Source organism: Orcinus orca, chromosome 19 (genome assembly GCF_937001465.1).
Source record: "Orcinus orca chromosome 19, mOrcOrc1.1, whole genome shotgun sequence".
Lineage (NCBI taxonomy): Eukaryota > Metazoa > Chordata > Mammalia > Artiodactyla > Delphinidae > Orcinus > Orcinus orca.
Window position 1 is genome coordinate 29,806,987 of NC_064577.1, and position 71,555 is coordinate 29,878,541.

The 71,555-nt window shown below is 49.3% G+C and overlaps 1 long non-coding RNA gene and 1 other non-coding gene across 5 annotated transcripts; both read right to left on the bottom strand.

The window, feature by feature from the left end:
- Positions 1–20,307: 20,307 nt before the first annotated feature.
- Positions 20,308–51,900, bottom strand: LOC117203553 (uncharacterized). 4 transcript variants are annotated; one of them, XR_004486381.2, is made up of 6 exons: positions 51,881–51,900; positions 51,617–51,735; positions 41,871–50,409; positions 33,619–35,448; positions 30,331–30,373; positions 26,677–30,130 (listed from the first exon to the last, which is right to left on the bottom strand). It is a non-coding gene; the product is annotated as an uncharacterized LOC117203553 (long non-coding RNA). The 4 variants fall into 4 exon arrangements; XR_007473292.1 differs by lacking the exon at positions 51,881–51,900 and adding an exon at positions 20,308–20,626 and having other exon boundaries at positions 23,048–30,130; positions 41,871–51,683; XR_004486383.2 differs by lacking the exon at positions 51,881–51,900 and having other exon boundaries at positions 26,677–30,167; positions 41,871–51,683.
- LOC117203616 (small Cajal body-specific RNA 16) lies at positions 51,394–51,580 on the bottom strand. Its single transcript, XR_004486481.1, has one exon. It is a non-coding gene; the product is annotated as a small Cajal body-specific RNA 16 (non-coding RNA).
- Positions 51,901–71,555: the final 19,655 nt, after the last annotated feature.

Genomic DNA, 71,555 nt, shown 5'->3' on the forward strand with positions numbered 1-71,555 from the left:
GGATGGGAGTGAGGGGGTTGATGGGGGTGGGGACAGACTGGGGAGGGCCACGCTGGAGGAATGGGAATTCTTCAGCATGGAGGGGGAAAGACTCAGGGGGAAAACAATAACCAGCTATAATGGCCATATGATCCACCAGACTGCTCAGGACAATTACAGAGAAGTTGGTCCCCAGATGTTGCAGTGACCGCCTGGATCTGGACGGCCCCCCAGATCGTGATCCCAGGCCAGAGTTCTCTCTGAATTCCAGACTCAAATGCCCAGGCAGATATTAACCAGATATTCATTTCCTGAGGTACCAGGCACAGTTTGAGACACCGAGGGTCCAGCAGTGAATAAAGCAGAGAAGGTCCTGTCCCCATGGTTCCTCTCTTCCAATGGCTCCCCAGGAGGATGTTTGTGATGACTGAGCAGGTTCACACTAGAATGCACATTCCTGTTACTCCTCTGCAGGCCAGCATCTCATCCTGAAGTCTCAGGAGGGGTTTAGTGCCCACAGTCCCCAAGCAGGAAGCCCAGGTGTTCTGCCCTGGTTGCTCACATCACCTGATCTACCTCGCCCTGCCAGGTACCATTCTTGCCAACACATTTCTCAAAACTGTGTCCTCTGCCTTTTGATCCTTTCTTATGACCACAGGCTATTTCAAACCTGCTCCAATAGAGGGAGAGATGCACACACACACACACACACACAAATATATATATATATATATATATATATATATATATATATATATCATAACCAGTCTTAACACTTCAAATTTCTCCTGCACAGTCATTAGGGCAACGTTTCAAAACACAAACCTGGTCACATCACACTGCAGCTCAAAATCCACCACAGGCTCTTCTAGGACTGAATTGCACCCCATTCCCCCCAGTTCATATGTTGAAACCCTAACCCCCAATGTGATGGTATTTGGAGATGAAGCTCTGGGGAGGTGACTGGGTTTAGATGAGGTCATAAGGGTGGGGCTCTCATGATGGGATTAGGGCCCTTTAAAGAAGTGACACCAGAGAGCTTGCTCTCTCTCTCTCTACCTCGTGAGGACGCAGTGAGAAGGTAGCCATCTGCAAGACAGGAGGAGGGCTCTTACCAGAAAATAATCAGCCAACAACTTTATCTTAGATCCAAGCTTCCAGAACTGTGAGAAATAAATGTCTGTTTTTTTAAAAAAAAAATTATTTATTTATTTTGGCTGCACTGGGTCCCAGTTGCAGCAGGTGGGATCTTCAGGTGTGGCACATGAACTCTTAGTTGCGGCATGCATGCAAGATCTAGTTCCCTGACCAGGGATTGAACCCGGGCCCCCTGCATTGGGTGCATGGAATCTTACCCACTGGACCACCAGGGAAGTCCCAAATGTCTGTTGTTGAAACACCCCAGTCTATGCTATTTTGTTATAGCAGTGAGAGCTAAGACAGGTCCCCCTGTTGCCCATTGGAAAAGCCCAAGCTCCTTGCACAGCACCCAAAGGCTCTAGTTGTTCCTCTTCGTCTGTCTCTTAAATGCCTTCTCCTCCCCACTCTATCTTGCATGCAATACTCCAACAAATTGTTTGACTGTTTGTGGATGCCCCTCAGATACTGTGGGAGATGTTAGTATTCGTCCCAATTCATCATCCCTCCCTGTATCCTGACCTTTTATGATGTGCATTTACAGTTCTTCCCACCAAAGGCAAGTCTTGGCCATGTGACTTGCTTTGATCAATGGGATGGAGCAGGCAGGATGTAAGTGGAGGTGCATTGGAGCTTGCCTCTTGCATTTCTTCCATTGCTGGGAGAAGGGCTTCCTGTGGTAGCTGCTGTGTCTGGGTCCCCAGACGAATATACATGGAATACAGTCACTCCAGCCCACCCTCAGCCACTTTTTAGGATGTTTGTTATGCAGCATTATTGCAGCAATAGTTGACCGATACAGACTGGATCCTGTTGTTTTTGGGTTTTGACTTCTTGCCTCCTCTTGCTTTTTCCTTAGTCTAGAATGCCCTTATACACTCCTCTTGGCCTAAATGTATTTCAAGACTTAATTCTGCAGGGAGCCTCCCCTACCATTTCCAGAAATGGTGCTATTTTCTCTCTGATCCTGCATTTGAAGGGAAAAAACAAACAAACAAACATGGTGGCAGGTAGGAGGCAGAGAAAGGGTTCTCCTGTGTGCCAGGGCTGAGGTAATTTATAGTCACTTTCTTCCAGGAAGGAGAAAGGGGAGCATCTCCTGCTGAGGTTCTGCCATGGGAACCAGCTAGGGGCTCTCTGGGTCTACCTGCTATTTGTACCAATCTAGGAATCTGTGGGATTGCTGATGCATTTGCATTTCCAGTTACTCTGTGTCAGTTTCCAGCCAGAGTACTGTGTAGTTGCTACTAAGTAAGACAGAGTTACATGTTATTCCATGCTCTGGAATTTAAACAGCTGCTAACACCTCCCAGAAAACATTGTATTTAGTATCTAGCCAGGCTGTGTTTTAATTTCAGTCTCTTTGCTCTTCCCAGCCTTTATTGTGCGCCAGGGATTTCTGTGCAAACAAGACTGCATCTTCGAAGCATCTTTGGCAGACTTGACAGTCGCTTTGCCTTCTCTGCCTGGTGGTAATGGAGGCCTTACTTATCCCTGCCCCCCTCAGGAGTCTATAAATAGAGGGAGAGATGCACGCACACACACACACACACACACACACACACACACACAGAGAACTTCTCATGCTGCAAAACCGCTCAGCTCAAAAAAGCTGCAGACTTTTCCCAGCCTCCAGGGGTTCTCTTAGCCCTGTGATGGCAGCTGGCAGCTTCCAGGTTCCTGCATCATTTCCCTACTTCTTATCACATTCAGGGACCCATGGAGGGCAGGTGGGCAAGAGCCAGACCCTGCACATGCAATTGCTAACTGCAGTGTGCACTGTTAATATTTCCCCTCCCACCAATGTCTCTCTCAGGACTAGTCAAGCTAGAATATAGACCACCTTTCAGGTGTGGGATGTGATACATTAAATGACTGTTCAGCAAATATTCACTGTGTATACTACAGGCAGAGCATACTTCCCTGCCCCACTGACACTGAGCCTGACCTTGGGACTTGCTTTGACCCACGAAGTGTTAGCAGACATAATGTAAGCAGTGAGTTGATGTATATATATGTGAATAGGCTTGTCCTCTTGCCCAGCTGCCTTCGCCTATGACTAGAATGTGCCCCGAATAACTCCAAGTCCAATGAGTTTTATGAGAGCACATGCAGTGGGTCTGGACCCCACTCATCCTGAGGAGCCGATTCCAGCTGAGCCCAAACACTGACCTACAGACACATGAATGGGAAGTAATTGCTTATTGTTGTGTGCCATTGAGTTTTGCAATTTGTTGGTAAGCAAGAATAGTTGATCAATTCAAGGGTGCAGGCTTCCTTTCCTTCCACATTCCCACTAGCTATTCTTTTGAATATGAAATTGGCAGCAACTGGCATTGCTGGTCATCCGCAAAGAAGAGCATGAACTTAGAGTAGCTTTTCCAGGAGTGAGGGTCTCCTTACGTGGAGTCAGACCCATTATCTACCCAGGCTGCCCAACAAAAAACCCACCCCCTAATACTTATCAATATGCTTATAAGTAGAGCAAAGCTAGGTCAGCTCGTCAAGCCAGTTGGTCAGTATCAGGCTCCTGGCTGGGGCCTTGGCCTCCTTAACAACGTGTGCTGAGCCGCTGAACTAGCCAGCTGTAATAGGGACCACCCCAGCACATGAGGGAATGTGCTTGGTAGAAGCCCACCCTCAGAAAACCTGGCCTCCCAAGGCGCTGTCCAGCTGCAGAGGTGCTGAATTGAGAGCAGGGTCGGGGGCTGGGGGTGCGGGGCCTCTGGAAGGTCTTGGAGAGCAGACTCAAGGGCTGAGTATTCAGACATCACTGCCATCAGTCGGCTGCTCTCCACCCCGTCCCTGACCACTCTCTTTTTCCTTGCCAGTCTCTTTACCTGATCCCAGCCCCTCTCTTGAATATCTCTTGCTCACCCCTGCCACAGCCCTGATCAATTACCCAGGAAAAAAATTTGTTCATCCAGAAAGTCAAATCTCCAAATCACCCAGGTAATCAATATTCAACTACTGCGCTACAGAGCGGAGGATCGATTTGCTGCCAACCATTGCTAGGCAACTGGAAGCTTTCACACCATCCTCATGAAACAAAGGGAACTGTGAACTGTGGAACAGCACCGTGAGGCTGGTTCTCAAGGATCAGTGGCATGTGAAGCCAGGAAACCAAATCACAGGGAGCAGAGGGACTTGCTGCTTTCGAGACGTTAGTAAATGCTTTCCTCTGACAGCATGGCTTGGAGCAAACCCCCGTTTAAAAATCTTTTTCAGGACTTCCCTGGTGATGCAGTGGTTAAGAATCCACCTTCCAATGCAGGGGACATGGGTTTGATCCCTGGTCAGGGAACTAGATCCCACATGCATGCCACAACTAAGGAGCCAGCAAGCCGCAACTAAAGAGTCTGTGAGCTGCAAATAAGGAGCCCACCTGCCACAACTAAGACCCGGTGCAACCAAAATAAATAAATAAAAATAAATTTCCTTTTCATTGTAGAAATTTTCAAATATTTACACAGAGAGATACTATAATGAATATCCACGGACCCATCACGCAGCTTCAATAATTATCAACCCTTGGTGAATTCAGTTTCAGCCTCCCCTCCCCCACTCCCCTCCCCCATCATATTATATGTAAGCAAATTCTTAATATTATCCATAGGTATTTCTGTAGGCATCTCTGAAAGGGAAGTACTCTTTTTTTTTTTTTTTTTGAGGTACACGGGCCTCTCACTGTTGTGGCCTCTCCCGTTGCGGAGCACGGGCTCCAGATGCGCAGGCTCAGCGGCCATGGCTCACGGGCCCAGCCGCTCCGCGGCATGTGGGATCTTCCCGGACCGGGGCACGAACCCGTGTCCCCTGCATCGGCAGGCGGACTCTCAACCACTGCGCCACCAGGGAAGCCCCTCTTCACATGTTTACTGCAGGAGAAGAAGAAGGCCACTTCGAAGAAACCAGTCAATCAGTTTTCCAAGCCCAGCTGACCAAGATTCTTCAGAGTTACTGAGGGGTTCATCGGATGACCAAGAAAATCAATGTCAATAATTAATCTCACAGATTCTCCTTGTTGCCGTCAGTGACAGGGAAAGCCACACAGTCCCAGAATTTAGTATATCTGCGGAGACCACTCTGGGACTGAATGCATAAACACTAGTAAATTACTTCAGAGCTTTTCTCTTTTTTAATTAACTGAAGAGTAATTTTGTAATAATCCCCAAAGCTTGTGTCTTAAAGATGGAAATCAGCGAAGGATCGAATCCATCTTCTGATAGTGTTTGCTTAGTTCTGGAGCTGAAAACACAGGAGCTCACCCCAAGGGGTGGTGGGGACTGGAAGGCTTCAATAAAACCCACAGAACTTTCAGGCTCCAACCTCAGCAGATGGTAACAAGTGTCAGAAGCATTTAATTAGCCCCTGCATTAGCTCATGATTTAATGAGCCCGTCCAGCCGCATACCTGTGATGTGTGGATCTGCTGAGACATACGCTTCTGAAGGAGACATAAAACTTCTGAAGGACTATAAAAGGCATTTTGAGAATGATGGGTTTGTTTCAAGTTCCCAGACTGACATAAAAGGCAAAGGCCAGGCTCCCCCGTTCCCCCTCACTGTGCACACACAGCAAATTGAGACTCCAAAGGCAATGAATTCTGCAGTCCCCAGTTCCCCGGGGGATCATGGGCTGTGCGCACAGCTTCATAGCACCGCCGAGCCAGAGGGACCTCGCCCTATAATCCCTTGTGTTTATATGCCTTGGAAATGCTTTTCAAAGCCAATTCACATTATCATGTTTGAGCCTCACAAAATCCTGTAAAGTAAAGCAATTATCCTGACAGGTGAGAAAACCTCCGTCCAAAGTCCAGGTCAAGGATGGGTGGGTGAAAATGCCGACCTAGAATCCACCTGGCTCCATGCTGAGCCTGATTCAGGCTCCCACCGGCATGGCACCAGGGGGAGATTCCTAAAGGCAAGGACTGCAGTCTTCATCCAGGAATTCTGGCAGCTCAGCAGTGCCTGGCAATTATGCTGTTCATTCATCAGGGTGGATCCAACAGTTCACGAAGAGGACTAGCGCAGGGTATTGTTGTCTTGACGGTCAGGAAGTGAAACCCAAATCCTGCTGCTTTCTGGCAAGCCTCTCTCCTCTGTGCGCCAGGAAGTGACTGGGTTTACACCCCCTTCATGAGGGTGCTCCGTATACCCAGAGGCAGTAAGCAAGCCATGTCTCAGACAAAGAGCAAGTTCTCTACAGAAGGACAAACCCAGATTCTTTCATCTCTCTCCAGGGGAAAAGGTATATACCACTCCCAATAGTTATCCACCCCCACCCCCCACCCATCATGGTATATTCCTAAGGGTGAGACATTCTGTGTGCAGTCTGAGTGTCCCCAGATTCCAGGCAGACCTCTCGACTGTGGTGGGCAAAGGAACTACCCCAAGCTGCTTCTGCAGGCGCGCGTTCAGGAAGTGCACCCTCCAGCCCTGGCCCCGCCCACTTCACCAATGGAGTTTTCCAGCTGAGTAGAAAGGCTGCCTTCCATCACCCCCAGTTTTGTAGAGTCTCTGCTGCACTGGCGGAGAAAATGATGGGGGCAATGGTTTGGAAAGAAATGCCGGCACCGACTGCGAAGGCAGGACAAGCAGTTGAGAGGCAATACCAGCTCCCTTTGGCTCCTCCGGGCAAAGCCAATTTTATATCCCGAAGCTCCATGGATCACATGATACCCACTCCCAGCCCCTGCCTTCTAATTCCTGGGGGCCCAGAGAAGGATGATGATGGCTTTAGAGCAAAATCTCTCGACCTGCCTGCACATTTGAATCACTTGGGCTGCTTCTGTCCCAAAACTAGTCAATCCAGTCCTCTTTGGTGAGGTCTGGCATCAGGGTTTTAACACACCCCCAAGTGAGGGATTTGAATGCCAAGCCGGAGTTGAAAATCACCTCCTCATGGGAACCTTGGAGGCAAGAGTTTCTCAACTCTGGCTACAACTGCAATTCTCTGGGAGCTTTAAACAATACCGATGGCAGGACCTCGCTTCAGAGATCCTGATTTAATGGGCCTGGGGTACAGCCTGGGCAGCGAGATTTTTTTTAAAGCTCCCCAGGTAAGTCTAATGCTCAGCAAAGGATGAACCGCTGCTCTAAACACTTTTATTCCTTCTGCTTTAAAATGAGCCCCTGGAAACTGCATCCCTCTGGCTTTAAGATAGTCACTCAATTCTGCATAGCATCTGCACATGGGTAAAACGGACCCTGAACATCTCATCAACCTGGCAACTCAACCAATAGACTGGAACCCCAGGAATGACTTTATTTCCTTCAAGAGTAATAACAATCCCAAACTCTGAGTATGGTGTGTAAACACCGTATAAACCCTTCCATATACACTCTCATTTGAACATGACCCTGGGAAAGTAGTTCTGGCTCTTTGAGCTTCCGTTTCCTCAAATGTAAAACGGAGCTGAGTGACTCGCTCATGGTGGCTGGGTTTGAGGTTCAAATCCAGGCTTCTGACTCTGAGCTCAGGGCCTTCCCACCTGAACTGCCTTATGACACACACTAGAGACAGGTCTGGAGAAGGAAGTAGGCTACCTGGGGGCTGGGGGTAGTGTTCTTTTCTGGAAAAAAAAAAAAAAAAGAATATCGGGGTTTGGGGAAAACGTGTGGCCACTGAGTGTGTGAAGCTCACCCAAGGCTGGGCCCCCAGGCTGGGCCCCCAGGCTGGTACCCAAGGCAGGAGCCCCTTCGGGTGATCCTGCAGAGGTTACATACCGTGAGGCCAGCCTTTAGCAGGCTTGGGCAGGATGGTTGGGAAAGAAGGGCCTTCAAGGCCAGACCAGCTGGGGTGAGCCCTGGGCAGATGCAGGAGGCAGGATCCTCTGGAGGCTGATGACCCACAGCTTGTCCTCCTCTTATGACACCTGGAACTCACCTGGCTCTGGCCTGGGGTTTGGTTCTGGTTGATTTTGTCTCTTTGGATCATGGAGGGGGCCAGGATGAGCACTGAGCAGAGTAGAACCCTCTAGACAGAAGGATTTCAGAGTCACCTCCCACTTACCCCTCTGTGGAAGTTATTGGAGGATGTGCTCCAGCAAAACAAGGACATAAATCAAATTAGACAAAAACACAGCATCCAAGGAACAGGAGAGCCAACCACAGGAAAATAGTGAGAGGAAGTCCCAGAATGATGGAGAAGGGAAGGATGATGGAAAGAATGGCTCCAGATTGGAGTGAAAAGAGAGGTCACCAAGAAAACAATGAAACAGGTATATTACTTAATGCCTAATGAACATTTAGAAATATAATTGATGGGCATCTGAAACATTTTCAAAGCATTTGGGAAGACGTTATCAAAAGCTAACCTGAGAACTCTACAAAGAAAACACTGAGGCAATGATTAACACCAGGAAAAGCAAAGAGCTACAGAAGAAAGGAATGGGCAGTATTTACATAGGTATAATAATCTAAACGCTGACTGTGTAATTAACCAGAAAAATGAAATATAAGCATACCGGGAGGATTGCTGGAAAGAATAGGAGGTAAAGTTAGAGTATAAGAGAGCTAAATCCTCACCTACCAGAATAGAAAAGAAATAGGTAATACCTAAACTTAGTATATCAAGAAAATAACAGTGTAAGCATAGTATTTAGAATCATGGAGGCGAAACCCAGAAGAAAAAGACGAAAATGTTGTAAGTGTCTGTCCCAGGACTGGGAATTGGGCCAGGGTGGGAGTGGGGCTGCAATTTTTTATTATTTGGTGTTTTCAACTATAGGCAAATGAAAATTAACATTGGATTTCATCTAAAAATAAAGTGGGAAAGAGAACTTAAAAAAAAAAAAGGCAACCAAGAGTAGACAAACATGTGCTTAGGCTACCCTGCCAGGGACCCCAGCTCTGTCCCTGGTTAACCCCACTGTGGCAGGATGGAGGAGAGGCTAGTGCATGCCTGGCCACACGAAGGATGGTACTCACGCACCCTCCCCCTTCCTGCCTCCTTCATGCCCTGATGCCAGCCCGAGTCCATGAGCTAACACATCCAAGAACATTTGGAAAGTATTACTGATAAGCACTTGAAACCTCCTCAAAGCTTAGGAAGAAACTAGCAAAGGATAAATCAAAAACTATGCAAACAGAAAACTCCCTCAGTTGTGCTCTCATGTCGGCCCACGTCAAGAGCAAGCTTATCTAAAAGGCAGCGACAGAAGCCCAGATCTGGCCTCCTCCACCTCCCCACGTCCCCTGTGAGCTGAACGGAAGTTGGAGCCTCGCAGACAGGGCCGTGGGCTGTCTCCCTGCCCCACCAGCCCTGTTTCTCCTTCCTCTTCCCTCCACCTGAAATTCCCGTTCTCCAGCCCTCCGTCTGGAACTAGGACTCCGTTTCCTTGGCCATAAAACAGTGGTACAAAGAGCCGCTGGCTTGCTGGCTGTGAGGGCCGGGGGAGGAAGACGGAGCAAGCACCGAGTACAGTCTGGCACCAGCTGGGTCCCCGGAGCCCTCAGCTGCCACCACCACTGACGTGGTCATGGGTGGATCCCAGTGCAGCGGAGCCCAGGCTTCAGAGACGGAGAGGGCCGCATTCGAACCCCGCCTGTGCTCATTCTGATTGCGTCGCTCTGGCTGCAGGACTGAACGCGGGGCCTGCTCAGGCAGCAGCCTCGCAGGGAGGGCTGTCTCGGAACCAGGCAGGGCTTCAGGGAGTCCAGGCTTCACCTTGAGGGCCAAGGGGGAACCTCGGTGAGGAGGGCTTAAGGGTGTCTGCAGGACGGGTCCAGGCTGAACGGCTGGGGCACCATCTCACCCTCCAGTTGGCTGCCTGGAGTGGACAGCTTTGGAGGCTGGACCATCCTGCCCGCCCAGGCCTGGCTCCGTCCACCATTCCTCCTTTTCTGCCCACCCTGGTCCCTGCAAATGGTGTGATGCCTCCGTCTGCACCCTCTCCCCCTACCCTGTGATGGGGAAACCTAGCGAATCTAGACAGTGGTCTGGGATTGGGGCCTCAGATCCCCAGACTGGGTCCAGCAGCATCTCTGTTGCCTGCACGTATCCCCCAGGCTGTCTCTGCAGCCTTGGGATGGTGCGGTGTGAAGACACTTCGAGTAGAGAAGGTCTTGTCGTGGCCTGTCCTGTGCTCACAGCGCCCAGAGGGCAGAGCAAATGTCCCTTCAACACCCCCCCCCGTGGGGTCATCTGCCGTCCCCCCCACACCCACGTCTCACCAGGAGGCCCTTCTCTCCCTGGCCTCCCTCTCTTTCAGCCCCACAATCCCCTGGTCTTTTTCCATCTCCCAGCCTCCCCCTTCTCCACTCCCTTCTCTGCCCGGGATCCCAGCTCCATTCTGGAGTCGGATCCTGCAGGAGGCCTCCTTCCCACAGACCTCTGCAGACAGGCTCAGGCAGGAATCACACAAAGGAAGCCTCTCCTCACTCCTTACCATAAAGGCCCTCCCCGGATGAGGTGGGCGGAAAGAGGGCAATTTTCTGAGGAAGAAAAAGGCTCATTTTTTAAAAAGAAGAAGTGTGCGGGGATGAGGGCAGGACTCTGAGGGATCAGAGGAGGGAAGGGCTTTGGGGTGGGGGAGGGGCAGGAAAGCCCGAGAGGCAGGCAGTGCAGGGTGTGTGTGTTCAGGGGCAGAATTCGAGGGGACAGGTGGGCAGCCAGGTTGGGAAGCGCTTTAGCCAGAAGCTAGAGGAGGCTGTTCTCCAAGCCCCCAGCCAAGCAGCCGGTGAGCGCAGCAGCTCACCCCCCTGTGGAGCGGGGGTAGGGTGTGCCCACGGCACCCAGGACAGAAACGAAAAACTCCCGGCTCTGCTTTCAAGGTCAAAAGGTCACGCACGGAGCAGAGCCAGGCTGAGGTCACAGCTCTGCATGCAGCCCGGCAGAAGGGGAGCTTCTGCTCTCACCCTGCCTCTCTGTCCCCTCCCTGGGTGTGGACCTGGATCCCACCCCCCACACCCCCACACCCCCCCACCCCCCGATATGCCGGAATCTCAAGCAAATTCAGCCTGGCCCAGCCCAGGTCTGCTCCTTTCCTCCCAGGATCCCGGCTCCCCCCACCCTTGCTGAGTCTCCAGAAAAGTACAGCCAGCTCCACTTAGAAGCAAATGACATTAGGGGCACTTCCACGGGAAGCCAGCAGGAAAATCACTGGGTTTCTGCCTCAGTCATGACTCAATAGAGCTGATTACAGGTAACCAGGAGCCTGGGGGTTTGGCCTGCACCAGCCTCTAAATTTTTCTGTTCATCTTGGGAGTTTCTTGTCACCTTATCTCCAACCAGGAAAGGTGTGTATGTATCTGTGCATATGCGTGCACAGGTGTGCATGCGTGTGTGTATGTGTTCTGGGCTGGAGGCCTGGGTATTTGATAGCAGAGATGAGGTCAAGTTTCACCTTAGAAAGCCCCAGGCAGAAACATGCCACTCTGGCCACCAGCGAGCATGCTGTGGGTAGCCAGAGCACACGCCATGCACACACGGCCACACACGCCGTAAACGCTTTGATATTTAGCAGCTGTGCACCAGAAGGCTCTGGAAAGCCCCAGCAGACAAGCCTCAACGCTGAGCAGACACTCGGGGCCCAAGCCCTCTGCTAACCCCAGAAGTTGCCGCCCTCCTGCCCTCCGGAAGCCTCTAGGCAGACAGGCAGCCTGCCTGGGAGGGACCAGCTCTGGCCCCCTCGGCCCTCTGGGGCCCCTTTGGGCACCCGAAGTCTCTGCCTCTCAGCCTCCGGCACCCTGCCCAGACCGGCCTCTCTCGGGAAGAGCAAATGTCTCTGCAAAAGGCCAGGCCTCCACCTTCAGGCCCTGTCCTGAGGCCAGGCAGAGAAATTGCGCCAACTGCCTCCCAGCTCCTCCTTAGCCCAATTTGCACCACCCGCGTTAGGAATGATCCGCTGCATCTAAAACATTGCCCCTTGCCGTAAAAAGATGATAATCATATTCCTTTTCTTTAATAGGCGGCACATCCAAGTTTCTCGTGGTGCCCGGAGCTCCCCCTTGTGGCAAATCCACGCAGGTACAGCGTCTGGACACCTGGCGTCCAGGTACCTTCCTGATACCTGAAAGGGGGTGGGAGGCAGGGGGTACAGGCACACCACATCTTGTCCCCTGCTGACCCTCCTCCTCCCCCCAGGGCCCTGGGTGTTGGGGGGAGAAACCTGTAATGGGGTGCTTTGCATCGGGCAGGGCCCCCTGGAGACCTGGAAACTACCGCTCCCCTGGGACTAATGCCATTCTCAGGTGTCACCTTGGCTCCGGTCAGATGCTATTTTATACCTTTCCTAGCAACAGTCTGTTGAGAGCACATCGAAGGCCCCTTTGCAGAATTTCTAGATTGGATGGGGATCTCTGCGGTGGGGGTGGATTCTTGCCCCATCCGGGACAATTGCCAGGGATGGGAAGCTGTCTTTCTCACCATGTCCATGGAGCCAGCGCCTGCCCTCCCCACCAGACCCTCCCCGCCCTCTCACGGCACTTGCTCCAATCCTGAGGAAAGACAGAAATAAGGAAGTATTTTTTCTTTAAAAATTGTCTGATTAAAAGCAGACATTATTATAATTAGAGTAAATACCTATATAGCACGTACTATACAACAAGCCCTGTTCTAAGTCTTTGAGATACATTAGCCCATTTAATCCTCCTAATATTTTCAATGCAGAAAATTTGTAAAATACAAAATTACAAGGAAGGAAAACAAAGCCTGTAGTCTCATCACGCATTTTCTTCCAGCCCTTCGTCTGTGCATATGCATTTTTAACCTAATAGTGATCATACTACATATTACGCTGCTGCTTTCTGCCTGTTCTACTGAACATAATCCCATAGTCTTGCAAAATAGAGTCTTAAGAGCTGCGTTGTATTCTTTCTTCTGAATGTACCATCGTTTATCTGACCACTGTAGGGGGCAGGGATTTTGTTTTTACTAAGTGTGGGAGCCTGTGTTATGCTGCTTATATATCAACTTGGGGGTGTCAGAGCAGTCACGTTTTCCCACCCCCCCCATCTGTGGGTTTCTTGGATGTACGTGTGTTTACATGTGTGTGCAGGTACATTTGTGAACATACGTGTGTGCCCGCTTGCTTAGGCTTGCCCTATAAGGAGTTATACTTCCTAGGAATACATACAAAAGAACTAAAGAAAGGTATTCAAACAAATACATGTATATGAATGTTCCATCAGCATTATTCGGAGTAGCTGAAAGGTGGAAACCACCCAAATGTCTATCAGCTGATGAATGGATAAAAAAAATGTGGTCCATCTATACGATGGGATGTTATGCAGACATAAAAAGGAACGAAGCACTGATACAGGCTACAACATGTTATGCAGCTGTAAAATGGAATAGCATTCAGTCGTAAAAAGGAGTGAAGCATAGACATGTTAGACATGAATGAACCCCGAAAATGTTGTTCTAAGTGAAAGAAACCACAAAAGGCCACATATTGTCTGTTTCCATTTATGTGAAATGTCCAGGACGGGTAAACCCATAATGAGAAGCTTGGCCGTTGTGGGGGGAGGGAGGAATGCGGAGTGACGGCTTAATTGGTACATGGTTTCTTTTCAGGGTGATACAAATGTTTTGGAACTAGACAGGGGTGATGGTCGCACAACACTGTGAATGTATTAAATGCCACTGAATTGTTCACTTTAAAAGGGTTATTTTATGTTATGTGAATTTTAACTCAATTTTTTTTTTGAATGACTCCTTCCACACCTGGCTTCCACACAAATTACCTTTATGGTCACAGATGACTTCCTGTTTTGCCCGTTTCCCTGAGCCCCGCAGCAGAGGCTCTGACCTTGAACCTCAAGTTGCCTTGTAAGCACCCAGCTCCGTCATCCTGTTCTCCCTTCTTCCTTCGCTTTGTTCCGGGACAGATAATTTGCCAGAAAAATGATGTCAGTCATGACGTGGCATCTGAATGGCTTGTGCTCAGGACTTTGGACCTTAGTTTTTATTTTTAGACCATGGCCCCAAAGAAACAAAAAGCCTTAGCAGCCCCAAGGCAAGGTTCTGACAGTGGCCAAGTACTTCTGAGATTCTACTGTCCTGCTCACGAAGCACCCAAAGGAAAGTTGGATGAGTTGCTGCCTCAGTGATGCTAATCCAATAAACCAAGGGTTTATTTGTCTCCTTAAGGCAAACGCAGTAGCGAAAATCCCTTTTAATTCTCCTCGAAGACTGAAAAGTAATCTCCCCACGCGAAAGTAGTTAGGAAGAAGCCCCACTTCCTCCACCCCACTCCAGGGAAGCTTAGAAGAGCTTGGAGAGTCCCCCTCGCCAGTCCCCTCCCCTCAAATCCAGTCGAGTATTGAGTATTGGGTCGAGTGCCGCACTGCCGATACACACGGCACTCCTGACATTAGCTGTCAAGTGGTTCCTACACCTTGACGTTCTAACCTTGAAACTCGGGCACAAGGATAAAGGTTAGTGTGCTCGCCCATCCTCACATCCCACCATCTGCATCCCAACGTCACCACTAGCTCGGTCCGTGAAAAGCTTCAAGAAGCACCTCAGTGAGCTGTGTTAGGTAGGTTCTGTGTCTATTTCCATTCTAGCATCTGTCATGGCGTCTGGAGACTGCTTATCGGTAAATCGGTTTAGGTACTTTTAGTTGCAGTGACAGAGACCCTGAATCAATTTGGCTTTATCAATAAGGGGTTTGCCGTCTCCAGAGCAGGAGCAGTGGCGGAAGGGCAGGGAGCAGGCTGCTGCCAGCTGACCAAAAACGTGCCAAGGACCCAGCTTCTCTCTCTCCCTTCTCTGCCTTCCCCTGGATGTTGGCCATGGCCCCAGGCTGGCTCCCCTCAGGGCTGCCAGATGGCTGAGGTGGGTCCAGGCATCGAATCCAGAGAACAGGATCCAAAGGAAGAAAAGAGCCACGAACGTCTTTCCTAGAAGTTCAGCAGACATCCTCTCGGCACTCATTGGTCAGAACGGAGTCACGTGGTCGTTCCTGAACCAATCACTGGCCATGAAACGATCTTTCCCCGGATCAAATTGACCCCTGGACGCCACCCCAGAACCACTGAATCCGAAACTCTGGGGGTAGGCCTCAGCAAACTGCATTTTAATAGCATATAGTTTAAAAACTATATGCTATTAGCTAGTGTAATTACCATGGTTTAACCACTGTTCAACAGAAGATGACCTTAACAATACCTAATGTAATTCCCTAAGGAAACAAAGATTTCCCAAATAAAAATATCTAAGATTTCACAAAATGAAAAGCACATGATTTTATGTAAAAACACTTTATGTTAAGCCTGAAATGCTATTAGTTTTTTTCAAACTGCATGTTGACAGGCTCTCTGTGTGATTCTCATGCATGGAGGAGTTTGAGAGCTCCCATAGATAACGGATGCACCATCCCCAGACTCACCATTGGGGATGGTGCGTCCACTATCTGTTGCTGTGGAACAAAGCACCCCAACACTTACGTCTTAAAAGAACACTATTTTATTCGCTCCTAACTCCCTGGATCAACAATTCGGACTGGGCACCACTGGGCAGGTCTCTTACGGTCTTGCTCATGGTAGGATGGTCAGACCTGGCATATAAAAATACATGATGCCCAGTTAAATTTTAATTTCAAAGAAACAACAAATCATTTTTCAGTAAAAATATGTCCCAGGCAATAGTTTATGCTAAAAATTATTTATCATTTATATGGAATTAAAATTTAACTGGGCTTCCTGTATCTTATCTGGTAACCCATCCTAGGGTCACTACCATCATCCGGTGGCTTGACTGAGGCTGGAAAGCCTGAGAGCCTCATCCACTCTGTCTGGAGGTTGGTGTAGGCTGTCAGGCTGACATCTTCCTCCAAGGGGTCTCTCACCCTCAGGGAGGTTAGCCTGGGCTTTTTCATAGGGTGACAGGGACATTCTGAGAGGGTACTAGTGGAAGCTGCAAGTTATATGATGCCTGAATGAAGAATTAACATTAACCAAAGGGAGGTTTGGCCTCTGCCCTCAGCTGCTGGAACACAATCTCTAGGCTGCTGCAATGTCCTGCCTGTGGGGGCTTTGGCTCCTGGAATTTAAAATCAATGTGATTTGTGATGGGGCCTTGGGACATGCCACAACAGTTGCAGCTTCTAAAGGAACTGGAAACTGAAGGGCAGCCGTGTGGCAGTATGTGATTCAGCCCCAGTAAAAACTCTGGACACCGAGGCTTGGTGAGCTTCCCTGGTTGGCAAGACTCGAGTATTGTCCTGTATCGTAGAGAGGAGACGGTGACACCAGCTAGGACTCCACAGGGAGGATGACTGGATGCTTCGCGTTTGAACCCCTACCTGCCCTTCGCCTTGCCCTTTGGCTGGTTCTAATTTGCATCCGTTCACTGTTATAAAACTGTTATAGTAAATATTGCATCTTCTGTGTCATTCTAAGTGAATTGTCCAACCTGAGGGTGGTTCTGGGGACCCCCAAATTCACAGCCAGCTGGTCTGAAGTGAGCATGGTTCTGGGACCCCAGAACTTGTGGCTGGTATCGGAGAGGGAGGTCTTCTGGAGGATGGTCCCCTTACACTTCATGGTTTGCCTAAACTTCATCACATGCCACTGCTACCACATTCTATTGGCCAAAGCAAATCTCAAGGCCAGACCAAGTCTAGGGAATGTAGAGTAGACTTCACCTTTGGATGGAAGGCCTGGCAAAGTCACATTGCAAAGGGATGCCCACACAGGGATGGAAGGAACTTGTGGCCACATTTTGCAATGGGTGTTGGGGAATGACAGCAAGACTGTTCTACTTGGTGGCCGTTTTCCCCACCGGACTTTCACTGTGAGGTCCTCGAGGGCTGGGAAGATGGCTTCTTCACCTGTTTCCCCAATGCCTGGCTCATACCAGGAACTTGGCACATAGGAGGAGGTCCGTGTTTAAGGAATGAATGAAACCTAGCCAGCATGTGGTGAATGAATTAACTAATGTGAATCACGTCTCAAGCGTGGCTGCACATTCGAACCACCAGGGGAGTTTGTAAACCACCCACTGCTGGCTGCACCCAAGAGCAATTAATTCCAAATCAGGGGGTGGGGTGGAACCCAGGCCTCAGAATTTCAAAAGCCTCCAAGGAGATCTCAATATTCAGCTGAGACTGAGAACCATCGACAAACGGAACTGGACATCTAGGAGCTTAAAACCTCCGACTGGGCTTCCCTGGTGGCGCAGTGGTTGAGAGCCCGCCTGCCGATGCAGCGGACGCGGGTTCGTGCCCCGGTCCGGGAAGATCCCACGTGCCACGGAGCGGCTGGGCCCGTGAGCCATGGACGCTGAGCCTGCGCGTCCGGAGCCTGCGCTCCGCAGCGGGAGAGGCCACAGCAGCGAGAGGCCCACGTACCACAAAAAAAAAGAAAGAGAGAAAAAACCTCCTACTAACATCCAAACACTGAAATCCATGTAGAGGATGTCGTAAAACAAATGGAAGCTGGCAAGTGGGGCATGAAAATCGACAGAAAACTGTACATGAGGGCATAAAAATACAAGGTATTAAAATCATACACAAAGAACCAGTGGGGTAGAATTGAGGGAAAGGTAAGCGCCCACTTCCTGGACCAGCGCTTACCGAGGGCCTGTTCTATTCATGACACTCCCAGGGACTGTGTTATCTCAGCGGAGAGCCTTGCTTAGAAAAACTTCCTTCTTCCAACTGGACTTTTCAATGTCTTGGCTACCGCCCAAATCCCCAGCTTGGAGCTACTCAGGCTGTTTTATTCTCAGATTCAGTCTCCACAGTGGGATTCTGGAGCCAGCTCATAGTGGCTCATAAGATTGGGAAATGTTCAGCTCTTTGGCAAACCAATTGTTAAACACGGCCATGATGTAAAAAATAAATTATGTAAACGTACAACACACTTTATAGAAAAAGACGATGAATACTCAAACTCATCACTTGCTAATTACTATGCTTTACGTCATCTATGCTCTTGAGGTTGTTTATGTCTATTGGATTTATATGGTGGAAATACTAGATAATGGTATAACTTAAGCCTGTGTTCATGCTGATAGATTGAAATCAGTCTCAGTGGGAGAGTGTTTACACCACAGAAATTGCTAAATACTATAAATCATGGCTTTTTTTTTTTTTTTTTTTTGGTTCAGAGAATCAGTTGTTAAAATTTACCGATGTGCCCCTAAATCCAAAGGTTAAAAAAATAAAGTCAAATGCCTGCCCTGGGTTTCCTAGGGTCTCATCCACCCATGGGTTGCTCATCAACACCTCTAAAAGGCTCCATGGACCCAGGACCAGTCCAGACTCCCAACTCCCTGTTGCCGTCTTTCTTTTCAGTACATCCCTCCTCTTTGTTTTTTTGGTTTTTTTGTGGTACACGGGCCTGTCACTGTTGTGGCCTCTCCCGTTGCAGAGCAACAGGCTCCGGACGCGCAGTCTCAGCGGCCATGGCTCACGGGCGCAGCTGCTCCGTGGCATGTGGGATCCTCCCGGACCGGGGCACGAACCCGCGTCCCCTGCATCGGCAGGCAGACTCTCAACCACTGCGCCACCAGGGAAGCCCCATCCCTCCACTTTGAGCCTTCATCCTGCATTCTGCCCAACCATCTTTTAGGCCCGATGATGGGAACAGCCCTGTTTCCCTGGTCTGTCCCGGGTTCTGGTGTTCCCCTAGGCACCACATCCTGCAGCCTTGACCCAGACCTCCCTGGCATCCACACACCAACCCTTATCAAGAGCTTCCTCAGATGCTCAAAAGGAGATGCAGGCAGGGTCACCAGAGCTCTCAGCTCCCCACCTCCTCCGAGGGACACTGATTCCTACCCAGGCAAGCAGGCAGGGTCAACTCAGACCCAACTCTTAATCTCAGCAGGGACCATTCAAGACTGTAACACCTCAGTGCTTGAGGGAACGTTTTCTCCACACTCGGCTAACTCTCTGAGCACTTAACACCCTCGCAGCCTCTCCTGGTTACAAAAGGCAGGTGGGGCTGTGGGATGTGCCCCAGACCCATCTGATGCGTACCTCAAGGTCCTGTGCCCCAGCCCCTAAACCCAATAGCAGAATCCCCATCCTTTCCCAGTCTATCACACATTGATGACTTTCCTACAGTTAGGACCCACAGGGATGGAGACTAGCAGAAACAGACCAACGTCCATCTATCACCATCGAACCCCAGAGCCAAGCATGCCTGTTGAAGGGTGTGTTTTATATACATATGTATATATATATATTTAATCTAAAATGAGATTTATTGCATTTCATGCAGTTTGAAGGCCATATAGCAAAGGAGACTAGCACAATTTTTAATGCATTTAAAAATAAAATAGGAATGTTCATTGCAGCACCATTTACAGTGCTGAATGTTTATTGCAGCAGGTCATGGAAGCAACCTAAATGTCCACTGATGGATGAATGGATAAAGAAGATGTGGTACATATAGACAGTGGAATGTTACTCAGCCATAAAAAGGAACGAAACTGGGTCATTTTTAGAGACGTGGGTGGACCTAGAGACTGTCATACAGAGTGAAGTAAGTCAGAAAGAGAAAAACAAATAGTGTATATTAACGCATAAATGTGGAATCTAGAAAAATGGTACAGATGAACCTGTTTGCAAGGCAGAACTAGAGACACAGAAGTAGAGAACAAATGTATGGACACCAAGGGGGGCAAGGGGGATGGGATGATGAATTGGGAGATTGGGATTGACATATATACACTACTATGTATAAAATAGATAACTAATGAGAACCTACTGTATGGCACAGGGAGCTCAGTGCTCTGTGATGACCTAAATGGGAAGGAAATCTAAAAAAGAGGGGATATATGTATACATATAGCTGACTCACTTCGCTGTACAGCAGAAACTAACGCAACATTGTAAAGCAACTATACCCTGATATAAATAAATAAATGAATAAATAAAGGGACTTCCCTGGCGGCCCAGTGGTTAAGACTTCGTGCTTCCACTGCAGGGGGCATGGGTTAGATCCCTGGTTGGGGAACTAAGATCCTGTGTGCCACGCGGCGCAGCTAAAAAAAAAACAATTAAAATACAATAAAAATGAAAACAAAATTAAAAATGGGGCATGGGGGGCAAACGCACAAAGGTCTACAGAGAAATTTGTTTTATCTGTAAAGCTGTAGTTCTTTTCCTCTAAATGACAAAGGCTTGTTCGCATCACTCTGTTATTTTTTCTCTAAGCAATTATTCTAATTTTTTTCTAATTTCTAATCAAAGGTAATTTACATATATTGAAATGAATATATCTTAAATACAAAATTGGAGGATTTTTTAAAAAATAAATTTATTTATTTATTTCTGGCTGCGTTGGGTCTCTGTTGCTGCATAGCCTTTCTCTAGTTGCAGTGAGCGGAGCAGGGGGCTGCTCTTCGTTGCGGTGCGCGGGCATCTCATTGCGGTGGCTTCTCTTGTTGTGGAGCACGGGCTCGAGGCACGTGGGCTTCAGTAGTTCCAGCACGTGGGCTCAGTAGTTGTGGCTCACGGGCTCTAGAGCGCAGGCTCTGTAGTTGTGGTGCACGGGCTTAGCTGCTCCGCGGCATGTGGGATCTTCCTGGACCAGGGCTCGAACCAGTGTCCCCTGCATTGGCAGGCGGATTCTTAACCACTGTGCCACCAGGAAAGCCCCAAATTGGAGGATTTTTGACCAATATACATCCCAGTGTATTCCACACTCCTATCAAAATTTAGAACACTTCTCTCACTCCAGAAAGTTCCCTCCTGTCCTTTCCCAGTCAATCTCTACCCACCCCCCCCTCAACCCACCACTCACGCAGTAGAGGCAACCAGTATTTTGATTTCTGTCACATAGATTAGTTTTGCCTATTCTAGAACTTCACAGAAATGGAATCACAGAGAATGGACTCTTTTGTGTCTGGTTTCTTTAACTCAGCATAAAGCCAAATAATCATATTTAAGCAACTTCAATTTTCCATGCAGTCCGTGTGCTGGAGAAGGCTTCTAGATTTGGAATATTTGCGTTGAAATTCAAAATAGCTTTTGTGGGGCCAAACACATTTCCCCTGCCGCTCTCTCCAGGCTTCAAAGACCCCATTTCATACTGAAAATTTGAAAAGGACCTCTGAGCTTTGGCACTCAGGCCTCACCCTTGGAGCCGGGGTCGAGAGCGACAGACCCTGGGGATGCCCAGGATGGAACATTGCTGCAAGGGGGCCAGAGATCATGCAATTTGGTCTGGAAAACAGGAACAGAAAGAACACATAAAGGGTGAGTACACTAATTTCGTGTTGCAGCTGCAACGAATTGCCACAAATTTAGCAGCTTACAACAACACAAATTAATTAGCTCACAGGGTAGAAGTCCAGTTGGCCCGCTCCTTTCTCTGCTCCAGGTTTTACAAGGACAAAATCAAGGTGTCAGCCAGACTGGGTTGTGATCAGCAAATACTGAGAAGAATCTGTCTCCAAGGTCATTCGGGTAATTGCCAATTCAGTTCTGTGAAGTTGAAGGACTGAGGTTCCCCCTTCCTTGCTGGCTGTCAGCTGGGGCCAGTCTTTGCTCCTAGATAATGCTGACATTCTGTCTCGTGCTTTCCACGTGTCCCCTGCACCAGTGGCAGGTGGAGGGCCCACCACAGTTCAAATCTCTCTGCTTCCTCTTCTGTCTTCAGCTGGAAAAACTTCTCTACTTTTAAGGGCTCCTATAATGACACCCTCTGCAGCCACCCACCCCTTACCAATAATCCCAAATGATCTCCCTATTTTAAGATCTCTAATTATATCTGCAAAGTCCCTTTTGCCATGTGCAAAGTTTGGAAGTCCCCAAGACCACCTTCAGTTTTGATAATTCACTAGAAAGACTCAGAGAACTCAGGAAAGAAAAAAATCTGTTACATTCATAGTTAAGGTTTATTGCAGTGAAAGGATACTGATTAAAATCAGCAGTGGGAAGAGGTACCTGGGGCAGCATCCAGGAGACACCAGATGTAAGTTTCCAGGTGTCCTCTCCAAGGGGGAGTTGTGTGAACAGCCCTTGATTCTCCCAGCAACAATGTGCAAAAACACACATGGAGGGCTTCCCTGGTGGCGCAGTGGTTGAGAGTCCGCCTGCCGATGCAGGGGACACGGGTTCGTGCCCCGGTCCGGGAAGATCCCACATGCTGCGGCGCGGCTGGGCTCGTGAGCCATGGCCACTGAGCCTGCACGTCTGGAGCCTGTGCTCCGCAACGGGAGAGGCCACAACAGTGAGAGGCCCGCGTACCGCAAAAACAAACAAAAAAACCACATGGAATACTGCCAACCAGAGATGCTCATCTGAGCCTTGGTGCCCAGAGTCTGCACTGGGTTTCAGTCATGTAGACACAGCGGACTGTCCACGTGGCCGACCTTAGTCTGCAGCCCCTCCAGAAGTTGAGCCCAAGTTCTCTACCCCTCTGCCCCCCACCACCAAGTCACATCATTAGCACAGGCTACCTGGCTGGCCAAGGCCCCCAGGTAAACAAAGACACTCTTATCAGGCAGGACCTTCCCGGGGCTCAGACCTCCCAGGAGCCTTTCTCTGGGCAAGGTTTACCCCTTACTGCACACCACGAAACTAACATATTCACAGGCTCCAGGAGAGGGAGGACATCTTTGGGGACCATTATCCTGCCAACCACAGGGAACATTAGTCTTCCAGATTCGAATGGAGCAGTGTTTCCCAAAGTGTGTCCTTTGGAACCCTAGTCCCATCAGATGCGTGATGGTGAAGAGAGTTCTGGATCAAACAGCTTTCAGAACCGTTGTCCCTCCCTCCCCTCCTTTCTCAGAGACCCACACTGGCTTTAATGGAACCCCAGCGAAACCCTGCCACAAAGAACCCTGTCACACTTGACTTAATCCAGCATTCCCTAAGCTGTCTTATCCATGGAGCCCTCTTTTCATGTAATCTTTTGTAAAGTTCTCAAAAGATATTTGGAGGAAAGTGGGACTGGACCTTAAGCCACTTTGCAACCCAAAGGCTTTCCTCTAACCACTTCCTCACGACAATTTTAACTCCTCACCTCTCGTCCCGACGTTGAGTTCTGCACACATGCTGAGCATCTCTCTTGCAGAGTGGGCTCACCAGAGCCAGGGCCTGCCTTGAACCCTGGCTTCAAGACTTTCTGGACTGGTGACAACGCGTAGGTCTCTGAGCCTCGGTCTCCTCATCTGTAAGACAGGAATTATTTTATTTCCTATCTCAGAGAGTCATTTCACATTAAATTAGGTAATGCATGTAAAATACTTGGTTCATCGTACGCACTCCACAGATGTTAGCTATTACTGTCGTTTTTATTTTTTTAAGAACTAAGAACGTCTTCATTAAGCTTCCCTGGTGCCTTTCATCACTGTCAACGCCAGGTCCAAAGAGCCTGTGAAGCATCTTACAGGATGGTTGTGATTTTGGCTCAGGGACACGGAACGTGGCCAGGCTTGCTGGCCAACGGTAATTGATGCTTCTCCAGCGGTTCCCAAAGATCTGGATGAACTCACTGATCCAGAAGGATCCTGTCTGATGTACATGAAGTGAATAAAGGAAATGATGCTCAGAGTGACCAGGAGAAGTTCACTTACTGACACTTTCTTTCAGTGTTTACTGAGAGTGAACACTCTGCATAGAGGGGCTCATGGCGGGGACACACAGGCTCCTGTTCTAACCCATAAGCGTCCCCCACATCCCTCCAGAGAACCAAACAAATACCCCCATGAGCCTGCAAGGGCGATGCAGTCTGCACGCTGCCCACTCGGCACTGCTCAGCATCATTAACCAAACGTGCCGCAGAAGGACCTGAAAGGCTGCCACGCCCCTGCTTTCTCTCTGGAGTTTCTCCCCTGCCAGCCTCCACGCATGTGGCCTCTCAGGCCTTCCGCCCCACCTCAATCCTCTCTCATCAGACTCCACACAGTGGCTCCGACTCTCAGCCTGGCCCTGAGACTGACGTCCAGTTTGGGGCTTGCTCCCTTGGCTTTGACCTGGGGGCCCCTTCAGAACACAACTCCTTTACCGCCTTTGACCATCACAGGTAATGGCAGATAGAGGCCCCGCCCAATAGGAACATGTCAAATAGGGCGCCCCTTGACGGTCAGCGGGGAGCCTGGATACACCTGCAGACGCCCCAAGTGACCCATGGGAATGGGTCACCCTGGGAAGATGTCTAAGAGGAGCCTGGGTGGACCACGATGCCATTCGAAGCTGGGCTTCTCGTGTCCAGACTGTCCACGCATGCGAAAGAGCCACGTTTGGTTTGTTTTGTCTGTTTTACACTTGCCCCACCTTTCCAAGGTCACCACATACCATTAAGAACAACGAGGATGACAGAGCTGGTGATGCTGGTGATGGCGTGTGCTCTGGGCTGGATTGGGTGGCAGGCACCGTCTCATGTAACCCTACCAGGTAGATACTGTCCATACCCTCAATTCACAGGTGAGGAGAGGTTAAGTAACCCGGCTGGGGTCACCAGCGGGCAGGTACTGGCACCCGGCTTCTCCCCCAGGCCCGTGTTCTCCCGGCGGCCTCTGCTGTGCCCCCCCCATCTCCCTGGATCTCCCTGGCCTGACAAACAGGTGGACACCGTCTGGCCATCAGTCTCTGGCCCTGGAAGCCCCGTGAGGAAGTCCTGGGGCTCTGGAAAGCAGCCTGCTTCAAAATGCAGGGCGCAGGGACTTCCTTGGCAGTCCAGTGGTTAAGACTCCACGCTTCCAATGCAGGGAGCAGGGGTTCGATCCCTGGCTGGGGAACTAAGATCCTGCATGCCACGTGGTGTGGCCCAAAAAAATTTTTTTTAATTAAAAAATGGAGGGCCCAGGTGGACTCCCCAAGGGACGTCCTTCCAAGCAGGAGGCTCCTGTGGGCCTAACCATGGGGCTCCCAGCCCATACCCCACACATGTTGACAATTTGGTCTCCCCTCCTGGGTCCCTCACTGACACACGTGACTCAAATGCCCCCCTTCCCGGGTTCCTCTGGGTTCCCTCCTCCCCTCCAGCCCCACTCGGCTACACTGGGGCCAGGCCCGGTCTCTACTGCCATCTAGTGGCTTCCCAGACCCGGTAGCCAGGAGTGTTCCAGAACCGTGGACAGGGTTTCAAGTTCTTGTGACAACCAGAATCCTCTGTGCCTTTAAAATGATGCTGTAGCTTGGTCTGGCTCAGACCTCTGCTGGGCAAACCCAGGGCTCTGCCCTCTGAAAAGCCATAGGCTTGGCGTAGCCCTGGGGTGACCCGTATGGGGGAGCAAGTGTCTGCGGCCAGACATCCTGCTGTCCTGCCTGTGGAAGAAGGTTTTCCAACCTCAGATGGTGGGTACAGCCTTCCCTCTGGCATCCAGCTCCACCCCTCTGCCCGCCAGAGGCTGGAGGGTGCGACGGGCAGTGTGTGGAAGGCACAGGGCTGGCCCTGCCTGGGCCAGGAAGCAGGGGAGGAAGATTTTCCGGAGCAGGAGACAGTCGAGTGGGTTAAACATCCTGGAGGGAGAGGGGTCGTCTCCTCCCCCGCCCGGCGGGCCCTCTGAGCGTTCGGGTGGCCAGGGTTCAGGTGCTCCCCCTGCGGCTCACTGGGACCATGTTTCCGGAAAATGCAGCCGCCTCCCACGTCCCGGCTGTTCCCATCCGATGGAGACATATGTGAAGCCCTGCACACTGTAGGCCCTTGTATTCGTGTCCTGGGGCTGCAGTAACAAATGACCGCACAGGGTGGCTCAAAACAACAGAAATTATTCTCTCCCAGGTCTGGAGGGCAAAAGTCCAAAATCAAGGCGCCAGAAGGGTTGGTTCCTTCCGGAGGCTCTGAGGGAGAGTCTGTCCCGAGACAGTCTCTGTCTCCACAGGGTGTTGTCTGTATGTGTCTGTGTGTCTTCTCTTCTTATAAGGACCCAAGTCCTATTGGTTTAGGGCCCTTATCCACCTTAATCAAGTATATCTTCATCTCGGGAGTTCCCTGGCGGTCCAGTGGTTAGGACTTGGTGCTTTCACTGCTGGGGCCTGGGTTCAATCCCTGGTCGGGGAACTGAGATCCTGCAAGCCACTCGGCGTGGCATGGCCAAACAAACAAACAAACAAAGTATGTCTTCATCTTAACTTGATTATATCTGCAATGACTCAATTTCCAAATAAGGTCACATTCACAGGTGCCAGGGGTTAGGACTTGAATGGGGGGACAGGATGACGCCCACAGCAGCCCTGCGGTAGAGCACTCGTTATCTGGGTTCCCTTCTTACCTTGGAGTCGAGAATAGGTCCACTCGTGTCCTCTGCCCCAGCCCTCACCTAAGCCCTGCGCTGTCCAGTTCACGTGCCTGACGCCGTGAGGCCAGACCAACCAGCACGTCCGCGTTTGGAGAGCAGAAAGGGGCTGAGCAAGGGGAACGGTCGGCTCGCACTCAGAAAGCCTGAACTCTATGCTGGTCTTCAGGGAAGAGCGTTTATGGGCAAAATTTGGGAGACAGGCTGCAGGTGTGTGACCTTCCTCTGACTGGTTGCTGGGAGGTAACAGGGCGGTGCTCCAGGAATCTCATCATCAGCCTTCCGGTTCCAACCAGTCTGGGGTCCCCTGCTTGTGCTCAGCCTGAAGTTACCATCCTCCACTGGGGTGGGGGCTTTAGTTCCTGTAGAAGAGCTCGGAGTATGTCGCTAAGGACCCTGCTTTATGGCTGCATTACTGCTTCTTGGCGGCTCCTCCCCCCTTTCTGCATTCCCTCCCTTCCCTGATTAGTAATTGTTTGAATCTGACCTTTGGAACGCAGGGAAGGTCAAGGAGACTGAAGCTTTTTTCCTACAAACAAGCAACAGGGGACACAGAAAGGCTTTTGTACTTGGGAGGGCCCTGTTCGGTTTCGATCCCCCTTATTCTTTGACACTCCCCAATCTTGAGGGGAACAGGTGTTGGAATCATCAACTCAGCAGAGGAACCTGGTTTTAGGGGGTCGGTTTCACTTCGGGTCCTCCACACTGGGTTTGCCGGCTCCCACCTCAAAACGTTGGTCATGTCTGGCCTTGTTCACAGTGGAAATCACTTCCCGCGATCAGCTCTATCATTTCCCATCTTTAAAAGGCTACAGAGTTGTCCCTACCCCGTGAAGTGTCCCAGATCAGTTGCCAGGCTCCACCCTCTCCCACCAGCACCCCTTCCCCCACTGGCACGTGCAGGCAGTCAGGCACCAGCTGCAATGACACAGGCAGCCGTGTAGGGCATGTTCTAGGATTCAGCCCCTCAGCCCGCTTCTCATGTTCAGAAGGGGCTCAGAAGATGTTCTCACTGCCCGATTGGTCCAGGCAGGCCTCTGAAGGACAAGTGTCCAGACAATTGTTCTGTGTAAAAACATGTCCTAGAAAGCCAGGCTTCCTGGGTCCAATGGTTAGCCTTTGAGTATGTTAAGGAAATGTTTCACCCACGTGGGCCCGAGAGCCTTGGAGAGGATGATGGCCTGGAGGTCAGGGGTGTGCCGGCCAGAGCAAGTGTTTGAGATACCCAGCACCTCTAGGTGCCAGAGCGGGACCCAGTGGTCCATGGGAACTGGTGCTGAAGGAGCAGTACCAGACGGCAGGCCACTCTCACCTCTACCTGGCCTCCTGGAATGGTGGTCCCAGGTGGGAGTCAGGTGGGTGATGGCGAGCGAAGAGAGGCCTGAGAAACAGGGCTGAATAAAGGCGACGCCGTCCCCTAAACCAGGTCCTTGCTCAGCAACATGGCGAAAGTGAGGCCGCCTCCTTCACCCTCTAGACCACGCAGGGGCTTTTGCTATGATGTCTGAGGAGTTCCTGTGTCTGTTGTAACAAAACACCGCAGACCGGCGGCTTGAACAATGGAAATTTATTCTCTCCCTGTTCTGGAGCCCAGAGGTCTGCAATCAAGGTGTCGGCAGCCTCCTTCTGAGGCTGGTGGGAGGATCTGTTCCAGGTGCCTCCCCTTGGCTTTTGGATGGCTGTCTTTCCTCTGTGCACATCTCTGTGACCAAATCTCCCCTTTTTATAAGGACACTGGTCATATTGGATTAGGGCCCACCCTAATGACCTCAACTAATTACATCTGCAACAACCTTACTTCCAAATAAGGTCACATGCTGAGGTCCTAGGGGTTAGGACTTCAACATATGAATTTGGAGGGGACACAAGTCAACCGATGAGCCCAAGTCACGCATTTTCTCTGACGAAAGTCAGCCAGGAAGGCTGCCCGTTAAGCTGAGCACTGCACTGCCCGTGAAGAGATGGGCAGTCACACAAGGCTCTAATGAGATGCTGTTGAAAAGCGCGCAGTCTGTGGAATGTTCCAGGCAAATTAAATATACAGCATCCGAGAAGCCAAGTGGCTTGAAAAATGCATTTATGGCTTTAACAAAAGATGGAACAGTTGGACGAGCAAGCAAGACACAGCACTACCTGGCAGCTTCTTGTTTCCTCCCCACAGTTGCCTCATGGATTCGTTAAAAAGAAAAAAAAAAGTGTCGAAGGCTTGAAATTAAACACTTTAAACAAGGGGCTAATGGTCTCCGAGACCAGCTTTTGTTCCACATTCTGCGTTTTTTTTCAGTCTGCAGAAAACACCGCGCCCCACAGGCAGGGGCACAAGATGCATTATTTTCATCTGAAGTGTAGCTCCAATTTGGGGAAGAAAAAAAGCCTTTTCATCTCTCTCATTCCTCATTTTCTTTTTCTCTCTCTCCGGAGGGAAGAATTTCCCTCCACTCGCCACGCTTTTGGAATCCCATAAAACATGCCAGCGGCACGAGTGTTTAGGACAGATAAACCCCCTTCCATCCCACCACGTGGCCCCAGCACAAGCTGTCACGGCCATTGTGGGGAGCTGGTGGGGGGACCAACAAGGTTTGGCAGGAAGCAGGCGGGAGGCACAGAGGCGAGGTGCCAAGAGGGAAGGGGCGGGGGGAGCTGAGGGTCCTAAGTGTACTTGGCCCACAAGCGCCCCCGCGCGGCCAACTCCCTCCTCAGGCACCGCTGCCTCTTCAGTGCCAGGGCTGCACCTGTGTTTTCATCGCCCCATCACCCACGTAACTGCAAAGGCAGCCTGACCACTCCGCTTAGGAAGCTCCTTTTCCTTTGAGCCCTTGAATCACAGAACTGGAGGGCCCGGAAGCTCAAGTTCCCGTCCTTTTTTTCCATCTCTGCCCCCCAAACCGGAGTAAAGGAGATTTCCAGAACAACTTGATGGGTGTCACTGGGAGATCATTCTAAGGCAATCAGCCTCAGGATGGCCTGAGCTCCGGGGACCTCGGAGACCACCCAAGGCAAAGGGACAGAGGAGGCTGGGACTTCCCTGGCGGTCCAGTGGATAAGACTCTGTGCTTCCACTGCAGGGGGGCACGGGTTCGATCCCTGGTCGGGGAACTAAGATCCCACATGCCGCGCGGCGTGACCAGAAAGCAAAAAAAAAAGGATCAGAGGAGGCAAAGGGGCCCACCTGGGGCCAGTCCCACTGCATCCTGTCTACAAAGGCATCTCCAGCAGGTGGAGAGAGACGGTGCATCTGGGGAGCATGGAAACGTTCTGCTCCCTCCATCCATGACTGATGGATGGTGCGTGGCAGAAGCCTGGTCAGAAGAACAAATGGGTGACATGTCCCCCAGACTCAGTCTGTCACTGGGCCCAGGTGCTGCAGGATTATGGAGAATTGTGTTTGCACGTGAACACCCACATCCTTGTGGCAGCTTGCAAAATGAGAACCTCTAGAGACAAAAATTGGACTTGGAATTCTTTTATTATCTTGAGAGTGCTTCCTTAGTGCATTCTCTCTCTCTCTTTCTCTGTCTCTCTCGTCCCCACACTCCCATCTGTCAGTCTCTCTCTTTTGCCTCTCTCAAGCAGTAATCACAAAACGACATGGAAGAAGAGGTGACTCGGGTTCTCGCAGCTACAAGATGATTTCAAGACCTGCCACTTGGACACCTGTGGGAAACTGACCTGCTGGTGGTGGGGACTCAGATCCACACCTTACAGCTGGGTACCACTTGAGAGCTGAGGAGATGCTCCAGTAAGCCTGGTTCCTTCATAAACCTTTTCAAGTCGGCTTCGCTGGTGTGTTTCTATTTTACAGTTGAGAGATGGGTCCATGTGGGGCCCCCCATCGTTGTTCCCTCCAGTCACAGGCCATCTGGAAGCTGCAGACAATAAATACCAGCTACAGACATGTGGAACCTGAGAAAGGAGGTGCAGGTGTATTGCTGGGGCTCTGTTCCCCTCCAGAGTGGACGTTATAAAGAAGTCCTGCTTTACCGGCCAAAGCACCCACCCCCGCCAATTTCACCACTATCTCCAACCCCAAAAGCAACCACCCGGAAGGCCTTTAAACCTTTTTCACCTGAAGAAATGTGTGTAGCTGGGTCCTCAGCCACTGCTTCCCTCTTGTGGAATCAAAAGAAGAGGGAGGGGAAGAAAAAATAATGAAGGTATTAGTCTCTCCCAGGCACAAAGCACTGTGTTTCGAGCTTTACAGATGTTCCCACCTAACCCTCAGAACAGCCCCAGAGACAGGAATTGTTTCTAGTTCATAAAGGAGGAAGTGGAGGCTTTTGAGGGAGGGTAGTTAACCTGGTCAAGGTCGCTCAGCTAGTCTAGGACTGAGGCAGGACGTCAAACCCCAAAGCCCACGCTCCTGCTTCTGCAACCAGCTACCCCCAAAATGTTGATGAGATCCTGGATGCAACAGAAGCAATTCTAGCTGTTGGGCTGTCCTTCTGTGTGATATTTGGCCAGACTGCTGCTACATTAACCTACTCCATTCTTCCCTTAACCCTCCAACCAGCCTGTTACCCTGAGGGTGCTCTTTCCTGTTCGCACTTCCTAGCCCAGGTAGTGCTCCTGAGTTCAGTTCTCAGCACCTGCTTTTCTCTTTCTGCTACTTTCCTTGGAAAATGCCTCCCTCTCCTACCTCCTCCACTGTCTTTGTGAGAAGGGTCCTCCCTCTGTGTCTGTGTCCCGTCCACTCCCCTGAGTCTCCAGCCACCTGCTCAGCCCTGCACAGGCTCACGGGGTTGGGGATCACCCAAGTGAACATTACCTGTCACGTGTGAAATGGAGGCGGGAAGCTGGGAACTGCGGCATCACATGATTCAGGGGAACACGCATTTGTTTTAAAAGCATGCCTCTCACCTCCCTCCTTACACACAGATTAATCCAATTTGGATCAGAGACATCAACGTAAAAAATGAAAGCATTGGGCTTCCCTGGTGGCGCCGTGGTTGAGAGTCCGCCTGCCGATGCAGGGGACACAGGTTTGTGCCCCGGTCCGGGAAGATCCCACATGCCGCGGAGCAGCTGGGCCTGTGAGCCATGGCCGCTGAGCCTGCGTGTCCAGAGCCTGTGCTCCGCACAGGAGAGGCCACAACAGTGAGAGGCCCATGTACCGCAAAAAAAATAAAAGAAAAAAGAAAAAAAGACATACAAAGAATATACCATCATATTAAGACATAAAGAATATGTCTTTATTTTTTGTGACTTAATTTGCGTTTCATTCAGGCTGGGGGGAACCTCAGATCTCCATTAGTTAAGGGTTGTACCTCAGGAAATGAGTCTTTAAACCATGCTGGTAGAGAAGATAAAGTTCAAACTGGGAACTTTTAAGGGGAAAAGCAGGGAAGAGACCCAAAAAGGAAGCAAACATTTGGTTCATTTGAGCTCAGAAGTGTAAACTCTCTTTTTAGCTGTGTTTCCATGGTTTTATAAGCCACGTGGACCATGGTCTGAAGTCGAATCACTAGAGCGGAAAGGGAACCGAGGTTCCATCTAACTCAGGGGAGTTCCCATGATAAATGGTGCGCCCTGGGCCTCAGTGTGTCCTTGCACATAGCCCTCCAACGGTGCTTTTCTTTCTTTCTCTCTCTCCGTTCTTTCTTTTTCCTTCCCTCCTTTGGCAAAAAGGTATAACTGGCTTGTAACATTTCGCCAAAGGCAGGGGAGCTGGGGAGCTGGGGTGAAGGGAAAATATGAAGATTGTAATCAGTTGTGTAGCCGGTTTACTGAGCGGCCTCAGACTCGGGGGTATAAACAAAATGGTTTCACACTCTCTCTAATCAATCCTGTTAGCCGCACTCTGTCAAATTCTGCTTTCCTTCTCCTACCGATAGGCAGGCAGACCCCACTGTTTCTTGATCACTTTCAGTCATTACAAATCCTGCTGGCTTTAAATCAATGCCTCACATCCAGTTCAAAGCTTTCGGGCCCCAGTCTCCCAGCCCAGCCCAGCCGTGGCTCTGAGACAGGAGTGGAAGGGACTCCGTGCCCACCTACTCCGACTTGGTCTAGTCCATCTGCCCCAGGTAGTTTCTGCTTTCAAGGGGGTCTCCACGGAGACCATCACTCCCCGAGTTTTCTAGGGGGCTGTTCAGGCTCACGCTGGACATCATCTCCATGGCTGAGGACGCCCTCTGAAAGGAACGCCCATGTATCACCCCAGGCCCTTCCCCAGTGGTCCACTTGAGGGCAGCCTGGGCGGTCTACGACTCCCGCCTCTTCACTGTCATTGGCATGGAACCATAGGAGGCAATGAGGGCCTCTACAACGCCTTCTAAGAACTGTGAAGATATGGGTTGGGGGACCCCATATCCTTTCTTCCTTTGCAACTGCGTCCTAGTCCCTACTTGCCCAGACTCCACCAGCTGCTCCGGCCACATTCCTGCCCTCAGAATATTCTAGGTGGAAGCAGACATCTGTTTCTATGTTTTTTACACGTGATACTCCAGAGGACCCAGGCCAAGCTCCCCTGGGCACACCTCCTCTGTGCCGCAGTCTGTTCCGAGAGCAGAGAAGATTGCAGATCTGCAGAAGCCCACCTGGGAGTGAGCTGCCTGCGGCCTCTGCTTCTAAGGATCCCCAGCCCTAAAAGCCATCCCCTCGGAGCCCCACGTGTTCGATTTGCTTGCAAGGGAATGACTCCGTCTCTTGGTTTGGGTCGAAAGGAAGAGCACTTCTCCCCGCCCTCTACTAGGATGACGGAACTGTAGAATAAATCATAACGATTCCTCATAGTTAATCATGATTAACCACAACAGATTAAACGCTTATCATCAAAGCCATCCCTATACATCACTTCATTTCCCCAGAGGGAAGTATTCTATTGTGACCTCCATCTGATGATGAAAAAATTGAAAATTGGCGGGGAGGGGAATCAAACCGCAGCCAGTGGGCCAAATCTAGCCCAACACCTGTCTTTCTATGGCCCACAGCTAAGAATCGCTTTCACACTTTTAAACGGTTTAAAAAAACCCAAAAACCCAGAAGAGGAATACTTTGTGACATGAGAGAATTATATGACATTTAAATTGCAGTGTCCATAAATAAAGTTTTATTAGACCCGCCTCACTCATTTGTTTACACATTGTCTGTGGTTGCTCCCATACCACGATGGCAGGATTGGGGAGCTGCATGAGAGACTGATGGCCTGCAAACCCCGAACTATTTACTCTCTGGTACTGTAAAGAAAAGTGAACCAACCCTGCTAACATTTCTTTTTCTTTTTCTTTTAGTTTTTGGCCATGTTGCAAGGCTTGTGGGATCTTAGTTCCCCGACCAGGGCCCCTGGCAGTGAGAGCACCGAGTCCTAACCGCTGGACTGCCAGGGAAGTCCCCAGCATTTGTTTTTCTTACTCACAGTTCTCTGGGTTGGCTGGGATTATCTCCAGGCTGCAGGATGGGTTCAGGTGGGGTCCATCTGCATCGTTCTGGGATGCGACAGTCTCCCAGGGCATATTCTTCTCAGGGTAGATGGAGGACACGTAGGCAGGACAGACGGCACCTCTGAAGCCCTCGGCTGGACCAGGCTTCCACATCCCACGTACTCTGCCCACTCTAGCGGGAGGGGCTGCAAAGTCACATGCCAAAAGGGCGACAATTTCTAATTCTGATACTGGGAGTGAGTAAAGAATTAGAAGCAAAGATCTTCTCGACTACAGTTGGGGATCCAGGATTTGAACTCAGGGCTGTCTGACTCAAGAGCCTGTGTGCTCATCCCTCTGCTACACTGACCTCTGTCTCTGGCAAACTATCATAGCTGCAATAAAGAAAAAAAGAATAGAAAAACCATGGAGAAAAGTGTGCAGAAAGCTGTTGTTACCGAGTCCAAACGAGCTGCTCACCACACACCGGCCAATAACTTGAGAGACAAATTGCTGGGGCAAAGGAGTAGCAACTTTATCCAGAAAGCCAGCAGACCGTGGACTCGTGTCCCAAAGAACCATCTTGCCTGAGTTAGAATTCAGGCTTCTTTTATACTAAAAGAGGAGGGAGGAAAGTCAAACATTTCCTGGTTCCGGTCAGCCTCTGGAGGGCATGTGTTCATTTCTTCCTTCTTGCAGTCATTCACAGGTGGGCTTGGTCAGCATGTTTCTTGTGAGCTAAACAGAGGTATTTTAGCTTAATGCTCATTACCTGGGAGGCAGGGTTCCCAGAGGTGGGCCATTATGTATAATTTAAGCTTATAGGCAACATCCCTTTAGTGATGAGCTTGTAATAGAATACAAAGGTTCTTCCCTATCACAATGTTTCCATCATTCTCTGTCCACAAGGGCTCTTCCTGAGCACCGCTGGGTACCATCTAGCACATCACCATGTTGAGTAACCAGAAGAGACAGCCACGGTAAACAAAGTCAAAATGGCTCCTGCAGACCCTTGGAAAACCTCAGCAAGTGCTCGCAAGAGCAGTATATCCTTCAGGAATGCCACTGTTGACAACAGAACACGTAATGACAGGAAGTGGAAAAATTCTGAAGACCGTCATTTCAATTACCCAGCAGGCATTCGTGGGGCAAGCTTCTCTCAGAGTGAGAATATAAATAAGTCATGTGTGTCTGGAAGCCCTTCCAGATGAGAAGAAGGAGATGGGTGAATAAAACTTTCCGATTATCCCTCTGCCAGTTTTTTCATGAAAGCAGGAAAGAGCAGACCCACTGCAGAGTCTCCTGGTTGTGAAATGCGAAGCCTCGTAGGAGTTGGGATCCATTAAGTATTTGTTGCGCTGAGTGACAAGGCTGGAAGCAGCATGGGAGAGGATGATGAATAAATGCCCCGGCATTACAGCAACTCAGTGAGCCTCCTGCGGCCCGAAGTTGATTCTCCATGTCATAATGGAATCAGACGCTTGCCAAGAAATCGACAGGAGGGAGAAAGAATTTATGACACATGTACAGGCTACTCGTCCTGTGACTGCTGTTTTGAAAGAAAGATGGGAGAAGAAACATAGCGAATAATATGGTGACACTGACATGCTGTAAAACGTGGTGAGATGGGGTGGATTTTCTTTTCAAGCTCCACTGAGAATCAAAGAAGCTGAGAAACAGTGGATGTAGAGGATCTTTGAATAACCACATGTCAGAAATATGGTACTTGATGAGATGTCTTCTCGGTTCAAAACCCTAGGCTTATTATCCTTCTGAGTTGTGTTCCAGACAAAATCAAATATTTCTGGGCAAGTGTCTCTACTTACCTATGTAGAGGAATAAAAACTACTATTTATTGAGAACATACTTGTACCAGGCACAAACCGTCTTAAAGACAGGATTCAACCTTACCTCCGAGGTGGGCATAACTCTGCCCCCCAGTATACATGGAGAGACTGAGACTGAAACAGCAACGTCCAGTGACTTGCCTGAGGCAGCCTAGCTCATAAGTAATAGAGCTGAAGCTAAAAACTGGATTTGTCTGAGTCCAGACCAGTGTTTTTCATTCATTACATGGCCTCCCCAAAGAGTAGGTTAAAACACCTTACCCCCAAGTGGACATAATTTAGGCTATTTATGTTGCTGCAAAAAAAATTTTTTTGGCAAGATTAAAAAGTCTTCCTCCCAGTTATGGGCTCCCTGCAGCCCTGACTCACCTACATATCAAACCCTCGAGGAGATCAGAACCAGCTCAGATCCATCCCCAATTTGTTCTGCTCCTTGGGTCACTGTGATGAACTCACTAGATGGAAGTGAACCCACTGGGTTCTCACCACTAGCTATTTCCCACTCTTTTTTCCAACATTTTGTTATGAATGTTCTGAAATATACAGCGAAGTTGAGAAAATTAAACAGTGAACACATATATCTATCACCTAGTTTTACCACTAACATTTTATTACTCTTGCTTTATCTGTCCATCCCCACATCCATCTATCCATGCACCTTATTTTTGATGCATTTCAAAGTAAATTGCTGTCATCTGTACACTTCCCCTAAAGTCAGCACACCTATTAGCTAGAGCTATTTATTTATAGTTTTTACTTTAAATTTTAGGTAATTTATGTAATTTAGGTAAATAATTTAAATTTTAGGTAAAATTTACACACAATGAAATGCCCAGATCTGAAGTGCATATTCGCTGTGTTTTGACAAATTCATACACTGTAACCCAAACCTCTATCACTATATAGAGCGTTACTACTATCCCCCCAGAAGGTTCCCTTCTGTCCCAATCAATCCCCACTCCCAACTCCCAGAGGCAAAGGAGATGTGATAATGTACAGGCGACCACTATCAGATCCACTGGTCTCACCAGATACTCCATCATCTGGAAGCATCTGGACTCAGAGAACAGTAGGATGGCTCGTTAGAGGCTTATCGAAGGCACCTAAGAAGGAGTTAACATCCTGCGGCACAAGTGTGCTGTCCTCCAGGATGTGGTGGATGCACCAGATGGATGGCCAGTACATGGTGCTGTGTCCACAAGTGCTAGAGGGCGCTGACCCCACACAGAGCCGTGAATGCACGCGCGAGAATCATTGGGGGCCGTCTCGGAGCTGGCTATCACAGCTGGGAACAACCCAAAAGTACTGTAACTGAAAGTGGGGTCCGGCTGCTCACCGCTCAAAAGCCAATGAAGAGGCAAGCCTGGTGGAACGGAAAGTTTGCTTTACTTCAAAGGCCAGCAACTGGGATGGGGGAGGGCCAACTCCCCCCAACCGACAATCAGTGGGCAAGAGCTTTTATAGATGGAGGGAGGGGGCTACATGTAGAAACAGCACAGGCAGCTCTGACAGGCATCTTGAAGTTGTTCATCGGTGGTCTGACCAGCATCATCTTGACTGTTTTAAGTACAGTTAATCTTCAGTTCCAGGGTCGGTTTGTTCCCATTTCCTTGAGGCCAATTCTCAGAATTGTGGCAGCTTGGCTGTCATGTCATGTAGCCATGTCGTGGCTACAGCCTGGTCATCATGTAGTTAACTTCTTCCACCTGGTGGGGCTTTCAGTATCTATAAGACAGCTCAGAGGATATGGCTCAGAATATTATCTACAGCCCTTGAGGAGGAACTAAAGGTCCTTGAGTTTGCTTAGTGACTAAACTATTATCATTTAGTCTTGCTGGACTGTTTTCCTTTGCCTCTGTAATTTCTCATTTCTCTGATTAAACTTATTCTTCGGCCAAAGCTTTTCCACAGACAAAAGGCAGGCTGAGGACATGGGAGGCAAGGACCCTAGGGTCCTGCTCCATTTCAGTACCAGGGAGTTAATGCCAAAAAGTCAACTTGGACCATGGGGGCAGGAGCCAATGGAAAAATGCTTCACCTCTGTCCTTCCAGGCAGACAGTTCTGAGATACATTTCATAAGGCTCCTGAGAAGGTCCTGGTGAAATCAAGCTCCAGTCACCACGGGCAGCACCAAATTGATGACGCGTCTCATATTGATTTTCCCACCTCCCGTGTTCCACTCCCCATATCCCGCACTCCTGCTAACTGGAATTACTTCTCAAATAAATAAACCTTTGTCTCTGGCTCTCTGGTTAGTGTGTGTGTGTGTGTGTGTGTGTGTGTGTGTGTGTGTGTGTGTGTGTGTTGAGGGGGGAGGGGAACTAAGGCTAAGATAGCTGTGCAGTATGTGTTGTTGCTTGTTTATTTATTTATTAAGGTATAATTATATATAGTAAAACGCACAGCTTTTTTTTTTTTTTTTTTTGCGGTGCGCAGGCCTCTCACTGTTGTGGCCTCTCCCGTTGCGGAGCACAGGCTCCGGACGCGCAGGCTCAGCGGCCATGGCTCATGGGCCCAGCCGCTCCGCGGCATGTGGGATCTTCCCGGACCAGGGCACGAACCCGTGTCCCCTGCATCGGCAGGCAGACTCTCAACCACTGCGCCACCAGGGAAGCCCAAACGCCCAGCTTTTAAGTGTCCGGTTTGATGAGTTTTGACAAATACATATACACCCATGTAACTGACACCCCCCCACTCACTATAGAGTCTTGCCAGCACCCTGGAAAATCCCCTTGTATAGTTTTTCAGTCCATCCCCAGCCCCAACCCCCAGAAGCAACCTCTATTCACCTATTTATTCCTGTAGATTTGTTTTGTCTGTTTTGAACTTTATATAAATAGACTAGATGGGCAGTATTTTCATTGTGGTGGTGGATGGAAGATGATGGAAAATTCTTTGTCACTCTCTGACAAGAGGTCGAGTCTATTTCCCTCTCTCTCGGATCCAGGCTGGCCCCGTGACTTGTTTTGACAATAGGATGCTGCAGAAGTGATACTGTGATCTCCAAGGCTGTGACTTAAGGAGTCTGCAGCTTCTTTATTCTCCACTTGGATGCCCGCTCTGGGCAGAAGTGCTGGCAGCAGCCGGAGTAAGATGAGGGGCCACCAGGGGACTTCCCTTGTGGTCCAGTGGTTAAGACTCCGTGCTTCCAACGCAGGGGGTGAGGGTTCCATCCCTGGTCAGGGAACTGAGATCCCACATGCCGCACGACCAAAAAATAATAGATAAAATAATAATAATAATTAATTAATTTTAAAAAAAGGAAGGGGGGGCCACAGAAGTGCATAGGAGGTGTGTCCACTAGGTCATCAGAACATGGGAGATGCAGCTAACACGGTACTTAAAGGGCGCCGGAAACCCCTAAAAATAAGAAAGGTGGAAAATATGGGCTAAGCAGGCAATTCAAGAAGCTAGAAAAAAAAGACAGCAGAGTAACGCTGAAGAAAGTGAGATAAAAGACATAACGAAGGTGAAAGCAAAAATTCATGAACTGTCAATAGAAAACAAAGAGAGGGCATCAATGAAACAAGGGCTTTCTTTGAAAAAGTTCTGAAAAAAGAAAAAGTCTAGCCGAGAAAAAAAGCAAGAAAAAAACGTAAAAGACAAACACTATCAGGAATGGAAAAGGGGATCTAACTCCAGATGTAGGAGAGATTTAAAAATTATATATACATACTATGAACAACTTCATGTGCATACATTTGAGTATAGCTGGGCAGACAGGCAGGTCAGACAGCACAAGGTGATGGAGACGGCGGGATGGCGTGTAGGGGCTGAGGAAGCAGGAAGGGAGGGGCACACCGCTCACCCTTAGGGGGGCTAAATTATAATGTTCAAAAAGTTGAAAACATGACTTTCACATATAAAATGGACATATGTAAGTAACTGTTTCCAATTCATTAATTAATGAGGGAACCGATAAGATATTAAGACCAGTTGAAAGGAAAATTTGAAAATCAGCCATGTATAGAGGCAATCAGGAACGCCAGAACGAATTTGCTGAGATGCAAAACTGGTCAATGGGGCAATAAAATGTAATGTTTGAGGTCATCTTCTCCAGATGACAGAAACCAATTGTATCTCTGCGGGACAAAATCCATTTGCACTGTTGTGGACAAGAATTATTTCCATTTTCTACAGCTCAACTTCTCCCCCATCGAGCTGTAAAGTAGCCTCGTCAAGAGAAAGACAAGGGTCCAGGCTCGGCCAGGACAAGGCAACCCCTGGGGATGAGCTGCACCCGGCACGCCCAGTATCACTTTGCCCATTTTCAAGTCTTGGACAATTTCTCTAGACAAGGGGCTGTCTCTGTCTCTTCACACCTGCAGGACAGAGAGTGCCTCAGTCCAGTGCATTAGAATGACCCGGGGAACTTCTAAACAGCCGGATCCCAGGCCACACGCCGGACCCTTAAAATCAGTATCTCTGTGGGTGGTGCCTGGTGATCTTTAAAGTTCCAGGTGATTCTGACATGCAGCCATCGTTGAGAACCACCCCCCAGAGGACATCCAAGCAGGAGCTACGGGCTGCTGCCCTCCCACCACTCCCCGCCCCTCCCACCACTCCCCGCCCCTCCCACACCATCACAACCCTCCCCTCCCACCGTCCACTCCCTGCCACCCACCCCCCCCATCCCTCCACTCCTATCCCTCCCACCCTCCACTCCCATCCCCTCCACACCCCCTCCCAGCCTCGCTACCCACCCCCCACCAGCCCACCCCTCTCTCCTCTCCCTTCCCCGAGCCTGGCTTCCCTTGAGCCTGGGGGGTGGGGGCAGTCATCCCTACCACCGGGCAGAAGGGGCCGAGTGGGTGCTGCCTGGGACAACTCCCCTTCCAAAGCCCCCTCCCCCGGGGGTTAGTCCCAGGAAATGACCTCTTTTTAAAGTGTTTTGCTCCCAGACACAGAAGGAACCGCAGCTTGAGAGCAGCAAATGAGAAGAAATCTATCATCCTCAGGAAATTGGTTCAGGCCGCCCCGCAGAGTGACAGTAATCACAGAGGCCCTTCAGGTGCCCCGAGAAATGCATAGGTTGGATAGTAACGCACCAGCTGCCCTCGGGACGCTTGTAACCACGAGGTGGGTGGGCCATGGAGCAAGGGCTTAAATCAGGGGACATGGGGGGAGGCTCAGTCCCCAGAGGCTCCTTTCACAAAAAAGCGGGATGGAGCCAGTCTGCTTTCAGCCTCCAGGTACGTTTTCAGCCGAGTGAGAGCCCAGGGCTGAGCTCCCCAGGCTCCCATGCATCCCACCCTGGAGAGCATCCGGGGAGATGGTCTGGGAGGGTAGGCTGGCCTTGAATGGAACTGACCAGATGTCCTGGCAGCAAAAATCCTGAGCAAGCTGACCAGCCAGAAGGCTGAAGGGGGAGCAATTTGTCCAGTGACCTCAGGCAAGCCTGAGCCTCTAAAAATTAAGCACAATAATACCTAGTTCCTGAGGTTGCTCTGAAGATTAAATGACACCACGGACAGAAAGGCCAGCCTCCGCAGTGTAATCTCCCTCCCTCCCTCCCTCCCTCCCTGTACATCCCCAAGAATCAGGGCATGGGCTTGGCTATCCTACAGGCCCTAGAGGTGCACCTTCCATGGTGGCAGCCACACGTGACCACTGAGCACTTGGAGCGGGGCTGGTGCAAACCCAGATGAGCCATGAGTGTAAAATACACACTGGATTTTGAAGACGCAGTTTAAAAAAACAAGTACACGGGCTTCCCTGGTGGCGCAGTGGTTGAGAGTCCGCCTGCCGATGCAGGGGACACGGGTTCGTGCCCCGGTCCGGGAAGATCCCACATGCCGTGGAGCGGCTGGGCCCGTGAGCCATGGCCGCTGAGCCTGCGCGTCCGGAGCCTGTGCTCCGCAACGGGAGAGGCCACAACAGTGAGAGGCCCGCATACTGCAAAAAAAAACCCCAAAAACAAGTACTCTCACTAATATTTTTTATACTGTATACTGAAACAATAGTTTTGGTATATTAAGTTAAATATATTATTACAATTAATTTCACGTGGTTCTTTTTACTTGTTTTAATGTGGCTACCGAAAATCTAAAATTACTGGTGTGGCTCACATTATATCCATTGGACAGGGCTGCCTCCCATGGAATCAAAAGGAGTCCATCCCATGCTACAACTACTGAAACCCACGTGCCTAGAGCCCGTGCTCTGCAGCAAGAGAAGCCACCGCAATGACAAACCCGCGCACCGCAACGAAGAGTAGCCCTCGCGCGCCGCAAAGAGAAAGCCAGTGCACAGCAACAAAGACCCAACACAGCCAACAATAAATAAATAAATAGAGTCCATCCCAGAAGCTATAGGCGGCCTCCTGCAGGGTGAAGGGAAGTCACATGAGCCCCTGATGATGAGGGCTTTTCTCAACTGTGAAAAGCAATAGCTAGCTTACCAAGTCGCTCTGTCAACCTCCCTAGGAGAGCTGGTACTTCTAGTGCCTTCAACATGCTTTACTTGTTAATCCTCACTTAAATCTCATTAGAAAGGGCTGGGCCTGGGATGTGAACCGTTCAGCACATGTGCACTTGCATGCAGTGTCACACTGCCTCTCCCAAGTGGCTCTGAGGCAACCTCCTCCAAGGTTGCCACCAACACCGGGGCAGAAGGTGCTCCTGGGCATGGCTTTGCCAACCCTCCTGCAGGTCTGAAGACAGACCCTCTCCCCTCAGAGAGGAGGTCAGGAGCTCCCAGGAAGAGTGTTTTGTGGGCTGACGGGGCCCTCTTGGTAAATGTCATTTGTTTTTAAACTTTTTTTAATATTTATTTATTTTTTGAAAAAAATTTTTGGCTGCGTGGGGTCTTAGTTGAGGCACGCGGGATCTATCGCTGCGTCGCGAGGGCCTCTCTCTAGTTGTGGCACGCGGGCTCCAGAGCGCGCGGGCTCAGTAGTTGCGGCGCACAGGCTTAGTTGCCCCGCGGCATGAGGGATCTTAGTTCCCCCACTAGGGATCGAACCTGCGTCCCCTGCACTGGAAGGTGGATTTTTTACCACTGGACCACCAGGGAAGTCCCTAAATTTCATTTGTTGATCTAAAATATAAGCTGAGTCTGGTTAAGCAGCTACACACCTCAGTACATCCTGAGATGTGTGTCCGTGATGGGGGAGCCTTATTCAAACCCAGGCAGGAACATTTTATGCGGTGCAGATGAATGTTCTGTCTACCACTTCAAAGCCTTTTCTCTCAGGGCCCCCAGCCTTATGAAGCGTGCTCTGTTGTTCAGTGGTTAAAAGCAAGGGCTTAGAGATAGGGGCTTCAAGCCCCAGCTCTGCCACTCACTGGCTTTGTGGTCTCAGCAGAGTTACTTAACCTCTCTGAGCATGTCTCCATCTGTAAAACTATTAATGGCAGGAGACTCCTGGGTTCTATGAGGATTCGATGAGGTCAAGTGGTCAGAGTTCCCAGCCGTGGTAACCACATAAGACAAGGTAGCTTCCATTACCACAGGGTGAGGGTGATAACGGGGCTTTGGCCCACACACTTGCAGGAGGCTCCTACACAGGTGCTCCTGAGGGCCGTGCCGTCTGCCTGCACAGCTGTAGACACAGCTGCAACCTGGGCCCAACACCACCAAGAGCTATCAGGGCCACAGTGGGACTCGTGTCCTGGCCCTGGCTCCTCGGTGGGTCCTGCCGGCTGCCACAGCTGCAGGGCCCCAGGCCGGCTCTTCAAAGCCCACCTTGCACAGTGGACCAGCTGGCACTGCAAACTCTAATCCAACACGCCTGGTCTCCTCTGCCTCCCCGCTGAGTATCCCCAAGGCCACCTTTCTCTCTGCACGTGCAAGCAATTCTTCAGGCGCTGCAGGCCACACGCTGCTCTGCCTTTGCTTGGGGAGAGCTTGGGGCTGGCCCCGGGGACTGATAGACCTGTTCTCCAGAATGGGTTCCCACGCCCAGAGACTCGACATCCTGGCCCTCACCCTGCACATCGATGTTATGCTGGCGGTACCTTCCCTGTCCCATGGCCACTGGCTCACACAGGGCTACGTGGTGGCTTTTGCCTTGCAGTTAGGGTTGCCAGGTAAAATAGGGAATACCTGATTAAATCTGAATTTCAGATAAACAACACAGAATTTTTTAAAAGTATAAGTATATCCCATACACTATTCAGGACATACTTAAACTCAAAAAAAAATTCCTTGTTTACCTGAAATTCAAACTGAACTTGGGCCAGCTTCTTTGATTTGCTAAATCCGGCAGCCCTGCTTGGACTACTCTGGAGCGGGGCTTAGGGTTTGAGTGTGCAGAGTAGAGAGCGTCCACTCAGGGGTCAGGTTCTGGCTCTGCCACCTGCCAGCTCTGTTTCCCTGACCTCGAGGCCTCAGTTTCTCATCTGCAAAATGGAGATGACAGTACTGGTCCCTGCTTCGTATGACTGTCGCAGGGAGGAGATGAGACAGTGCACAGGAAACCTGCCACGTTGGAAGTGCTCCCCTGCCGTGTCGCGGATGAGGGAGGGAACGCAGCAGCGGGCTGAGGTCCAGCTCTCACAGCCAGGGTAGGACGCTCTCCTCCCCCAAAAGGGGGTGTGCTGGCAGTGTCAGGCACAAAGGTGCACATTTCCCAGGACACGGTGGCATTCAAACTCCAGGACTGCCTGGACCCCAAGGGGAAGTGTCCTGCCTGGTGGGTACGGAAGGAAGCCCTTGTCTGCTGGACCCTGGGCTTGCTCGTGCCCCTTGACTCCTGAGTGAGGAAAGCCAGAGCCAACCAGAGGGGTGACAGGGCTTTGCCAGGTTCTCCTGGGCCTCTCTGAACCACTGGACTGAAAGAGGGTAAAGAGATTTGGTTAAGATGAGCAGAAATCACCCAGCTAACCACCAGGCAGCGCGTCAAGCATTCCCAGGCTTCCTTCCTCCTCTGGATCATAATTTCTGCAAGCCATGTCACTGCATGATAACGTTGTTTGTTAAATCAAAGCAGAGGGTCCCGACATTCAGTTAAGCACTGCCAGTCTGCAAGGTTCCTGTTACAGGTATAGATGTGCTCGGCCTTCAGAGGGGACACTTTGAAAAGAGTGACACAGAGAAGCAGGTCTGCTGCTTCAGCAAACATCATTTCCTGAGTGCCAGCTGCTGCCTGGCCCTTCCAAGCCCCAGCAAGCTCTCCAAATACCCTGCAAGGCACCGAGCAGAGACCTCTCCCAGCTGCCACTCCACCAACATGAACAGCCAGGTAAAAGCCTGCGCTTTCCAAATGCCCTTGGAGCTAAGTGTGACACATCTAGGTGCCCACAGGACTGTTCCCTCTGGAGGCTCCAGGGGAGAAGCCATTTCCTTGCCCTTTCCAGCTCCTAGAGGCTGCCACACTCCGTGGCATGTGGCCCCTTCCACCCCCTTCAAATTCAGCATCACATCTCCTCTCTGTCTCTGACCCTCTGATAAGGACGCTTGTGATGACCCTGGGCCCACGCGGCTAGTCCATGATGGCCTCCATCCCAGATTTCTTAACTTCATCACATCTGCAAAGCCCCTTTTGCCTTGTAAAGTGACATATTCACAGGTTCTGGGGGTTGGGGTGTGGACATCTTTGGGGGCCATTATTCAGTTGACCACAGTAACTGTCCTCTTCATCCCAAAGCCACTATACCCCTGTCCCTTTTGGCCTCGAAGGGTGACTGCAGAACCCTCTGGTCCTGGAATTCCCCAGGTGAGAGCCAGCACCAGGCTGTGCTCAAGTACACCCCACCTTCAGGGGACACCTGTCAACCTCTCCCAGGACTCTCTCCACATCCTGGTGGCGGCACCAGGATGAGCTGGCAGGGTCTACAGCTTAGCAAGCACCCAGCTGGGGACGAGATGTTGGTTTCTGCTTCCAGCAGCCGCCCCCCCCCCCAACTCTGGGCGTTCACCTGGGGTACCACGCCCTCTCTCGTGTCGGTGGGAGGAAAGGGGCAAAGGCTCTCACTGCAAACCTGTCTTCCCCATAAGCCCGAGGAGGCTGGCAATGTCCTGTCTTGAGAAAGAGAGGCCAGATGCAGGGCAGCTGGACCTCATGAAAAGGCGCAGGACAGACAGCCCCAGGTGGCACAAGATGGGTCAGGTGAGTAGGACAGAGAATTGGCACTAAAGAGCCCCAGAGAGGAAACTGTCAGCTGGGACCAGAGCTGGTCTCAAAGGACAGGTGGGCTCTGCTTAAGTGAGAACACGTGGGGTGTCTCAGGCTGGGCTGACCAGAATGGCCCCAGCAGGGTGTCTGCGTGCGGACAAAGGCGCTGACCCAGGAGGTCAGATTGACGAAGCCGGGGGCGCAGGCTCTGGAGGGCCTTGAATGCCGAGATAACTCTGGAAACCACATACGTAACAACATGTGTATCATGGGTGTTTGCCCGAGCCTGGAGAATGGTGCACAAGGACCCACACAGGCCACAGGCTGTCTTGGCCTGAACTGGGGTGGGGCAGGGGACCATCAGCTCCTTCCCACGCCTCTCCGCTGCTTAAGGAACACGTGATTTATGTGTTCCTACAGCTCACAGAGAGACCGTGTAGGCCTCTGAACAGAACTGCCAGGCAGGTGGCTGGTTTGTTTCTGACCCGGCCTGTGGTCAGCAGCGCCACCAAGAGCCGTGATGGAGTAAAATTTGTGTTTTTGAGGCAGGACAAGAAAATGTAGGCCTAACATACTCCCTGCCCAGGTTGGGCCCTCCCTAATGGGCAGTGTATGCGTTAACCAGACCTCCTCAAAGGCAGGAATGTCTACTCAACCATAAAGATCAACTTTTCTTCCTTTCTTCAGACACCAGCAATGAATTCCTTAAGAACATTCCTTTCCTAACCCTGTCAGGGGTCATGGTGACCTGCTGCTTGCCTCCGACGTGCAGATCTGGACTATGTACCGTTGGCGAACTCTGTAAAACGTGTGTCATTTCGTCTCAAAAATACATATAACTGTGCCTTCGACTTCTAAGAAGTGAAGCACCCCTCAGAGATTTCTGAGAAACTGTCTCCTGGGTTGTAATCCTCAGGTTGGCTTGAATAAAATCCTGTTTCTCTTTTTAACCACCTATTGGTTCATTTTTGTCGACAGTGGCCACCAGCGAGCACAGCTGGGGCCATGGAGCAGCTCCTCCGGTTTCCGCCCAGGACACCTCTCTCCCCCTTCCTCTGAGGCTCTGGTCCTCACGGAAAGTCCTCACGGTCTCCAGGAAACCCGGACACCAAAGGCTGACGCTCCTCGCTGGGAGGACCCAGGCTTCTGCTCCAATCACGTGAGCTGAAGCCTTGCCAAAGCCACTCGTATTTGTTCCCAAACCTGTGCGCGCCAGCTGACCTCGTTCAATAATACATGATTTAATAAAGTAGGATGCAGACTGGTGAAACACTGTAAAACAAACAAAACAGAAGTGTTGCTCCTATTTGAAATAAAAACAACAAATCTAAGTTGTGTCGACAGAAATAACCAATTAACAATCTATAATAGGGATAGAAAAAAATTTTATTTGAGCCAAACAGGACTACAGCCTGGGAGACGGGAGACGGCCTCTTAGATAACTTAGCAACTGCTCGGAAGCAGGGTTTCCAGCATTGTTTTGTATCTTGTCAAAACAAAACATTAAACAAGTCAGGGATACAGTCCTTCAAGGTTTCAAAAAAACAAAAAACAAACAAACCCCAAAACAAAAACCTATGAGCAGGTACACAGTGAGTCAGTACAGCCTTGGCACCTGGGAAGGGAGTCTTATCATTGAAGGAGTACCAGCATTGGCCTCCCAGGAAGGGAGGCGTTTCATCTTTCTTTATTTTTGGCTGCGTTGGGTCTTAGTTGCGGCACGGGGGATCTTTCGTTGCAGAGCACTGCAGAGTGCAGGCTCTCTGCTTGTGGCACGCAGGCTTAGTTGCTCCGCAGCATGAGGGATCTGTTCCCCGACCAGGAATCGAACCTGCGTCCCCTGCACTGGAAGGCAGATTCTTTACCACTGGACCACCTGGCAAGTCCCCGTCTTTATTTTTCACATGGACGTTCTTTACTTCTGGCCAATGCACCTTTTTAATGACTAAAGCAGATGTACAACGTATGTTTGACAGGCCACAAGCAAGCTATTGTAGTTAGCATAAAATTCATGTTAAATCATGTATAAGCCATAATGATTTCCCCATACCTCAATATTGAAAATTTCTTCCATTAGTTGAATACTGTGGAGTCTTATATAAAGCTAAAAATGTTTAATTAGGTGTGAGCGGGACAACTCTACAAGATTGGGGGGGCCATAAAAATCTAGATGAATTTGCTCAGATTACTTTGCAAGCATATTTAAGACCTCCCTAAAAGTGTTTAGACCACGCCCACCAAAAATAAAAGGCCTCAGCTTCCTATCAAAACATTAGCAAATGGATGTTATCTTCTTCCATTTTACATTAAAATACAATGTATGTAACATGTCTGCTTTTTTTAATCCCCGCTTTACCTGACTTTTTGGATAAACCTAATTCCAATCAGATTCTGCTGGTTTAGAAGGTTAAGAATCTCTACTCTGTAGTCCCCAGCTGGCTGGGTGACGTGGGGCAAGGGGCTGGAGGTCCTATTTGAACCCTAGGGGAGGCCTGGATGATAAAAGGATGCAAAGTGCAGAGTCCAGAATCAGCAAATCCAGAGACAGAACACAGATCAGAGGTGCCCAGGGGCTGGGGGGAGGGGGCTTCCTCTCGGAGTGATGGAAATATTCTGGAAGTAGGCAAGAGCTGCAGGTTTCACAACATTGTAAATGTACTTTAAAAAAAACAAACAAACGGAACCGCACACTTGAAAATGGTTAAAATAGTAAATTTTATGTTCTGTGGGTTTTACAAGGAAGTCCTGCCTGCCGTCCTCAGCACCCTCTGCACCTCTCGGCTTATTCCAACCTGTTACTATACGGCCTGGGTTTTACGGATCTGATCTGCTCTTCTGATTTGTCCTCTTGACACGCCCTTCTTTCCATGTGTTTGTAAAATGCACTGAAAATCCAGGGAAGAACGGAAATGACCATCCCGATGTGCCAGCTGAGAGTCTGAGCGCTTTACACCATCCGCTAACTCAACTCTCACAAGCGCCACCTGGCAGGAAGCATCGTAATTATGACCATCCTCCCCATTTTACTGAAACTGAGGGACAAACAGGGAAGTGGCCTGCCCGAGGTCACACTGCAGGCCAGCGGTGGAGCCTCTGGCTACATCTGCCCGGCGCTGCTCCGCCCGGGTCACCTGAGCTGACGAGCTGCCGCTCCCAGCACTGCCCGTGGTGGCCGTGCCTCCCCTGACACCTGCAGCCCTTTTAGATTATTGGTCCATAAAGACCCACCAGAGGCTGGCCTTGAAGTTGCAAAGCTACATCTCGGCCTTGGTGGGCACTAGCGGGCCACACCCTCTCGGGAGATGAGGTGAGTGTGAAGTCGGGAGGGTCACCAAGTATGTCAGGCAGGTACCTGGCTCTGGCACGACTAGGTCCAAAGTCCAAGATAACTCTTCTACACCGCATAAAAAAATGTATGTACTGTCTGTAACGCCCTGACCACGACACGAAGATAGCATGGAACACTCTGATGACGGCACTATGTGGAGAACCACCACCATCACAGCTCAAGGCACAGGCTGGTTTTTCCTTTCTGCACCTTAACAGATGGCAAAACATTCGAAGACAGTGGGACTTGGGAGAATTCTCTGCTGTGAAGCATGGTCCCAGCTAGTGCCAGCAGAGCCCCCAACCTCTGCAACAAAGCCTCCTGACCCTGTGATATGTGCACACACTAGGTGTCGGGGGGGGGGTAGATTAAAAACCCCAGATCTTGGAGGGTATTTTATTGTGTGAACTTTTAAATTCTCTGAATATTCAGCCTTGCTGAAGTCGAACAAGTCTGACTTGGCAAGGCGGGGTTCTGCGCCCACCGAGAAGCCTGGGGTCGGGGTGCTCAGGGACTAACTTACTGGTCCAGGGCACTGGCAGCACTGAGGGTGTGTGACCGTGAGTCACTCTTCAGTCGGGAACTGTGCTGCCCACTGTGCCCCCTCGGAGGCCGAGGTGACACACTCAGTGCGTGGTCACCGGGCACGGAACCCATAACGTGTATGAAAAGTCTCCTTGGGGTCTGACTCCTTTTATTTATATTCTCATACAAAACAGGGCATTAAACAGGTCAGCACTCAAAAACTATGTAGACAGGAGTTAAACCAAACAAACTTGGAAAGTGCTAAAACAAAACAATTACATTTCAGGCACACAGAACCAGGCAGAAACGAACTCAGCAGATTTTCACCCACCACACACACAAATCTTCCAGTGAACTCACCTGCAAAAAAACCACACTTCATCGGTTTTTATTTGACTTCAGCAAGTCTGAATATTCAGAGAATTTAAGACTGTTAACACAATAAAATACCCTCCAAGATCTAAAATCTACCTTCCACCAAAAATACGATGCAGCCGGTGCCCCGCAGCGACCAATCAGCCCCCTCCTTCCAAGTCTACGGGCTCCACCCCAGTGACTCCCTAACCCACCACTGCAGGCACACCTGGACATCTGCCCACCACCACGTGGGGCCCTCCTGGCCCATAGTGGGCACAACAAGCCGAACTCTGACAAAGCCCCCCATAACGCAACACCAGCCCATCTATTCCTACCTATTCCTCCCTTTCTCTCGCTGTGCAGTTCCCCAGTTTCCCCCCAACTTTTGAGTTCCCCACACCCTCTCAAGCACTTTCACACTTCCTCCCTTTGGTCACATGTTTCATCGGCTGGAAACGGCCTTTACTTCCTCACAGGGCCGCATTCTGCCAGGTCCCACTGGAAACGCTTCTTCCTGGGGTCCAGGGCACTTCCTGCCGTCTACCTCTCTGCATCCCAAACCCTGGAACACCAGGGACCACTTTTCTTGACAGCCCCTCCAAAGCTGAGACGTAATGCTTTGACCGCTGTAGGTACTTCGATGAGTTGAAGAATCACTTCTCCATCTGTGTGCTGACAACAAAACAGGCAAAGGTAGGAGAGGGGGGAATATGCCGCTTCATGAAGGAGCTGAACCACACCAAGAAAATAAAAAAGAAAAGCAGTTCCACAAGCAGTTACTGTGTGAGATGCCCAGGAATGATCAACGTGTGGATCCTCCCCAAAGTGGAACCTGTCTCAGTCCTTCTTCAGGAAGTGAAAGGGCATCTGTGTGCCACGATCTGTCATGGCCCCCTCCAACAGGTTCCAGAGCTGCGCGGTCCCACGCAGCGGCCACTAGGCGCGTGTGGCCATTTACATTTAAATTAAAATTCCACTCCAGGCTCGGGGCCTGCTCTACAGGAGGACACAGATTATAGACCAGCATCGCAGAAAGTTCTGCTAGACTGTGCTGCTCTGTACACAGGGCTCTTTTGAAGCTACAATTTTCAGTACATCATCTTCTTGTTTAAATCCCATACTAACCTCCCACTATTCTCAGGACAAAGCCCCAAATCCTAACATAAGCCACAGGCCCTGTGTCGTCTGGCCCTCCTCACCTTTCCAGCTTCGTTTCACACCATTTTCCACTTTGTTTTCCAGGCTACAATGGCCTTTTTCCAGTTCCTCCACTGGCCATACTCGCTAGCCCACTGGACCTTTGCACATGCTGTCCCCTGGCCTTCCCACCAAACTCCTACTCATCCTTGAGTCCTTCAGAGTCCAGCTCAAGGGTCTCATCCTCAGGAAAGCTTTCCAGTCTCCATCAGATTCTTTGAGACACATATTCTCATTAGACTATGCTTTCCTTCAGAGCACTCACCTCGGACTGAATTATACCCTCTTTAGGGTGATCACTGAATTTTATCTCCCCAACTGGGCTGTAGCTTCCTGAGAACAAGGGCCGTAACATCTCTGTATCCCTAACACTTAGCATGGTGGGTGGCCAAAGAATCAAAAAATATTTATTGAATAAAACATCAACACTGTTTACAGCTTTTCTTTTTTCAGCGAAAATCCTGTTTGCAGTATCATACATGATCATCAAACTGCTGCTAGAATGTTCACACCTGTTACTGCAAATTCAAAACCCAGGAAAAACCTCTCCTGGGAATTTACTTTAGGTCAGGGTCGGGCTGCCTGGTACAAGGCTGCACCCACAACTGGGCAGGTTCAACAACACAGGAGCCTCTTCCCAGACCATCGGCCTCAGGACACTGCGTCTCCACGCTTGACATACCTGGAATCCCCAAACTGAGGTCACTCCGAATACGGTCACCGACAAGAAGGAGCAAAGAAAGGTTGCATGCCTTCATCCAATCGCCGGGGTCTGGAGAGCTCTTATTGCCTGAGAAATACCTGGGAAAAGAAAGTGATACCACGTACTCTAGGAGGATGAGTCTCACTGGATGTTTACACACCCCCAGAAACTCATGCTGGCCCCCCAGCCGGGGAATCCAAGGCTTTTCTGCGCGGTGCAGTGCCTCCTACAGTAGCCCCTCACCCCGATTTTGGTGCCTGCATTCTCTCTCCTCCGTCCAAGCCGCAGCTGCTATACGGGGGTCGGTCCCAGAAGTCCAGGCCCCCAGAGCTTCGTTCCCGGCCCGGGGAGAGAACCGGCGCCGCGGGCCAGCATCACCCTGCGGGCCGGGGGTCGGCCATCCGTCGGGGGCGAGGGCGCACATCCCCTCGGACACCAGAGAGCACGTGCCGCCACTCTCTTCCTAATCCCGAGCCAAAGCCGCTCCGCATACGCACTTCCGGCCGTAAGTGACGACTTACCATAGAGACGGCACCTAGAAGGTCGCCCTTAGCTTTGAAACTGGGTCCTCCATGGCCGCCTTAAAGGGGCCGCAGCTGCGAGATGTTGATTAACGGGAACGAGCGCTCTAGCGAGAGGGGGGGGTCCTAGAGCAAGAGAATCAGAAGGCCATCCAGGTGCCTGGTGCTGAGCGTGAATTATCCCTTTACTCCTAATGCAACCTTAGGCAGCGGGTAGGTACAATGATCACTCCTGTTTTCCAGGTGAGAAGAGCAGTGCTGCAAAGAAGATGGGTTATTTTCCCAAGCTTGGCCAGCCAGCAAGCCAACGGCCCTCTGCTTTCTATGTTAGGAATCACAACCCAGCAGTTTTGGAATCTGCCTTTAGGCAGGGCGGTGCTCTGGTTAGCCACAGGCCCCCTCCAATCCCTATTGCTTTTCACCCACTGTTCTCCACATTTACAGCACCCGGGGTCCCAGGAAGGTGTTTGAATTTGTGACTTGGGGCCTCCAGGCTAAAAATCCCAACTCATTGGCACTCAAATCCTTCAGAATCTAGCCTGGTATGCTGCTGCTCTCTCCCTCCGTCAATTACGAGGAACTTCTCACCATGCCCCCTGAACACCCAACCCTGCCAGCCTCATCTTCCCAGAAGTCTTGAAGGACAGGATTTGTTTTTGCACGTGTAGTTCCTCACAGAGCCGGGCACCTGGGCGCCGCTCACTCCAGGTGTTGAGTGACATGGGAGGAGGTGAAGCAATCTGTCAGACAGGCTGTTTTGCTACTTACCATGTGGCTTAACCTCATGGACCTCTGTTTCTCTGTATGTGAGATATAAGGCTGGACCGGGTCCCAGCCTTCATTTATCAGTAAACCTCTTTTTTTAGATGCAGTATTTTTTCGGAAATCCAGTGGTTAAGACAGATAAACTTTCTAAAACCCAACAACGAAAAGATAAGAAACCCTATTTAAAAATGGGCAAAGGACTCAAGTAAACATATCTCCGAAGGAGACATACAAATGACTGATAATCACATGAAAAGATGCTCAACATCATTAATCATGGTACCACAGTGAGATACCACTCCTATCCACTAGGATGGCTAGAATCCAAAAATCTGAAAATAAGAACCATTGGGGAAGATGTAGAGAAACTGGAACCCTTGTACATTGCTGGTGGGAATGTAAAATGATGCCGCTGTGGAAAATAGTCTGGAAGTTCCTCAAAAAGTTAAACATAGAAATGTCGTGTGACCCAAAATTCCACTCATAGGTATATACCCCAAAGAATTTAAAATAAAGAGTCAGACAGATACTTGTGCACCCATGTTCATAGCAGCTTTATTCACAAAAGCTACAAGGTGGAAACAACCTGAGTGTCCATCAACAGATGCATGGGTAAACAAAATGTGGTCTATACATACAGTGGAATATTATTCAGCTGTAAAAGGAGCCAAGTTTTGACATATGCTACCATGTGGATGAATCTTGAAAGCAGTGAAAGAAACCAGACAGGAAAGGTCTCGTATTGTATGATTCTATTCATACGAAATATCTAGCATAGGCGGCTCTTAGAGACAAAGTAGATTAGAGGTTACAGGGCTGGGGGAGTGGAGAATGAGGAGTTACTGCTTAATGGTCATGGAGTTTCTATTTGGGGTGATGAAAAAGCTTTGGAAGCAGATAGTGGTGATGGTTGCACAACATTGTGAATGTACTTAACGCTACAGACTGTACATTTTTAAATGGTTGGGGACTTCCCTGGTGGCGCAGTGGTTAAGAATCTGCCTGCCATTGCAGGGGACACGGATTCGAGTCCTGGTCCGCGAAGATCCCACATGCCGCGGAGCAACTAAGCCCGTGCGCCGCAGCTACTGAGCCTGCGCTCTAGAGCCCACGAGCCACAACTACTGAGCCCGCGTGCAGCAACAAAGACCCAATGCAGCCAAAAATAAAATTAATTAATTAATTAATTTAAAAAAATGGTTGGGAATTCCCTGGCGGTCCAGTGGTTAGGATTCTGCACTTTCACTGCCGAGGGTGTGGGTTTGATCCCTGGTCAGGGAACTAAGATCCCGCAAGCCGCATGGCCAAAAACAAAAAAATTAAAATGGTAAGTTTTCTGTCAGGTATATTTTACCATAATAAAATTTTTTCCTAATTAAAAATGATTAAAATAGCAACTTTTATGTTATTTATATTTTAGCACAATAAGATAAGAGAAAGTGGATAGAAAGTCCTTCGAGATACACGTTTTTAAAATAAATAAATTTATTTATTTTTGGCTGTGTTGGGTGGGTTTATGTTGCTGTGCGCGGGCTTTCTCTAGCTGTGGCTAGCGGGGGCTACTGTTCGTTGCGGTGTGCAGGCTTCTCATGGCAGTGGCTTCTCTTGTTGCGGAACACAGGCTCTAGGTGCGCGGGCTTCAGGAGTTGTGGCACGCGGGCTCTAGAGCGCAGGCTCAGTAGTTGTGGCGCACGGGCTTAATTGCTCTGCGGCATGTGGGTTCTTCCCATACCAGGGATTGAACCCGTGTCCCTTGCATTGGCAGGCGGATTCTTATCTACTGCGCCACCAGGGAAGCCCCAAGATATATTTTTAAGTGAAGAGAAAAGCAAGGCGGAGAAAAATATGTTTGCTGTGCTACCATTTACTTTAGAAATAATAAAAAAGAATATTTATGTGTGGGGGAAAAAAATAGATAAACTAGGAGTTGCTCTGGTGGAAACAGGACAGCCCCCCGAGGCCTTGAGACAGCCTGGTCCCAGAGGTCTCCCGTAAGTTCTGTGGACCCCTCAGCCCACAGAGCAGAGGGTGCCAACCATGGGACACTCCCAAGGCTCATCCCAGCTCTCAGGTCCTTGATCTCGGAGTGAAATGGCCCAAAAGGGAGTCCTTGATAGAGTCACACACACACCCCAGCCTTGGGGGAAGCAGAGGCTTAAGGGAAAGATTGGCATGAAACCCAATGCTAGAAACGCTACAGGAGAAGACAGTTCCCGGGAGCTACTAGTGACATGCAACTGTCCAGGTCATTCTACACTATTCCCAGTGAGAAAGGACTTAGGTTCTCCAGTTGAACATTCTCTAGAGCACTGGACGTTAAACAAACATGTCTTTGCATCCTGTTTCCGTCTGCTGAAATGCTGCCCGGATGTTGGTTCTTAACATTGAACCTCCAGCCCTGGTCTGTGACCCCACCTCAAGACAACAGTTTTCATTTGTTCTCCTACATGATGAGTGTGCTGGCGCCTGAGTGGGTGATAGAGGGAAACTTCGAACCCACAGGAGGAGACTTGTGAGAACATCTGTGGAGAACATGTCACCCCTGCGTGTGGCTCCTGGAATGTTCCCCAGCTGTCTCTTGCTCAGTCCATTCCAGCCCCTTCATGGAGTCGGCCCAGCTGCTCGAGGCACGGGGACGGCATGCTTGTTTTCCCCAAGAATACGTGTGTGTGTGTGTGTGCGCGCGTGTGTGTGTTATAGGAGGCTGTGTACTGTGGATGGGCCTTAGCATTTATGATGTTTCTTCCTCTGGATTGCGTAAGAGTGTTAAAGCCGGCAGGAGTCCAGTCTTTCAAAAAGATGCTACACTTTAGTAGCAATGGATAATTAAACTGTGATCGCTAAGAAGTAATTTTTTATGTTAAAAATGGCTGTGGGACACAAAAGGCCTATAGCAGAAAAGTTAACAAAAACAGAGCTAAAGAATAGTTCTATCAAGTCAAGATTTTGAGCTTCTCTCTCCGTCCACTAGAGGGCGGAATCCTACACCAGACTGTTCTCTTTTGTAACTTGGCACAAAGTTTTTTGGATTTTGTTTTTTGGGTTTTTTTGTTTTGCTTTTGTTTTTGTAATTTAGCCAAGACCTTATTCACTGGAAAGTTGTACAGAAGGTTAACCCGCAGGGTTGGGCTCTTTCTTAGGAATCTGCCGGGGAGTCCCAGCTGCACACAGCTCCTGGGAAGTATTTATCATGTCATGGGCCAGCTGAACCAAGCTTGATCATAGGACACTTGGCACTTGGGCATCAGAGTACGTTGTATTGCAGCTTTCTGTCCGGAGTCACTCCCTGTGACGACAGGTGGTTCTACCCAGCATGAAAGATTTTCTTTGATGAGGAATCCAGTGCAACACATACCAGTATTTGAAGTTCCAGACAGGGTGTTAAGGGTTTAGAAGCATCTCTGGCCAGAACATTGTTCATACTTGAAATTGAAAGGTACAAATCAAGACTGAAAAAAGTTTGTACAAAGTCAATGTGGTTGTCTGTTGGAAAAGTGCTGTTCATCTGGGAAAAAAAAAGAGTTAACAACTCTGGAAGTGTAATTTTTGTTTGTTTGAGTTTTTGCAGTACGCTGGCCTCTCACCACCGTGGCCTCTCCCGTTGCAGAGCACAGGCTCTGGACGCACAGGCTCAGCGGCCATGGCTCACGGGCCCAGCCGCTCCGCGGCACGTGGGATCTTCCCGGACTGGGGCATGAACCCGTGTCCCCTGCATCGGCAGGCGGACTCTCAACCACTGCGCCACCAGGGAAGCCCTGGAAGTGTCATTTTAAGTAGAGTGCTACATGTTCTCTGGTTTATGAACCTGCTTGACAGCTTCCTGATGGACTGAACAAATGCTGAGCACTCACTGCTGGTCGAGTGAGGCCAGGACAGAAAGCAAAACAGAGGGAACTCCTTACCCTCCCGGAGCTGATAACCCAGTGCAGGGGAGACAGCAACATCACTAGAGTAGTGGACAGTGTGATTGCTATGGGTGGGGGTGGGTAGAAAACTGGGCTAGGAGTCGAGGCTGAGGTTTGCAATTTTAGTTACGGTACTCAGGAAGGGCCTGGATATTTGACCTTTAGCAAAATCCTAAAAGAAGTGGGTAAGTCATGTGACACCCTGGAAGAGCATCCCAGGCAGAGGGAACAGCCAATGCAAAGGCAGCCAGTACAGTAAATGGTGAGCGAGAAGGGCTTACGAGGAGGCATGCGGGGGCCTGGGGACCAGGTCTTGCAGAATCTTGCAGGAAATTGTGAGACTTTGGCTTTTACTCTGAGTTAACGTCAGTAGCTCACATTTTCTCTTCTTATCTTTTAGGGACCTTTTCTCACCCCCCACCCCCAATAAAGTAGTTAATATTAGAAGTATTGGTATTTTCTGTTTTCGTGCTAACAAATTTGCCCATTGAGCTGATCCCAGATCTGTGTAGAGAGAGTGTTATCTTTGCCCTGGCGCCTGGAGGAGCCTCTCACTCTTGGCTCTGTTGAACCATAACTCTGGTGTCCTGAGATGAGTGACATGGAAAAAGTGTTTAGACGTGACAAGTAAAGTTCCTGGGACAAATGACCTTCTTCACATATGAAGGCCCTGTGCCCTTCACCTTGTAGATGAAGGCAGAGGCTGCCCGGATGTCTGCCTGTCTCAGCAGCAAGGATCCTGGTCCCTGGCCGCCCATGCACACCTCCACCAGCGCTCGCGTGCTTTGTGATTATTTATTTTCCTGCCTGTTTCTACCTGATAGGAACAGTATACTTGTCTTTTCAACAAAGAGTAGATGTGTGTCATTTAAATCATTCAATTACCATCAGGAAGACTACAAGAAGTACATCTCTCCATAATCTTTACAAGGTACAAGTCTTTCTTGGTTGTAAGTGGATACACATAATGAATGCATTTTTAAAAATTCGTCATTCTGATTTTTTTTTTCCGATCAGTTTTGCAGCTCCAGCAGAAAAGGAGGTCTTTATTGCAAATTTAATTAGAGTGGAGCTGAGTAAATCATTGGAAGTTCACGTGTTTCTTCGGCCTGTCAGCTCTGCAGTTATATGATAGTTGTACAGTGCTGCCACCAGCAGCAGGACATTGAGATTTCTGTATGGAGTTCAAATAGGACTCCTGGACTTCCCTGGTGATGCAGTGGTTGAGAATCCACCTGCCAGTGCAGGGGACACGGGTTCTAGCCCTGGTCCGGGAAGGTCTAACATGCTGCGGAGCAACTAAGCCCGTGCGCCTCAACTACTGAGCCTGCTCTCTAGAGCCCACGAGCCACAACTACTGAGCCCGTGTGACACAACTACTGAAGCCCGCGTGCCTAGAGCCCATGCTCCACAACAGAGAGAAGCCACCGCAATGAGAAGCCCGCGCACTGCAATGAAGAGTAACCCCCGCTTGTCACAACTGGAGAAAGCCTGTGTGCAGCAATGAAGACCCAATGCAGCCAAAAATAAATTAATTAATTAATTAAAATAAATATAATAAAATAGGACTCCTGTTTTCTTTCAACAACAAATTCCTAGTTAACAAAACCAAGACGTGGGTTTTTAATAACTGACTTCCACCAGCAGCTGTGTAAGCCGTATTCCACCTGTGTGGGCCGTCCCCGCTGAGTCAAACTTCCAACACTTGTGCCCACTTGCAAACTTTACTTGGTTGTCATCTTCTGTCACGAAGACTTACCGTAATGAGCTATGGGCAAAGCTCCTGCAGATCCCCTTCACTAACATGCCATCTCTGTTCCAAATTACTTGAAAGTTAATTACCCCTTTGAAAGTTAATGGGGGAGATAAAAAGAAGATATTAAGAAGTCAAAATGAAATAAAGGCCTCACTTCCTCTGGTCATGTTAGATCTGTGTAAACATTGCTTGGTGTTTGTTTTCAGTTTTTTTCCTAAAGTGATCATTAGTGCACTAGTTTTAACAGTTCATAGGATGAGGGAATTCTTTGGTGGTCCAGTGGTTAGGACTTGGTGCTTTCACTGCCGCGGCCCGGGTTCAATTCCTGGTTGGGGAACTAAGATCCCTAAAGCCGTGCAGCAGGGCCAAAAAAAAAAAATGTTCATAGGATGAAAAGGCTGACAGTAAACAGCCATTCCTCACTTCCCACCGCCCTCTGCGCTCAGCTTAGCTCCTTCCTAGTTCACTCATCTCCCTGTTTCTGAATAACCTGTATGTGCTGCTCTTTGACTCACCCTCTTCATCCTGGCCTGTTGCCTTCCTTCCTGGCGGATTCAGGCTGAGCTCTCAGCACCTCCCCTCTGCTTCCCTTTGTCCATCCTCCCAATGCAAGCATCCTATATCATTTCTGTTTTCACCATTCAGAGGTTACACTATCGTGCATGTGCAAAATCACTCTTTGCCTTTTTATTTTCCCCCATAGTTGTCTTGCCGTTTCTCTGGCTGAGTTTTCTTTGAACCTCTTGCTGATTCTTCCTGCATTAACAGTAGCCTCTTAGCATAACTTGACACGAGCGAGGTCAACCACATTAAGTAATCTATCCATTCTAATTTCTTTTTAGATGAGTGAAAGAAGACTTAAAACAATTTAGTTATGAGTATGTGTGAAAGTTTTATCACAATCTCGTAGGCAAGGGGAGAGGCCCCTATAGGCCAAATCAAAAGTTCATTTTTTTGGATGCAACTAGAGATTATCATACTAAGTGAAGTAAGTCAGAAAGAGAAAGACAAATACCGTATGATATCACTTATATGTGGAATCTAAAATATGATACAAACGAACCTATCTGTGAAGCAGAAACAGAATCACGGACATAAACAGACTGGTTCCCGAGGGGAAGGGGGTTGGGGGAGGGATGGAGTGGGAGGTTGGGATTAGCAGATGTAAACTTCTATAGATAGAATGGATAAACAACAAGGTCCTACTGTATAGCACAGAGAACTATATTCAATATCCTATGATAAACCATGATGGAAAAGAATATTAAAAAACAGAATGTATATATAACTGAATCACTTTGCTGTACAGCAGTAATTAACACAACATTGTAAATCAACTATACTTCAATTTAAAAGAAAAGAAGTTCGGGCTTCCCTGGTGGCGCAGTGGTTGAGAGTCCGCCTGCCGAGGCAGGGGACACGGGTTCGTGCCCCGGTCCAGGAAGATCCCACGTGCCGCGGAGCGGCTGGGCCCGTGAGCCATGGCCGCTGAGCCTGCGCGTCCGGCGCCTGTGCTCCGCAACGGGAGAGGCCACAACAGTGAAAGGCCCACGTACCGCAAAAAAAGAAGTTCATTTTTAGGTACATATATTTTATAAGAAAGTATCATTGCCAGGCTAAATACAGTAAGAATCACTGGCTAATGGTCCTGACAATCAGCTGGGTGGGTAGGTAACTGGTTTCCCAGATAACTCCTTATGAACTTTATCAGGGATGCCAATCTCTTCCCCAAAGGAAGATATGAATTACATCAGGCTAATAAGCAAGAGGGACTATAGTCCCTCTTTTTGGCCTGGGCATCATACCTGTTTTGGTTAAACATCTGACTTGGTCAAGAAGCGCCACCTGGTGGTGTTTTTGTTCTATAGGAACAGAAATGAAAGTGGCCTAGTTCAGTGCCACCGAAACAGTGTGCACAGATCCCCTGCAGGTTTATCGGAGGCAGAGTCTGGAGCTGCAGGTAGGTCTGGGGCGGGCCTGGGACTCTGCCTTTCTCACTAGCTCCCAGGTGCTGCCCGTCTGGGGACCACACTTTGAGGAGTGAGGGAGGGTGTTGTTAGTCGCTTTGTACTTTTTTCACAGATGGATGGTGGATTTAACTGTAGTGTACGATACATGCACAGTTGTGATTACTGGCACTATTTACACACATTGATGTTATTCCTTTGAGCCAGCGTTCTGTATTGGGGAAGAATTTCCCAGCACAGTCTGTAGTGGTAGCAATTTCTTATAGTCTATGCCCCTGGGCCTCTTAGAGTATGTAAACTGGGTTCTATGAGGCCTCTTACTTATGCGGGTGCAGCAAGAGGCAATGGTAAACACCCAAAGTCTTCCTTGCTGTTTGCTTAAAAAATCTGGAGTCACATGTTGGGGAAATAGAATTCAAAACAAAATCTCCCACCTTTCTGAGGAGCTGGGACTTTTCATCCTCAGGGCAGAGGCTGTGAAGGAAGAAGAAATTTTCCTCTGCCATTCTGGGTGCTTCTGACTGGTCCAAGAATGAAAGTGACAGGAGACAGATTAACAGGAGAAAAATCACACAAAAGATTAGTAACATGTATACTTGGGAAAGACCCAGGAAGACTGAGTAACTCACCAAAATCGCCCAAACCGTCACCTTAAATACCATCTTCAGCTAGAGACAAAAGAGGATGTTGGGGGTAAGGGTTTGGGACTTCAAAGGGGAGGAAGGCAATTCACCTGCAGATGGGAAAGCAAATGTTTGGTGGACAAACGTTTGCGGGGGCCGCAGAGACAATGTGACACAGCGTGGACTCTGACCTTCAGGCCCTGACGAATTTCCCCACATTCTTCGCAGATACCTCTGGTGATACCTCAGGCCCTTTATCTAAATTCTTTCGGAAAGTTAAGGGGAAGGAAATAAAAACTTTGAGGTTTCTGTTTCTTAAAAGTAATCAGCCTAAATTAATCCTCATGCCAAAGAGAAAACTTTGGTGGGGGGCAAATTCTGCTCCTCCACAAGGTCAGAGGCTGAATTGATTACAGAGAAAGGGCTGAGAAGGAGGGTCCAGGGGTTCAGAGAACACAGAGGGAGCCGGGGGCCTGGAGTGTGTGGTGAGAGCTGGGGTGTGTGGGAGGGGGTGTAGGGAACAGCTACCATGCTGAGACCCATGTCAGGAAAGAGAAGCTAAAAAGTGTTCTTTAGGGTAACTTTGAGGAACCCACTCAGTGCAGGGTTGTCAGAGTTAGCAAGTAAAAATTCAGGACATACAGTGAAATTTCAGACAAACAATGATTTTTTTTTTTTTTAGTATAAGTAAGTCCTAACTATTATATAGGCCGTGCCTATACTATAGAAATGTGTTTTCTGAAATTCAAACTATGGCTGGCGGTTCTTCATTGTTTTGCTGTCGACCATCATTCAGTGAAACCCAAATGATTTTTCAACGCCCCCTTTTGGCTTCGTCACTAGGCTGAACGGGCTCTGACTGGGCCGGAGACTGTCTTCGATCCTGTTCACCCCCTCAGGACATTTATGACTCCATCTTGAACAAAAGGGGGGACTGAGCTCCTGAAAAACAGCAATGGTTCAGAAACACCCCCTCCACCCATTTTGTGTTTCTGGTGACAGATTTAATGCCACGGAGTTAGAGCAGACTTATCCATGTCCCCCCCCCCCCTTCGCCTGTGTTAAGGTCTGTCACGGACCCTCCAGTTTCCCCTTCTGGCCCCATAAGTGATGAGCTCAACAGCTTGTCCCATTGATCAGTGGGAACAAAGTGCTCATTAGTGAGACTTTGGTTAAGTCTCCCTCCCTCTCCCAGGCCCCTGAACTTTGGGGTGAGCCCAGCTAAAACCTTCTCTGACCTCCTCTCCCACCCAGCCACCCTTCCCTCCACTTGCGCCCAACCTGCTTCTTTCTAGCCGTCTTCACCGCTCCCGATGAAGGAAACTCCCTTTTTGCCTCACGCCTGACGTGCTCCCAGATCTGGTGGGTCACAGTGATTTCCCTGCGGCAGTGGTCCTGCCCCCACCTCCCTTGCAATAAGCCTTCCCAATAAAGTCTCTCTTCCCTAAGTCTGGATTCGGTTTTTACTTGACACCAGGCAGCCAAAAGGCCCGGTTCTGTTGGGGTTACAGGTACACAGAGGCCTCAGCGAGGTCAAATGGACTTCGGAGCTGGGTGGCACCGGGTTTAGGCCGCAGCACCACCACTAGTTCGGTCCTGTGTGCACGTGGCCCTTGCTCTCGCTGTCCCTGGCCCTGGGATGCCCTTCCCTCCACTTTCCTCTACCTGCTGTTCCTTGTGATTCTGCTCTCAGCACAGATCCCACCAGGGTTCCCTCCCCTCTGCTCCGGGCCCAGGCAGGGACCCCGTGAGCGCTCCCCCGAAGGCATTACTTCTGTGTGCTTTACTCTTTGAGGGGGTCTTTCCTCAGCCAGCTGGTCTGTCCCGGGGCTGTGGTGACTGTCTCACTCACCCCTCTATCCCCAGTGCCTGGCACAGTGCCTGAGGGTGCAGTCATGTCTGTGTGTGACAAGCGGACACTAATCTGGGACCCTGGGCGGGAGCCGGCCCTCACTGAGCCCACGTCCCCCTTGCAACATGAGAGGCTCAAGGAGGTGACATCTGCAAAGCGCATAGGCCCTACTAGGCCTGTAATACATGGTGCTTACCATTCTCTTTTCATTATATAGTATCTACTTTTCTCTTTTCATCATATTATATAGTATCTTCTTTTTCGAGAACATTCAAATTAAGCTCAAAAGGACTAAATGAGTGTAAGTTTATGACAAAGATTCTTTGCTTGACCAAACTTTACTCAGACTCCTGGACCTTCTCTTAGGCCCATCTGTGCACCTCCCTGTAAAATCTAGTTTTAGCAAGAGCCCTGCTGAGTCAGTTTAAGCCCTAAGCCCCACTCCCGATAACTGATCAGGTTCCTCCCCCTCTACCATCCCCCAGGTGATGTCTGAAGCCCCCTAGCTTGCCTTCAGCAAGAATCCTGTTAGGTCACTTCAGCCAGAACCCATTTCACTCCTCATGTTTCCTCTTAGTAATTTTCCACTTGCCCCACTGTAATCCGAGTTGAGCCCAGTCTCTCTCCCCTTTGTAAAATCTCATTGCAGTGGTCCCATTCCCACTGTGATAGTCTGGAATCAGTTCTCCTTACCATCTCTAGCAAGGGTTTTGAGTATTTTTTTTTCTAGCATTTAACAGCAAAGACGTGAACTCCAGTGTCAGGGAGGAAAAATGTTTCTTCTACCTTCTTAGGTCTGTTAATTGGGGGCCTGCAAAAGACAGTTTGGCAAAAGAAAAGACAGATTTTTAAAATTCACACAGGTCTGCAGGAGTTCATGAAAACTGTGATTCAAGGAGGTGGTTAGAATTGGGAGCTTATAAACCATCTTAATAAGGGAAGTGGCACGGGAGGGGAAGAAGGACAATTATGGGAAAGCGAAAGACTTTTAGGAAAGATAAATGGCGCTTTAGGAGAATAGATGGGAGCTATGGTAGTTTTATGTCTGTTAGGGGAATTCTCTTCTGGGTGTGGATGTCTCTCCAGAGAGCGGAGTCTTCCCAAGTTGTGATCCCAGCCTCGGGACAGGATTTGTGACTGTTGAATTATTTTGGGACGTTCTGCTTTCAGGCCTATAAGGGGGAGTTCAGAGAATAAAACAATAACAAAACTCTTATTCTGGATCCCTTCACCTGCCTTTGTCTTTTCTAATTTTGGTACAAATCAAGGAAATCACCCTCTACTTCCCTCTTCCCAAGTAAGAGGAAATTGAAATGACTCAGATCTGCTCTAGAGGCAGGAGGTGTCAGGCTCGGGGCCCCAGTCCTGGGTGTTCCCCTGCTGTGACCTCACCTCTGACATCTGACACGTCCTTGGGTGACAACAGAGTTCCACTCTGCGCAAGGCCAGGGACTTGTGCATCACCTCAAGTTCATTTGTTCCCCTAGGCATGCAATTTACCATCAGGGAATTGCTTATGGACGGGGGTGGGGGTGGGGGAAACAGCTGCTCCGTGTGGGGTTATAATGACTTCAGATTCTGGAGCAGGAATGAAGAATCTTATTTATTCAGGCAACCACGCTGTAGACACACAGGGGAAGGAACCAAGACCTATGAACCTAAAATAGCTTCCACCTAAGGACCACCTAGCCCACCTCGGGCAACAGGCTGAGTGTGGCACCTGCATCTCATTTACTCCTGGGAACAGGTTTCTGAAGCCGGACGATTCTTTTCTCTACTTCTGTAGAGAGAGAGGGCCAGGAGCACAGGGACAGCCCGGCAGGCAGCTGGTGAACTTGGAGCTTGAAGGTGGGCCGTGTCCAACTCCCACCGCCATGCAAAGTAAAGAGAGAGTCTCATTCATTTGGTTTTAAGCCAACAAAATGTAAAAGTGTTAACAGTATTTTAAGTACAGAATATCTATTATATATCAATATTTCCATTTTCTGTTAGGCCCACTTAACGAAGCCGAAGCCGTAGAAGGAGAGAGAGAGGGAGATTGACTGAGTCCAAGAGACAGGAAAAGAGGAGTGGACGCTGTGAGGACCAGACCAGCACACTCTCCCCTCTGCACACATGGGGACAGGGACAGGGAAGGGAGAATGAATCACCACCCTGGGCTTGCTCAGACCTGGGGTGGGGGGTGACCCCTGTGACTTAAAGGGGCCGGTCTTTTTTTTTTTTTTTTTTCCTTTTTGGCTGTTCTGCTTGGCTTGCGGGATGCAGGGATCGAACCCACATCCTCGCCAGTGAAAGCGTGGAGCGCTAACCACTCGACTGCCAGGGAATTCCCAAGGCGCTGGTCTTAGCTCTTGCTGACATCCGGGCTTATTCCACAGTGCTTCTAAAGGTTTTACACATGCAAACGTACAGTCTGTTGTTTAAGCTTTACCTTGGAGCCCACTAGCTCTGCCAGTGACACCCCAAAGTCCCTTTGACAAAGGGCCTTTGCTGCTGGGTTCCATTCCACAGCCTCTGCACAAGACAATTTGGGGTTGACATTTCTGTCATTGTCTTCCACCCCCTCCACCCCACATACTCCCGCAGGTAAAGGAAACAGGGGCCCAGAGGGAGGGGACCCGGTTTTATAAGATGATTTTATAAATGTGACGTTTCATGTTCTGAATGATGTTTCATCTCAGTTCTGCTAAAACCATGGTCATCTCAAGAAAAAACTCCTGATGACAGAGGAGTAAAGGATGTTTAATCAGATTTTCTAACTGCCTCCCTCTGAAAGGAACGAAACGAAACTAACTGTTAAAGGTCTACTTTTTTTCTTTTTTTTTTCCTGCGCCGCGCCATGCGGCATGCTGGATTTTACTTCCACTGATCAGGGATCGAACCTGTGCCCCCTGCAGTGGAAGCGCGGAGTCTTAACCACTGGACGCCACGGAAGTCCCTTAAGGTCTATTTTCTATCTCCCTTCTGTACTGTTTGTTTTTTGTGCCTGGCGTTGGAAGCATGTACTGTTCCATATAATCTAAAAGGAACAAAATAATCCACAAATGCTTAGTACCTACTCATTTTCAGTCATCAGAGCCCCCAGTTTCACTCCAGTTGGACAGACTGTTATCTACTACATTAACTAAATGCAGAAAATGCCAATTTCCTATATGCACATTTTTGGAAAGCGGCGTCCTAATTTGTCAGCCTGCAAATATTTTCCTTGGAATACTCTGGGCTCCCCTGTGCTTCTCGATTCCGTGCTTTCTGTGCAAACAACATAATAGTTGGAACCAACTGCAGAACAACTGCTTCATTTTAACTTTTGCTGTGTTACCCAGAATAGAGGTGTGGACTTATTCACTGAGGAACATTCTTTCCTGTCTAGAACACGAGGCTCTGAACAGTGGCTCTTTGGCTGGAGTAATTAGACAGTTGACTGAGCTCCAAGAGGTTGCTGGGTTGCAGGGAGAGGAAGTGGCCGGTATCGTCGGACTATAAGAAAACAATTGTTTCAGCGAGGACAGTTCTCAGTGTCCTCCAGAGAGCCTGGGTCTTGCAGGGATCAGTTAAGGAAGTGACTCTGGGAAAAGGGTGATAATGACGTGTGAGGACCCAGCTAGAAGGCTGTGTGGGGGAGGATTTTCACCCCTGGTCCACCTGCCTCTATGAATAAAAGAAGCGTGATGCATCTTTGATATTTAATTCTTAAAATTATCCCCAAACTGGAAGCAACCATACACAGAAGGGGGAAATTGATTAAACTAATGATGGTCCAGCCGTACGGTGGAAAGGTGCTTATGCTAATTTAATGAGCGAGGAAGAAAACAGGTTTCAGCATATTGCATGATTCCACTTCTATCCACAAAGCCCCAGGTCAGGCAAAAGTAATTCTATGGTGACAGAGATCAGCACACTGGTTCTTTGGGGGAGGGGTATATGTGCTGAGCAGAGGAAAGGGAACTTTGGGGACAGGAAATACTCTTTATCTTGATTCACAGGGCTGTTAATTGAGTGTCTGCGTGTGTGAAAACATCTAAAATTTGTGCTTTTCAGTACGTGTAAGCTATACCTCAATAAAAAAGAAAACATTGTGTGCATACCACGTGGTTTCATTTATAAAGTTCACGAGCAGGAAAGCTAGGCTATGTGTAGAAGTCAAGAGGGGATTGCCTTTGGGGAGCGGGTGACTGGGAACAGAATAAGGGGGCTTCCGGGGGGCAATCGTGTTAGAGTTCTTGACTGGGGCTGTAGCCACACAGGTGTTTTCTCTTTGCGATCGTCCGGCCGTGTGCTGGGGATTTGCGATTCTCTGTTCCATTACTGTACTTCAATAAAAGATTATCTGAAAATATTATGTACCGTATTGTCCTACTTTGGGGGGTTCAAAATACACAGGCAAAGAAAAATACCTGGGAGGAGGGGCACTGTATTCATTTCCTGTAGCTGCTGTGACAGGTTACCACAAAGTCAGTGGCCTAAACCAACACAAATGTATTGTCTTACAGTCCTGGAGGTCAGAAGCGTGACTGAGCTGAAATCAAACCGAAAGCAGGAACCTTGTGCTTACATTGGGCCACTTGGGTAACCCAAGCTAATCTCCCTTTTTACTCTGATTAGCAACCTTAATTCCATCTGCAACTTTCATTCCGCTTTGCCATGTGACCTAACATATTCACAGGTTCTGGTTTTAGATGTGGACATCTTTGGGGGCCATCCTGTTGCCAACCACAAGCGTACAATACAAAGTTAAGAATGCTAATTTCCTTATCTGTATCTTCAGAAGTTTTCCTGGGAATACACATATTGCTTCTGAGATGAGAAGAATTAAATCTCAGTTGTCTGTATGGATGGTGTCTTTCCAAGGTGTGGTCAGCCTCCTGGCCAGGACAGTCCTGGGCAGGTAATAGTGTACCCGAGACGTCAATGTTCTAAAGGATGAAACAAAAAGTACTATATATATATATATATATATATATATATATAAGTGTATATTTATATATATAAAAAATATATATATAATTATATACACATATAAATATATAAATATAAATATATATATATACACATAACCTTGCTGTACACCTAAAACGTTGTAAATCAACTATACTTCCATTTAAAAAAAAGAAGAAATAATAAATAATAAGAAAAAAAAAACACCTAAGCCTTGAGCAGATCACTGCCCTTGGAGACTCTCTGTTCCTTCCAGGCATGCAGAGTAATCTTCTTATCCATAAAAACAGCTTTTCTGCTTAAAATTTTCTTTTTTTTTTTTTGGCGGTACGCGGGCCTCTCGCTGTTATGGCCTCTCCCGTTGCGGAACACAGGCTCCGGACGCGCAGGCTCTGCGGGCGTGACTCACGGGCCCAGCCGCTCCGCGGCATGTGGGATCTTCGCGGACCGGGGCACGAACCCGTGTACCCTGCTTCGGCAGGCGGACTGCCAGCCACTGCGCCACCAGGGAAGCCCACTGCTTAAAATTTTGATTGCACTTTAAAGTTGAAAATTTGAAGTAAAAGGATGCTTTACTGCGGAATTTTGAAAATATGTGAAGCAAGTGAATTACATTTTGGGGTTGGCGTATTGGAAACTTGCCAGTGGCACCTTAACATTCCTTTCCGCAGGGGGTTGCCTGGGCACCTTCCCAGGGTCTGTGAGGGGTAGCACGTCCTCTGCCCACAGAACCGCTGAGAATGTGAAGTTGGCATGGGTTTCTTCCAAGTCACCCCTTTGCCTTCCTTGCCAGTCCTCCTCTCTTGGGTACTTTCTGGGTCACAAGCTGAGTGCACCCCAAAACATATCTGCAGCCACAGACTCGATAAAGAACAAGTTAAGAAATGCCAACCGAGATAAGTTTGTCTCTCTGACCACCTGCCCCTGAAATACTGCCAGTCTGAGGTTATCACTGCCTTTGGGACAAACAACAATTCACAAGTGAAGAAGACCCTTAAGGCTTCATGCTTCCCAAGGAGTTACACGTGAGACACGAGTTCTTACTGTGTCTTAATGTGTCTTCTGCCATAGTTGCTCCCAACTCTGATATAATAAACACAGCCTCTTACCCTACTCACAGGCCTAACATACTCCCAGGCACACGCCTTCTGGTCTCAGGAGAGAGATCCCGGCTGCTAAATGTGGGTGCAAATAAGGTCAGTAAAGGTCGCCCTGGGTGGAAAAGAGATGCAAAAGCCCAGCCTGCCGCCTCTGCCTAAGTGACATCTTTTTCACGACACTATTTGTGTGGCCACCTGGGTATCTGTGATAAAAGTCATTATCCTAGAGATCCTAGGAGCCACTCCCCCACCCCCATCCCTCATGATTCAAGAGTCAGGCACAAACTTCAAACAAAACATGGGGTCCCCGGAGCATCTTCTGGAGGCTCAAGGCCATCAACCGGAGCATCACAGGTCCTCTCAGTTCGCAGGCACAGAGCTGTACTCTTGTTTTATCTTTAGCTACTTATTTTATTTTATTGATTTATTTTTAAATTTTTATTTTATATTGGGGTATAGTTGATTAACAACGTTGTGTTACTTTCAGGTGTACAGCAAAGTGATTCAGTTATACACATACATGTATCTATTCTTTTTCAAAATCTTTTCTCATTTAGGTTATTACATAATATTGAGCAGAGTTTTAACCACTTATTTTAATCATTCACTCCAGAAGACTGCCCCCTGCCAGCTCCTTTCTGGGTCTGACCCTCCACCAGTTTCTAATGAACTGGTAAACTCAAATGTGGGGTCTTTACATTGGGAACAGTCAGGCTGAGAGCATCTGCAGATGCCGTTTGTCCTTTGCGTTTGCCGTTGGCAGCTAAGTTTGGGCTCAAGGTGTTTTCACCAACGACTCCACTTGTTTCAGGCCCTTTTGGGATCAGACAGACCCTTGCTTTTGGCTGGGGGTGTGCATGGGAGGGGAGAAGGGGGTCTTGGGGCCTTCACTCTGGGTGGCTAAAGCCCTTCTCTGATGCCGCCCACCTCCAAGTAAAGGGACATTTTTCTCTGACTACCCCGTGAGTTACTGCAACCAAAGCAGCGTGTTCTCTTGTTTTTACAACCCAGAAAACAAATCACTGTCTCCTAAATGAAAAGGAACAGAACCAGCAACGGGAGAGGTCGTGGGAGATGTTTTCCAAGGATCTAAGGGTACTTGTCAGAATCAAGCAACACTTACATTTAAAATTCTCTTTAACAAGGCCTGTTTTTTTTTTTTTTTTTATCCTTTGATAAATGTCTTTTTTTTTTAACATCTTTATTGGGGTATAATTGCTTTACAATGGTGTGTTAGTTTCTGCTTTATAACAAAGTGAATCAGTCATACATAAACATATGTTCCCATATGTTCCCATATGTCTTCCCTCCCTCCCACCCTCCCTATCCCACCCCTCCAGGCTGTCACAAAGCACTGAGCCAATATCCCTGTGCCATGCGGCTGCTTCCCACTAGCTATCTACCTTACTACGTTTGTTAGTGTGTATATGCCCATGACTCTCTCTCGCCCTGTAACAAGGCCTGTTTTGAAGTCAGTTCATTGTGTGGTAAAGCAAATGAAAAGAAAGGAGTGGGGCTTTCCTGGTGGCGCAGTGGTTGAGAGTCCGCCTGCCGATGCAAGGGACACGGGTTCGTGCCCCGGTCCGGGAGGATCCTGCGTGCCGCGGAGCGGCTGGGCCCGTGAGCCATGGCCACTGGGCCTGCGCGTCCGGAGCCTGTGCTCCGCAACGGGAGAGGCCACAGCAGTGAGAGGCCCGCGAAAGAAAAGAGTGAAAAGTTTTGAAACCCTACAAACATTCGCATGGCTGTTTCGGGCTCTGGGTGCTGGACGGGGAGTATGAGGGGCCTCTATCCAAGGCGTAGTCTTATGAGAGCTTTAATAATGGTGTGAGCAAAACCAGATCCAGAACCCAGAGGAATGAATTCTGACCTTTCCATCTGACGGATGGGATGGGATTTCAGAGGGCGAAGATGGGGAAAAGAGACGTTCCAGGTGGAAGAAGTTCAAAGTCCTAGAGAGGCATGTGCTCCTGGGACAGCCAGTCCTCAGAAGGCACCATGGACCAGGCTTTCAGCCCTTGGCTCCTGGGACGCAGCAAATCTAAAATCTCATATTTTTATCATTGTTTCCATATTGTGCTTTACGAGTTTGAAAACTAGCATAGGCATAAATTTGCTTAAAAGTCAGGAGTTTTGACTTGGGATTTGAAAGGACGTTTTTATCAGTAATGGCATGTTCGAACGATCTTAGAATTTCACAGACTTTTCCGCAACCTCCTCCCATTCCTCTGAGGAGGTGCCCGGCAGGATACTCAGTAGCCGACTGTAGAATTTCTCACCCCACCTCACCTCGAATGCTGTGGGTGTGATGGGAGCTGGTCTGCGGGTAGGAGGAATTTTTGGAACGTGATTCCCGGCCAACAACCCATCTTTACAAAATTAAATCTTGAGCATCCTTTTCTTTTGCCACAGTTGGTTATCTCTGGGTCTGTGGAATGTCATCTAGCCAATAGTCTCCAGTCTTTATTTGCAGTAAATGCTACTGAAATAATCT